Source organism: Dasypus novemcinctus, unplaced genomic scaffold (genome assembly GCF_030445035.2).
Source record: "Dasypus novemcinctus isolate mDasNov1 unplaced genomic scaffold, mDasNov1.1.hap2 scaffold_252, whole genome shotgun sequence".
NCBI classification, from domain to species: Eukaryota; Metazoa; Chordata; class Mammalia; order Cingulata; family Dasypodidae; genus Dasypus; species Dasypus novemcinctus.
Genome location: NW_026688218.1, coordinates 47,857 through 119,945, shown reverse-complemented (window position 1 = coordinate 119,945; position 72,089 = coordinate 47,857). Strand labels below are relative to the sequence as shown.

Here is a 72,089-nt window from a genome sequence, read left to right as displayed (position 1 = left end):
TAATATTGGGCATCCTTTATATGTGTTGTATCACTTATCTCTTGATGCTTTCAGAATTCTCTCTTTAGCTTTCACATTTGACGTGCATAGTATGTGTCTTGGAGTAGGTCTATTCCGATTTATTCTGTTTGGAATATATTGCCCTTCTTGGAGATAGATGATAGATTGATTGATAGATAGATGATATAGATACAGATACAGTTATAGATATAGATGTAGATACAGATATAGGTTGATCTATCTATACATCTTTCAGAAGAGTTGGGAAAATTTCAGCCATTATTTTCTAAAATATTTTTCTGCCCCTTTTACCTTCTCTTCTCTTTAAGATACTCTCATGACATGTAGGTTATGCTTTGTTCTATCATTCAATTCTCTGACCCCCTACTCTATTTTTTCCATTCTTTTCTCTCCCTGTTGTTTTGTCTTTTCAATTTCAGCTCTTCCACCTACGAATTCATTAATTCTTTCTTCTGCCATTTCAATCTGTTGTGGTATGCCTCTAATATATATTTTTATCTCATCCATTGAGCCTGTCTTTCCCATATGTCCTGCTGGGTTTCTAACCAAGTCTTCCAATTTTCTTCATGTTCACCTAGTGTCTTCTTGATATACTTTATCTGCTTGCCCATATTTTACTTCAATCTTTGAACTGAGTTAGATTTGTTTGAACATCATTGATTAGTTTTGCTTCAAATCCTGTGTCTTATTTGGCATTTTGATTTATTCCTTTGACTGAGTCATATCTCCCTATTTCTTATTAAGGCTTATATTTTTTCCTGATATTAAGGCACCTGCTTAAGGTGAAAAATTTACAATGATGATCAATTTCTCTCTCTTGCCTGGAATTTCATTGTTGAGATGCTTTGTATTACAGCTTTTCTCTGATTATTGGTTTAACTTACCTAGGTATTTAAAACTGACCCTTTTTAGCTGACCAAAAAGGGACCATGGTGCACTAATGGATTGTAGAATAGTTTGCAAGGGCTTTGGAGAGGGAAGTGTAAAGGCACCAAAAAGCCTCTTTTATTTTTCCCTCTGGGATGCACTTTTCTGGCCTGCCAGCAGATGGGGTTTTTTTGTAAACCACACAGTACAAACACTAGGGGACAATGTGTTCACTGGAAACATAACTGGGCAGGTGGTGCCAAAACTATGTCTGGGAAACTTCCTCTTCTGGGTGACTATACAGAGCCAAGTCCAGCGTTTCAATCCTGCTGATCAGAAGCCACTCTTCCCTCAGCTTCACCCTCCCTTTTCCCGGGGATGGAACAAATTGCTGCTCCCTTTTGCACTGGTTGGGGCAGCCAGTCCTGGTCAGTAAGGAGGCTGAGAAAGCAGGTTCTCTAGCTCTCTGCTGGCTTCTTGGTGAAAACAATGGCACAGTCCCACCCTGGTGGAAAGGTGGAAACTACAGAAATCAGCCTACCAAACTTGCCAGCTAAAATCTGCATCATCAGTAGGCTGGGTCCTTTCCTCTTCTCCTCTTTCCTGGAGGTCCACACCCCCTGCCAAGGCCTTGAAGCTGTCTGTCCAATAGTGGGGATTCAGCAGCAGCAGCAGCAGTAGCTGAGTTACTAACAGATGCACACCACAGAGTCTCTTCTTTGTCCCTCTCTTGTCTAAGCACTGTCCAGCCCTCTCCTGCTCACAGGAGCCTTACAAAGTTATTCTGGACAATTTCTGTCTGTCCTCTAGCTATTTTTCTGGGAGAGAAGTGATCCCTGTAATTCTCCAATACTCTAGCTTTCCCAGAAGTTTCTGCCAAATCTTTTCTTTAACAAGTAAGCCCTACAAAATCATTTGAAAGCAAATAGTCTAAATAGCTCTAACAAATAAAGACAAAATTTTCTTTAACAATTATCAAGTCTTGCTATAAAATAATAGTAATTAAACATTATGCCATGGGGACAGAAGCAGACTAGTACACAGAATACAGTGAAAATATATGTGGACTCAATTATTTAAATAGTATGTATATTTCAGTAAGTGGTATCAGGAAACTGGATAAAAATACTTGAAAAATCAATTTGTATTCATATTTCCTGAACTATCAAAAATAATTATAAGTGGATTAAATAATAAGATATAAAATATGATATAATATTTTGAAAACTTTAGACCATTAAATTGGAACAAATTATGTAGAGGAAGGTGAACAAGGAGAAGGAGGAGGAAGAAGGAAAATATATAAAAATGAATATAATGGAAAAGGGTTTGTAAATTTGACTGCATTAAGATTAAGAATTTCTTTCTAATCCATGAATATATTCCATTTATTTAGTTCTTCTCTCATTTCCTTTAGCAATGCTGTATAATTTTCTGTGTAAAAGTCTTTTACATCTTTAGTTAAATTTATTCCTAAAAATTTCATGATTTTAGTTGCTATTTTTTTCTTGATTTCCTCTTCAGATTGTTCATTATGAGTGTTCAGAAATGCTACTGATTTTTCCAAGTTATCTTATTTCCTGTCACTTTACTGAACTCATTTATCTGCTCCAGAAGCCTTGTAGATATTTCAGGGTTTTGTATGTACAGGATCATGTCATCAGCAAATAGTGAGATTTTTACTTCTTTCCAATTTGGATGCCTTTTATTTCTGTTTCTTCCATAAGTACTGGAGCAAGTACTTCTGACAAAATGTTAAATAAGATCTGTGACACTGGACATCCTTGTCTAGTTCCAGAACTTAGAGAGAAATCCTTTAGTATTTTGACATTGAATTGGATGTCAAGCTGTGTGTTTTTCATATGTACCCTTTATCACATTGGAAATTTCCTTCTATTTCTAGGCTTTCAGATGTTTTTATCAAGAAAGTGTGCTGTATTTTGTTGAATGCTTTTTCTGCATTAATATAGATAACCATGTGATTTTTTTTTCTTTTCATCTGTTTATGTGGTGTATTACATTGATTGATTTTCTTATGTTGAACCATCTTGCATACCAGGCATGAAACACACTTGATCATGGTGTATAATTCATTTGATGTGTTTTTGGATACAATTAGCACATATTTTGTGTAGGATTTTAGTATCCAGGTTTATTAGAGAGATTGATCTGTAGTTTTCTTGGAGCTTCTTTTTGTGGCTTTGGTATTATGGTGATATTGGCATCATGGAATGAGTTGGGCAATGTTCCCTTGACTTCTATTTTTTGGAAGACTTTAAACAGGATTTGGTGTTAGTTCTTTCAAAAATGTTTGGTAGAATTCACCTGTGAAGCCATCCAGTCCTAGACTTTTCTTTGTTGGGAATTTTTTGATGACTAATTCAATCTCATTACTTGTCATGGATTCTAAATTCGATGTACACTACTTGTGGGTTTCTAGAAATTTTCCATTTTATCTAAAGTTATCCATCTTGTTGGCATATAATTTTTCTAAGTATCCTCTTATGATACTCTATTTCTATGAGATTAGTGGTGATATCCCCTCTCTAATTTTTTATTTTATGTATTTGTATCTTCTCTCTTCTTTCTTTGTTAGTCTAGCTAAAGATTTGTCAATGTTACTAATCTTCTTAAAGAACTATCCTTTTGTTTTTGTTAAGTTTTCTAATTTTTTTTAAATTCTCAATTTCATTTAGTTCTGCTCTAATCTTTGTTATTTCCTTCTTTCTGTTTGCTTTGGAATTGGTTTGTTTTTCTTTTCCTAGATCCTCCATGCTTGCAGATAGGTCTTTGATTTTAGCTTTGTCTTCATTTTTAATATAAGCATTAATGTCTATAAATTTCCCTCTCAGCATGGCTTTTGTGAAATCCCATAGGTAAACAGAAAGAATATTGAATTCCCATCCTGGGAAGTCCTCCTGCAGTCTCTAATAGAGTGAAGAATCCCTAGAGTACATGGACAGTACCAACTAAGGAGGACAGACCAATACACCAGGACCTTGACACTGATGATTATACTTAATGAACCTTGCACATGTGAAATGGTTACTTAGCATGGTATTATATATCACTTAATAGTTGCCTGCTGAAAGCCTTCTTGTTGCTCAAATGTGGCCTCTCTATAAGCCAAACTCAGGAAATATACTCACTACCTTACCCATGGCATGGGACATGACTCCCGGGATAGCTTTCCTGTCACTGAGGGATTATTACCAAGCACTTACTAGTGATGCTTTTGCAAAAAAACCTAGACCAAAAGGGGGAAATATTAAATATAAATGAGTTTTTTATGGCTAAGGGATTTCAAAGTGAGTTGGAAGGTCATTTCTGAGGTTCCACTTATGTACCTCTCTAGAGGATATGATTGACTTCCACAGTAAACAGTGCCTCAAGGAGGGAGTACCTGAGAGCTCTAGAGACTTGTAGACACTATAGGCAGGGCATACTGTCTCAGGAACTTGGCACCCTGTAAGTGGGCCTTACCTTGGAATATATGTTCCCCATGGTATCAGAGTTAGACTCATTTATAATTTCCCTTCTCATGGCTCTTCTGCCCATTTTATTTAAAGTGATAATTAGCACTATAATCACTAATAATATGTCCCAGAGACTTAAATCTTGAATCTGTTCATATGCTGGTTGATCCCTGAATCTCAGCAGAGTGGCAACACTTACTCTCCATTTCATCAGACTCTCTCAGGACAACCAACAAAAGGATATTATCACACTGCCCATCCCAAAAAACAGAGTATCTACAACTGCAAGCAAGTCAGTTAATCCATCTGCCCCATCTCAATCAGAAACAGAGGGGAAATCACTATCCCAAATTCTCAAGAGTGAGGAATGAACAAACATAAGGGGGAAATGCAATTATGGACTAAAGTAGACTATTATTATCCTAGCAATGGAAGAAATTGTAGCACTGATATAAAGGTAGTGTTCACCAGAGATTCTGAGGGGAGGGAGAAGGAAGAATAAGTGTAATATGGGACATTTTCAGACATTGGAATTGTTCTGATTGACGTTGCAATTACTAATATTGACCATCGTATATTTTTCAAAATCTATAAAATTTACTATGCAAAATGTAAACTATATTGTAAACTATTGTCCATGGTTAGTAGCAATGCTTCAATATTTTTTCATCAATTGTAACAAAAGTACCACACTAATGAAAGATGCTGTTAGTGGAGAAAAGTGTGAGGGGGAAGGGGAAATATGTAAATTCCCCTATATATTCTGTGTATCATTTATGTAATCTAAAGCTTCTTTAAAAATTTTTTTAAAGAAATTTTTCTCTAGATTCAACACAAAAACATGGAAATTCACATCATAAATCAAGTGAAAATAAATGTCACTTATAGCGCAATAAAGGGATTTTGAAGAAGCAGCACAGATTTACATTTAATATGTTCTATACCTCTCATACTGAGGAGAAATAAAATGTACAACCCCATTGTTGTGTACAAGTTCACTAGATTGCATTAAAATATCTGGAATTACCAATTGTTGGTGAGGATGTGGAACAAAGAATGTGCTTATATATTACTACTGTATGTGTATTAGTTTGTATAAATTCTTTTGAAAATCATTTGGTACAATATTAGCTATGACCATGTTATGATTCAGTGATGAACAAATGTTGTCTCAATTCAGAGAGAAATGAAGATTTCTCTTTGACTTGGGACATATATCCCTTCTGGTTTGGCTAATCTTTTGCTACACATTACCCATGTTTTATGCACAGGCTATGGAAGCATCTTGTATATGGGGTGTAACTGGTTTTAATGGCAAAATAAAAAGATATTATAAATATGTACACATAAGTTAGCTCTGAAATCCATGTTCCCTGCATTTGCTTATTTTTCATTGGCCAAAAAAACATGATGTGGCCTAATATTGCAGTAATTAAATGGGACATTTTATTTTCTTACAAGTGCATTACAGAGAGGATCATCATGAAGGAGCATACAATATTTTGAATAATTGTCTAATCTCTGCTTTATTTATTAAATTTAAGAAATACATTATATGATCTTCCATTTCCTGTTGGGAAAGTGGTTTCCTGGATGGCAGAAGAAAATATAATGAAAAGGCAAAAAATATGGTATATTTCTAGACTATTTTTATTATTATGTTTTTAACTCCAAAAGTGATTTGCAATATAATATATTGTTTTATTTCAATCACCAATATACAGCCAAAATACCTTGTTAAATATGGATTAAATTTAGAATTAAACTTTGTTCAACAAAGTAATCATATTGCCTTGAGTTTACTGTCAAAAATTTGAATTGTATTTGTTCCTGATTTCTGAAATATATTGATTCTAATTTCAATATTTGTTCCTCTTGAGGAGTTCAGCTCCTGATTAAAGCTTTTGTGTGTGTTTGTCTTTTTTTTCAGGGTTGACTGTAGGCAATTAAAAAGCCTTTACCTGACAGGTCATGTAGGGGAAATCTGCCCTCAGCACACCAGACTTGGTCCCCAGGCAGTGCACTGAAGTTTCTGAAGGGGTCATGGTCAAGGACTAAGTTCCCCCATCCAGTCTTCTCTTGAACATAGCTGCATTCTTATCCAGGTGCCTCCATTAGAAAGTCGCCCTATCAGGAGCCCAAAGTGAAAGCCTTCCTTCAACGTCTCAGCTGAGGTCCCTTTATTTGAGATAGGTGGAGGATACCTTTTAGGATATATTCTTACTCTGTTTCAGCACTCACTATTTTAGTCTTCTAGCCCCTGAGTCCATAAAACCGCATGAAACAGAGCTTTTCATCCTGTGCTCCCTTAACAGTGAGTTGATCTCCATGTCTGTGTTCATTCATCTGTTCATCCCGTAGTGGCATCATTCCACAGCATAATGGAACAGGGTCATGCCCATGTCTTTCCTCAGTTTACCCTATTTCTTATATTATCACAGTAAATGACTAAATGTTCTACTGTTTACTTCCATTTTGGCTTTGTATAAATTGGCTACCTGGCATCTCAACTCAGCTCTTGACAAAGCTGGTGCATGGAGTAGGGTAGCCAACTGAGCATGATGCCATTCTGGAAAAGCAGAAGTACTGGAAATCCTGCAGGGAACCTATGGGATGAGCTAATGGAATACATGTTGCTCTCTGGAGGAATTCCAGTGGACCCTGGGGCATTTCTCTAGCCATGCCAGTGAGTTTAGGGAAATGCTGGTAGAAAACAAGGGATATGCTAGTGAATGTTCATGGACTGTAAATAAGTTTTGGGTTTTATGGGGAACATTGGTCCTAATCTTTAGCCATGATTCCTGGCAGAATTTGTGAATAGGTTAGAATATTCACCCAAGAGTAGGGATTTAGAGAGGCTGTTAAAGAGATTCTCCAGCCACTATTTAAGGCCTCCCAAGCATGAGACCATGGAAGGTTTGGGTAAATCCATAAGTTGAGCAACTCTAAGCAGGTCACTGGATGTGGTGGACCCCATATTGCCCAGTAAGTTGTTGAAACATCAGAAAAAAGGAATACAGAGCCTTTCAGGATAACTTTGTTCATGGCCACAAAGATTTAGTTCTCCACAATAATGGAGGTAATCCTGTTAAAGTTAGTAATGGAGAGTTTCACTTTTAAGGTAGAAGTTACATTCTCCACCAATTAAGAGATACAATCACCAAGACAGAAATGGTGGCTGTTATAGAGGTGGCAGCAGTGTGCCATCCCAAAGTTGTAATAGACTGAAGAAGACCCTTTCTGCACACCTTGAATAGTAGCACATCAGAGATTCCTGCAGTGGTAGAGGTACCCCTGTGAAGCAGATGTCAGCCTTCAACTCCATGATTGAGAAAAGGTGTGGCTTATTGGGTGTGTGTGTCTGGGTGCCACAGTGGGGGCTTTCTAAGATATAACAGCAGAGAGAGAAAATGATAAAGTGACTACCAATCCCCCTTAGTCACATCAACACCACCATCACCACCATTGCCAAGTTGCTTCCATCCAGGAGCAATGGCATCATCAGGAGGACGGATGTCCAGGCTGCTTGGCCAAAATTTCCAGGTGTTGCCTCTGGAGCTACTACCCCTTTTCTACCCTGGGATTCCTGTCTGGAAAACAGCTGCACTCTGCTGTACTCTCCACTCCCTCTAACACCCGTCCCCTACAAATTATGCTGCCCTGCTGGGGTCCCACCAGACATCTGTGAATGACACCAAATCAGTACCCTGCCCACTTCCCTTCAAACCTTGGGGTCGGTCAAAGAGCCCCATAGTCTTTTTATAGGGATTTCTCTACTAAGACCCCATTGTCTCCAGGGGGAATGAAGGCTCACTGATAAGGTTAGCATACAGTGATGAAAGTGGTGAGGGTCTGGATTGTATTTCATAGGCCTTTTAGATAACAAAACACTGGTGATGGTGATTGTATTAGAGCTGTCTAGGAGCCAGAACTGATAGGAGATATGTGTAAATAGTATGAGATGCAAACCCATATCCAGAGTAGGTATCTATTCTAGGTAAAACAAATCACTGCCCCTTCCGTGAAGGAAGAGGTCCAGTGTAACCAACCTGAAACCAGGATATAGGCTGATTGCTTTTGGAAATGTTGCCATATCAAGGGCTGAATATGGGTCTCTGCTGCTGGCAGATTGGGCATTCAACAGTGAATATAGCCAAATCAGCCTTGATGAGGGGAAGTCCATGTTCCTGAGCTCATGCATAACCTTCATATCTACCTCCATTGCTACTTTGTTCATGAGCCCATTGGGCAATGATGGGAGTGGTTGGGGAAAGAGGCAGAGCATTATTCAGGGAAAGGGTCATCTTATCCAATTGATAATTAAAATCTTCCTCTGCTGAATCACCCTCTGTTGAACATTTATGTGGGACATGTTTTTGCCCACTCAGAAATGTCTATCCACATACCTCTTCCTCAGACCTCTTTGTCACCAACTTTCCAATTATGATCCCTCTAAGTCCCTGTCCATCCAGCCAAACCATTGACAACAGCCCATGTATCAATGTACAAATACCCCTCTGGCCATTTCTTCCTCCAAGCAACAGGAACAATCACATTCACTGCTCAAAATTCTGTCCACTGGAAGGATTTATCCTCACTGCTGTCCTTCAGGGGTATCCCAGAAAGGGGCTGCTGTGCTTCAGCTGTCCATTTTGGTGAGGTACCTGCAAAACATGAAGAACTTTCTATAAACCAGGGCTGAGTTTTCTCTTCCTGAGTAAACTCATTGTAAGGGACTCTGCAAGAGGCCAAACTGTGGGCTATAAAAGAGAAGATATCGTGGCACTGGTGGTGACCATGCATGTTTGTGTTACTTCATCGTGTTACTTGTGCCTTCAAGACCCACTTAAGCCCTATCTCATGTAAACCACCTCCACTTTATTATGGAGTGCTGCTGTGATGTCCAGCTTTATAGTTTGGCTGGTCAGAAAATACACAGATCATGAAAGATAACACAGGTTTCAGGGTAATTTGATGGCCCATGGTTAAGTGTTTCATGGTAACTTGATGGCAGGTGGTTAAGTGTTGGGTCTATTCTAAGTCTCAGCATTAGACCAAAAGCTGTTTCTCAAAAGGAAAATAGTTATCTGCAGAGAATGATGGAACTTTTTTCCAAAATCCTAAGGGTCTGCATTGTAATTCACCTAAAGGAGCCCAAAAAGTCTTCAGACAACATCTCTATTTATTAATAACACTGAAACTCCAAGCACCACTCAATCTCCTGGATCATATGCCCCAAGTGGTAGTACAGCTTGCACAGTATCCTGGATCAGTCACAGGCCTTCTCTTGCTATAGTCCCCAATAAAAATTAGTAGCTTTTCTTGTCTCACTGTAAGTAACACAGATGAGGAATTTGTTGTCTCTAAAATCTGAAAAGACCAACTAAGTGTTGTGCCTCTTTTTTGGGCACAGGAGGGGGCAGTTGCAACAGCTTATTCTTCACTTACAAAGGGATATCTTGACATGCTCCACACCACTGGACAACTAGAAATTTCACCAAGGTACAAGGAACCTGTATTTTTGTTGGGTTTATCTCCTATCCCTTCTCACACAAATGCCTTACCAACAAGTCCAGAGTCTTTGCTACTTCTTGTTCACTAGGTCCTATCAACATGATATCATCAACATAATGAGCCAGTGTGATGTGTTCTGCGAAGGAGATGATTGGTGTTCCTGCATACAGTATTATGACATTAAACTTGGGTTAGAGAGTTGAAGTATACCTGAAGGAGGACAATGATGATATATTGTGGCCTTGCCAACTGAAAGCAAACAGTTTCTGGTGGTCCTTACTAAAGGCAATTGAGAAAAAAAGATTTTTCTAAATCAGTAGGTGCATACTAGATACAAGGTTATGTGTTTATTTGATCAAGCAATAATTCCACATCTGTGGTAACAGCTGAATTGGAGTCACCACCTGGTTAAGTTTTGGATAATCTATGGTTGTCTTCCAAGTTCATCTGTTTTCTGCACTGGTCAAACAGGAAAGTTGAATGGGGATGTGATGGCAATCACCACCCCTTCATCCTTCGTGGTGGCACTAATCTCTGCAATATCTCCTGGAATCCAGTATTGCTTTTAATTTACTATTTTGCTTGGTAGGGGCAGTTCTAGTGGCTTCCATTTGGCCTTTCCTACCATAATAGCCCTCACTCCACAAGTCAGTGATCCAATGAAGGTATTCTGCTAGTTATTGAGTATGTCTATTCCAATTATGCACTCTGGAACTGGGGAAATAACTATACAATGGGTCAGGGGACACACTGGACCCACTGTTACACAGATCTGAGCATAGATTCCATCTATCACCTGACAAATATAAGCCCTTACAGTGGCTGTTGGGCAACAGTGATATTTTGGGTCTCCTGGAATGTCACTTCAGGGCCAGAGTCTAATAATTCCCAAATGTCTGATCATATTCTTTTCCCCAATAGCAGTTACTCTGGTAAATGTTCTTAGGTCTCCTTGGAGAAAGGTGGGAGAAAGATTAACAGTATAAGTTTTTTGGCAGTTTAACAGGATACTTCCCCAATTGGACCTTGCCTACTTCTCATTCAAGGGGTTCTGTGTCTGTAATCTCTCAAATCTGGAAATTGATTAAGGGGCCATGATTATTTGTGTCTGGCTTTCAAGTTATGGTTTTGTTCATTCAACCCAGAACTCTTCTGCTTCTCAGATCCAGTAAAAATTTAGAAAACTGCCCATCTATTTCACTTCTAAGTAACCCATGATTTATTAGCCAATGCCATAACTCTATGCAACTCAAACTCTTTTGATTCTTGCTTTGAGTATACCTTTCATAGCATTAACCATGCCCACATTGTCTTTGAGGTTTACTACCAATATTTGACTTTTACAAGTCCAAGATCTGATCATCACCATAATATTTAGGGATTCTAATTCCATGACAGCCCTTTCTACAGGAATATCTGGACTACAAAGAAGAGCAACCATAGATATCTTCTTGAAAGATGGAGATATTCTTACAAATTTATTTCTCACACTCCTGGTTAAAGGTGTGTCCTCTGGAAAATCCTGGGGTGGGTGGGGAGGTCTTAAGTTGCAAATTGATTCTAGCATTCCACTTTCTTTAAGCTTTTAAATTCACTCTTATACTGTTTACTATGACAAATCGGGCATCTCAACCTCAGGCATGATAGGCCATCTTTTGGTCCATGTTTTAGTCAGCCATATAAACAAACCATCTGAGCTCTTTCTAGCTCCTTTAGCTACAGTATTCAAACAAAAATTTCTGCTTAGTGGGCCCATATCAATAATTTCATCCTGATACAACTTTATATCCTTCCACCATTATGCCACAGCCTTAGTATCCATTCCCACATATATTCTCCTGATTTCTGTCTATATAAATTAAAAATCTCATGAAGTTCTTTTACAGTATAGAATGCATCCTCATGGGTGACACATTGTATTTTACCTTTGGGGCTTGTTGTGATTTTATTCTGGTACTAAGTCTCAAAGATAATAGGTGTGTTGGGTGTTGTTAAGAAGATTTGACCTCAGGGAATTCCTTCACATTTTTATCAGGTCAGAAAGAATTAATCTCTTCAGGCCATGGCTGGAAGGTAGATTCTTGAAGGTGGAGTAAGGGTTAGGCAGTGCATGCTGAAGTTTGTCTGGTGCCTGCCTCAGAACTGAGAGACTTCCTTGGGCATGCTGGAACTTGGGTGACACAAGGTTGACAAAGCACTGGCCATAACAGATTTATGTGCAATGTCTCAGCAGAATTTAGAATTCCGTATCCCAATGGACAAACCTATATCATCATCATCCCACGTGTCTCATTCTTAATCCTCAGGGTTCCACTCCTTCCCAAAGCCTTCATTTTAGCAGAAGACACCCTGTGAGGTTGAGATTTTTGTTTCCTTTGCAACTCTACTACTCCTACAATGAGTGTCAGTGTCTGGTTTTCAGAAATCTCAATCCTGGGGCTGCAGGAAACAAAATTTTCTTTCAGAGAACACACAGAAACTTTCACATCATTCATGTGACATTTAGGTTGCAAATATGAAGGCTTTAGCTCATCACTTTTTTAAATAACTGTAAACATTGTATCTAGGAGGATTCAGCCAACATCATTGTATCTTTTCACTCCACAAATCTCTGTTAAGCTGCGGAAAACACTCTCATCGAGATCCTTGCTTCTTATAATCTTGGAAGTATGGGAATCCAGAGGTGGTATTTTGTGTAACTCCATGCCAACTCATGCTATGGACTGTTGGTGGTCTATTCATTATTGGAAAGGTACTGATTAATACACTTTAGTCCAATTAGAGTAGACAGCCTATACAAAACTTCCTGAACCACTTGAGAAATCTCATGTTTAAGGTTCAGTCCTCAGGAACCACTACTGGTATCAAACGTATTAGTCAGGGTTTTTTAGGAAAATGGAATCAACAGGAGATATCTGTAAAGAGTATAAGATTTTATAAAATTCTGTGGGGATGCAAAAGTCCAGATTTCTCAGGCAGTCTGCAAATCAGGGGCCCTAATGAAGGTCCAGTGAAGTCCCTTGATGAGTTTCTGGGAGACATCAGTTGTCTAAAGTCAAGTTGGGAAATTCTCTCTGAATGCTGAAACCATTTCCCCTTTTGAGGCATTCAACTGATTGCATAAAACATCACTCATTGCTGATGACCATGTCCCTGGTTGATTAGATGCAATCAGTCATGTATGCATTAAAAGTACTGATGACTAAAGTCCATAAATGTCCTTGTATTACAAGTATCCCAGTGCTTGCTAGACCAAAGAATTGGGCACAACTACAAGACTGAGTTGACACATTAGTCTTACCATCACAATGGCCTTCTTCATCTCTTACAGTGTTTTTATTTAAATCCTATTTTGTCCAATATTGCTTTGGCTACTCCAGATGTTTTTTGCTTATTATTTATGTGGCATATTTTTTCCAACCTTTGAATTTCAGACTGACTGTGTCATTGCTTGTTAGGTGAGCCTTTTGTAGACAACATAAGTTGGTTACATTTTTTCATCCATTTTGTGAGTCTATGAATTTTGATTGAGGAATTCAATTTATTAATGGAACATTATTAGTATAAGATATTAATTGCTTCTTCCATCTCATCTTAGGCTTTCCATTGTCATATGCTCCCATTGTCTATTTCATTGCCTTTAAAAATTTTTTTTTCTCTATTTTTTTTAAATGTTACATTAAAAAAAAATGAGGTCCCCATATACTGGCCACCCCCCTCGCCCCACTCCTCCCACATCAACAGCCTCTTTCATCATCATGGGACATTCATTTCATTTGGTGAATATATTTTGGAGCACTGCTGCACCACATGGATAATGGTTTATGTGACAGTTTACACTCTCCCCTAGTCCACCCAGTGGGCCATGGCAGGACATTCAATGTCCAGCATCTGTCCCTGCAGTACCACCCAGGACAACTCCAAGTCCTGAAAATGTCCTGACGTCATATCTCTTCTTCCTTCTCCCTACCCTCAGCAGCTACCATGGCCACTTTTTCCACATCAATGCTACAATTTCTTCCATTACTAATCACAATAGTTCCATAGTAGAATATCAGTAAGTCCACTCTAACCATACTCTATTCCTCTATCCTGTGGACCCTGGGAAGGTTATGACCACTCCACCTCTATATCGAGAGGGAGCTAAGATCCCACCTGGATGATGGATGTAATTCTGCTTGCAGTTGTAGGCATTCTTGCCACCCTGGCATGGTGGTTGACCTTCTTCACTTCCCTGTTGGCTGGCCAGGGTAAGTCCAATAAACCAGAGGGTAAGAGTTGCAAGTCTGCTGAGGCTCAGGGCCTGGCTATCACATGGACAGTCAAGAGATTTCAGGTCTCCTGAGTATACACCAACCCCAGCACCAACCACAGGTCTGGTAAAAGTAACAGAAGAGGCATGTGTAGAAAGCTCACATCTGAATCCAACTCCATCACACTCAGGAATACAAACTTCAAAGTAGGGCCAACTGATATGATACTGAACTCCAGAGCCATCGGCCATGACCATAGAACCTGTGGGTCTCTGTAGCCCTCAGGAGAACCAGTACCTGGGCTTGTATCTACTTTGGTTGTCTCTGGGACCCTCCTGAGGCATGCATAAGTGTGACCCCTCTGATGACCTCCTGACTCTTTTTTGGAGACTCATAGCCATATAAACTTATTTGTCCTTTTCATGTCCCCCTTCTATTCATGGGGGAGTACTGTATAATTGTATATATGAATTACTGTGTTCTAAAACTTTTGTGAAGACAAACTTAATAATTAGGAAAAAAAGAAAAAAGGATATAAACACTGAGGAAGAAATGGAAGAAATTGCCTTGCCACTGTACATGTAGGGCAACACCTATAGCAGTGATGAAAGGCAAAACCTCAAAAACAAAGCTTTTTCATTTTTTCATTTTTTGATACCCCAATTTACTTTTACTTTAATTTTTCTAAATTAATATGTATTCTATATCTAACCTTTAAACCCATCACTATATTCCATTTTACTATTAATGGAACCTGACAATATATTAGGCTTCATTTTTAAAGAAGTTTCAGACCACAGATAGGTTCAACTATGGCAGGGAAGGAACACTGGTGTGGCGTGTTATTGAAGGGGGACACATGGTTGGGAGGGAGTTCTCCAGGGCATGTATATAGGGTACATAAAAATGTTTGGATATTTTCATAATGGTTACAATTAAAATGACAACTGAGGGAGTGCTGAGTTCATTGCCTTTTTAGTTAACATTGCTAATAATTATCATTTCTATATGCTTCTCCAAATCTCTCACTGTTTTCTTTCCTTTCCATATGAGAACTCTTCTGAGTATCCATTGTAAATCTGGTGCTTTCATAACAAACTCTGTTTTTGTTTGTCTTTGAAAGTTTTAAATTCATTCTCATTTTGAAGGCCAGTTCTGCTATATAAAAAATTCTCGTTTGACAGTTTTTCTTTTTCATAACCTTAAATACATCATATCATTTTCTGCTTGCCTTCATGCTTCAGGGTTGTAAGAATGATGTTCATTCTTATTGAGTTTTCCATAGATGCGATGCATTGCTTTTCCATTGCAGTTTTCAGAATCCTCTCTTATCCCTGTCATTTGACATTCTGAGTAGTAAGTGTCGCAGTATAGTTCTATTCTACATTACTCTGTTTTGGTGTGCTGTCCTCCTTGGTTATTGATATTTATGACTTTCATAAGGGTTGGGAAATATTGGGTCATTATTTACTCAAACATACTTTCTGCCACTTTTCTGTTCTCTTCTCCTTCTGGGACACACATAATGCATTTGTTTGTGTGTTTTGCATTGCCATTCAAAACCCTGAGTTCCTGTTACATTTTTTTTCCATTATTTTCTCTATCTGTTCTCCTGTCTTTTCAATTTCAGATGTTCTGTCCCCCAACAAATTCTGTCCTCCATCAATTTGAATCTGCTATTACTTGGCTCAAATGCATTTTTAATCTCATCCACTGCATCTTTCATTCCCATAAGCTCTGTTACTTTTCTTTTCAGAGTGTCAGATACTTCTTTATGCTCACCTTGTGTCTTCTTTATATTCTTTACTTCTATAGCCATACTTTCCTTCAGCTCCTTGATTGTATTAGTAATAGTGTGTGCTCATCATTAGTTGTCTTAAATACTATGTCATGTCAGGATTTTTGGTTTGTTCTTTAGGCTGTGCCTTCTCTTCCTGTTTTTTAGTATGGCTTGCAGTTTTTCACTGATGTCTAGGCATCTGATCATGTTGGTGAACTTACTCTGTCAATTTCCCTCTTTGCCTAGTGCCTTTGTTTCAAACTATTCATTGATTTTTTTTGTTGAACTTATTCTAAATCTTTAAGATTGACCAGTTAATTTATCAAATATAGCTCAGGGGTGATTTTTGCAGTGGAAGCCAAATACAAGAGTGCCTTGATGTGAGAGCCACCAATAAGGTTTTTAACTTATTGCAGTTTCCTGGCCTGCCAGCAGATATTGCTCCTATGTGAAACTTTCAGTAGTTTCTCTTTCAAAATTCACTCATTGATGATTATGACCTGGCCACAGACTACATTTATAATGGGCTTCAACAGCCAAACTCATCAAAGACAAACTACTCTCCTCTTTAATCCCAGGGAGGATGATGTCCATTCACCTCTCAGTGGGCCCCAATGAGCCAAGAGTTGTACCCAAGCTGTTTGCATTAAAGTTGGGGATGTGTGCCATTCCCCCACCATGTGGGCTAGAACCTCACAGTTTTGTTTCAGTCTTTTCCTCTCTCTGTATTCTCCCTCCTGGAAGATGTATAGGCCTCTTCTGATCTGCAGAACCCCAAAACAGCTCCTTTGGACAGCTTTTAGCCCTACCTCCAATGTTTTTGTAAGAGATTTAAGCCTGCTTCCTTATTCCATCACCATCTTCCCTGCAGTCCACCATGAATGGTTTTTTATGGAAATGTATTATATGCATTCTGTATACCGTAATCATTCATATTTATTCAAGACAATGAAGAACACTCAATATATATTCCCTGATTCTTTAATTTTTCTGTTGCTGGCTCATGCTAAAAGGAGGGTTTAATTAGAGTTGAATAGTTCCAGTCTCTGTGATCATCTTGATGGTTATATAAAGTATTTATTTTATACCTAAGGTGAGCTCAAACTCTATATGATATAAGCATGATAAAATAATAATTTAACATTTAAAATAAAAAAATCCGTACAATTATCTGAAACAGAAATCTCCATCTGAGTACTCAAAAGTACTTGATTTCAAATAGTGAGTTAGGCATTTTCAAGTTCATTGTACTGACTCAGGATGACTTGCAACAAGGTAAGGATGGAAACCACCATACCAAAGAATAGAGTCTAAACTGCAAGCAAGAGAATCCTATCCATTAGTAATATGGGATCAAGGCACCCTCTAAATTAGAGGTGGAGGGGGTATCACCATCCCAGAATCCTCAGGATTGGAGAGTAAAATATGGACTAGAGTTGACTTAATGATATTCTACTATAGACATTGTGATTTTAGTAATGGAAGAAATATCACCAATGTGAAGACACTGGAGGTTCTGGAGGAAGGGAGAGGGAAAAACTTGTGTAATATGGGAAGAATTTCAGAACTTGGGAATTGTCCTGAATGACATTGCAATGACAGATACAGGCCATTATATATCCTGCCATAACCTTCAGAATTCAGTGGGAGAGAGAGTAAACTACAATATAAATTATAATCCATACCTAATGGCAAAGCTCCAAATATGTTCACCATTTGCAATGAATGTACCACACTAATCAAAGAAGTTATTAATATAGGGAGGAGTGAGGGTATGGGGAGTAGGGCATATGGGAATCCAGTTTTTTGTTGTTGTTGTTGCAGGTATCTTTTTGTGTAATCTAAGGATCTTTTAAAATAATAAATAAATATATATATCAAAAGTGTGTTAGGGATCAATGAGGGATATATATTAAAATTTATATTTTTGTTTGGGCCTAATAGTTTCTTTTTGAAATTCTGACAATTACCTGTATACAATTTTCTAGTATGATAAGTGCCTATAAGTTTAGAATTTAAATTCTAGATAAACTGCTACTTTTACCCTTATGAATCCTACTTAATTTTTAACTTAAATAAAATATTAGAATAGTTGTCACTTTACAGAAAACTTATGCAGAAAATACATAGTCCTCATATAGCCTGCTCTCCACTCACACACACAGATTTTCCTATTAACAATTTACACTAGTGTGTGTGATAGATATGCCTTCTAAAGTGAAGGAGAAGCTGTTACATCTGGGTCCTCCTACAACTTAAAAAGAGGCACAATGCTTAGTTGGTCTTTTTGGATTTTGTATACAACACACTCCTCATCTGGATGTGCTACTTTGGCCCATTTACCAGGTGACCAGAAAAGTTGCTAGTTTTGATTGTGGACCAGAACAAGGAGAAGCTCTCTGTCAGGCCCAGGCTGCTTTGCAAGGTGCACTACCACTTGGGCCATATAATCCAGCAGATACAATGGTGCTGGAAGTTTCTGTTGCAAATAAGCTGTCTGGAGGCTTTTGCAGGCTAATATAGGAGAATCAAAATGCAGACCCTTAGGATTTTGGAGCAAAGTCCTCCCATCCTCTGCAGATAACTACTCCCATTTTGAGAAACAGCTTTTGGCCTGTTACTGGTCCTTAGTGGAGACTGAATGCTTAACCATGGGCCATCAATTTACCATGAGAACTGAGTTGCCTATCATGAGCTGGGTATTGTCTGACCAACCAAACCATAAAGTTGGGCATTCACAGCAGCACTCTATAATAAATTGGGAGTGGTATAAATGAGATAGTGCCCAAGCTGATCCTGAAGGCATGAGTAAATTACATGAGGAAATAGCCCAAATGCTCATGGTCACCACTACTGCCATGTTACCTTCTCTTTCCCAGACCACAGCTCTGGCATCTTGGAGAGTCCCTTACAGTCAATTGACTGAGGAAGAGAAAATTCATGCCTGGTTTACAGATGGTTCTGCACAATATGCAGGTACTACCCAAAATTGGACAGCTGCAGCACTGCAGCCCCTTTCTGGGACATCCCTGAAGGACAGTGGTGAGGGCAAGTCCTCCCAGTGGCCAGAACTTCAAACAGTGCACGTGGTTGTTCATTTTGTGTGGAAGAAGAAATGGTCAGAGGTGCATTTGTACACTGATTCATGGGTTGTTGCCAATGGTTTGGCTGGATGGTCAGGGACTTGGAAGGAACATGATTGGAAAATTGGTGACAAAGAGTTCTAGGGAAGAGGTGTGTGAATTGACCTTTTTGAGTGGGCAAAAACATGAAAATTTTTGTGTCCCACATGAATGCTCACCAGAGGATAACTTCAGCAGAGGAAGATTTTAATAATCAAGTGGATAAGATGACACACTCTGTGACTAATAGCCTCTTTCCCCAGTCATTCCTGTCATTGCCCAGTGAGCTTATGAAAAAGATGGCCGTGGAGGTAGGGATGGAGGTTACACATGGGCTCAGCAACATGGACTTCCCCTTACCAAGGTTTACATGGCTACAGCCACTGCTGTGTGTCCAGTCTGCCAGCAGCAGAGACTCACACTCAGCCCCCAATATGGCACCATTCCTTGAGGTGACAAGCCTGCTACTTGGTGGCAGGTTGGCTACATTGGACCACTTCCACCATGGAAGGGGCAGCAATTTGTTTTACCTGGAATAGATACATACTGTGGGTATGGGTTTGCATTTCCTGCATGCAATTCTTCTTCCAAAACTACCATCCATGGACTTACAGAATGTCTTATCTACTGCCCTGGCATTCCACACAGCATTGCTTCTGATCAAGGAACCCATTTTGCAGTAAATGATGTGAGGGAATGGACACATGCCCATGGAATTCACTGGTCTTACCATGTTCTCCATCACACTGTAGCAGCTGAATTGATAGAATGGTGGAATGGCCTTCTGAAAGCTCAATTAAGGTATCAATTAGGTGGCAATACCTTGCAGGTCTGGGGCAATGTTCTCCATGAGGCTGGTGTATGCTCTAAATCAGTATCCACTCTATGGTGCTGTTTCTCCCATAATCAGAATCCATGGGTCCAGGAATCAAGGGGTGGAAATGGGAGTGGCACCACTCACTATTACCCTAGTGACCCACTAGGAAAATTTTTGCTTCCTGTCCCTGCAACCTCAAAGTCTGCTGGTCTGCAGGATTTAGTCCCAAAAGGAGTAGTACTGTCTCCAGGGAATACAACAATGATTCCATTGAACTGGAAATTAAATATGCCACCTGGCTACTGTGGGCTACTCTTACCTATGAATCAACAGTCAAAGAAAGGAATTACTGTACTGGCTGGGGTGATTGATCCTATCAAGTGGAAATAGGACTGCATCTACATAATGGAGGTAAAGAATAGTTTGCCTGGAATAAAGGAGATTCTCTGGGGCATCTCCTAGTACTGCCATGTCCTGCGATTAAAATCAATGGAAAATTTCAACACCCCAATCCAAGCAGGACTAACAATGGTCAAGAATCTTCAGGAATTAAAGTTTGGGTCACCCCACCAGGCAAAGAAACATGGCCAGCAGAATTGCTTGCTGACAGTCATGGAAACATGGAATGAATAGTGGAAGAAGGTAGTGATAAATATGAACTTCAACCACATGACCAGATACAGAAATGAGGATGATAATGGTTATGAATCTTTCTTCCTTGTTTCATTATGATAATGATTGTATATGTACACCAAATGAATTTCTGTCTTCTTCCCCAAATGCTCCCCTTATCATGTAACAAGTTGTATTCATTTCATGTCATAATATTTTAGGATGTCAAGTTTGAGAGTGAATATTATCCAAGTTCTTGCACCCTATTTTGTATGGAATTAATGCATCTCTGTTATATGCAGGAGAATTGAACATTGTTAGGTGGAAATATATATATATGCATATCTCTTATTGTTTTTACTTACAGACTAAGTATGGTTTAAGAAAATGTGTGTGGTTGCCGAGTAGACAAGGGGTGGACTGTGGTGGTTAGGCTATTGTGTCAACTCGGTCAGGTAATTGTGCCCAGTACTTTGTTGAAGCAAGCACTGGGCCGACTGTAATACAAGACCATCTATGGACTTTAGTCACCATTGACTTTACTGCAGTGGTAAATCCTAGATAGCTGGTTATAATTACATCAGTCAGGGAGATTGCCATCAGCAATGAGGGATGCTTTATCCAATCAGTTGAATCCCTTAAAAGGGGGACTGATTCAAGCATTAAGAGAGATTTTCCAAACTCATCCTTGGACAGCCAACATCTCCCAGAACTTGTCAAGAACTTTCATTGGACTTTCATCACAGCCCCTGGTTTGAGCCTGCCTGCATAACCTGGACTTGTGCATCCCCACAGCTGCATGAGAGACTCTTATAGAATCACATACTATTGACAGATATCTCTTGATGATTCCAGAACCCTGACTAATAGTGTGGTACCTCTGAAGCAATTGATAAAACAGTATTTCTGCAATAATAGTGTAGTATAGTTTACATTAAGGTCCAACACAATGTTGTACAGTTTTAAAAAAAAATTCTGGTAACATATACTAGAATTTCCCATTTTATATCCTTTAATTATACAATTCAGTGCTGTTAATTAAACTGAAAATGTCCTACCATCACCACCATTGATTATCAAAATATTTTAATAACATCAAACAATCTTCTCCCATACCATTTAAGAATGAACTTCCCATTTCACACAGCCAGCTGACTCCTGGTAAACTGTATGTACTACTGAATTTATGAATTTGTGTATTCTAATTATTTCATAGGTTTTCTTTTAAAAGTTTTATAGGTGTGATGGTTGATTTCTAAACTCTCAATTTTTTTCTATTGAACTGAAGATTTGCCCTAGTGTCAGTTACTATTTGATACAGTTTGAAATAGTTATGCATTCCAAAAATAGATATTGGATTATGTTTGTAATCTGATGCATATCTGGGTGTGATTAAGTTTTGATTAGGGCTTTGATTGGAACATGTATTAGGATGTTGAGTCACTACCCCTTGTTGGATGGGGACTCACAGATAATAGGCATGGCAAAGGACAGATCTGAGGAATTCTTAATATTGGAGTTTTGATGTTGGAGTTTGATGCTGAAGTCTTAAGCTGGAACCCTGGGAAGTAAGAGGAAAGAGAAACAAGTCTCAGGAAGAGAGTAACCCTGAACCCAGAAAGAAGCAAGAACCTGGAAGGGAGGAACCCAAGAAGCCTGAACACTAACAGCATAGGCAGTCGTCTTGCTCCAACACATGGAAGACTTTGGTGAGGGAAATATGCTTTATGGCCTGGTATCTGTAAGCTCCTACTCCAAATAAATACCTTTTATAAAAACTGACACACTTCTGGTATTTTGCATCAGCGTCCCTTTGGCTGACTAATACTCTGTCAAATGTCTTTTCTGTATCAAATGAAATAATCATGTTTTTTTTTACCCTTTTTCTATTAGTGTGCCTTATTACAATAATTGGTTATCTTTTGTTGAAACACCCTTGTATTCCAAGGATATATTTCACTTGATTATGATGTATACTTTTTTAATGTGCCAGTGTTTTGTTGAGTGTTTGTGAATCTATATTCATGAATGATACTGGTTTGTTTGCTTATTTCTTATCTTTATCTTGCTTTAGGATTAGGGTGATGCTAACCTCATAGAATGAGTTGGGATTTGTTCTCCCTTCTTCAAAAATTTGGAAGTATTTGAGCAGTATTGTTGTCAATTCTTTTGTGTACATTTCATAAAATTCACCTTGAATTGATGTGGTTCTTGGGTTTTCTTTGTTGGGAGGATTTTGCTTACTGATTCAATCTTTTTACTTGTCCTTGGTTTCCAAAGAACATCTAATTTTTCTAGAGTCAATGTAGATTTTTTCTTCCATTTCAAGAAGTTTATCATTTTCATCTCCTTTATCTAATGAATCAGAACACAATTGCTCATAATATCTTGCAGTATCTATTTTATTTCTGTGGATTCAGCAGTAATTTCCCTCCTTTCATTCATGATTTTATTTAATATATCCTCTTAATTTTTTGGTCAGTCTAGGAAAAGTTTTGTTGATTTATTTACCTTTTCAAATAAGCAACTTTGGTTTCATTAATATTGATGGTTTCTTGATTTTCCATTTAATTTAAAATTTGTTACTTTATTTTATCAGCTCATTTGGGATTTATTTTTTCTTATTTTCTACTTCCTCCAGCTGTGGAGTTTGACCTCTTATTTGATATCTTCTTTTTTAATGTAAGCATTTAGAGCTATACATTATGCTCTCTCAACTGCATTTGTTGCATCCCTTAATTTTGGTATGCTGTATTTTCATTTGCTTCCAGATATTTTCTAATTTTCCTTATGAGTTTTTCTTAGGAGATTTGTTCATTTAAGAGTGTGTTTTTAAATTTACACATATTTGTTTGCTTTCTAGTTACCCACCCATAATTGATTTCTACCTTAATTCCATTGTGTTCAGAGAAGATAAATTGCATGCTTTCAGTATTTTAAAATGGAAAGAAACTTGTTTTTTGTAATGTAAAATATGGTATAAGATGGAGAATAATTAAAGTACACTAAAAAGAATTAAAGAGAATGGGTATTCTGCTGCTGTTGTGTAAGTGTTCATATATACATTATAATATATACTATATAATATATAATTAATATATAAAGTACAATGTATAATATATAATTTTTATTTCAGATTTAACATATAATATAACTAAGTCTTATTGGTTTACTATAGCCTTCAAGTCTTTGATTTCCTTCTCAATCTTTGCTGTAGATGTTCTATTAATTATTGAAAGTGTGACATTTATGTCTTCTATTATTAATATGCACACTTCTATTTCTCCTTTAAATCCAACAATATTTGCCTCAAAACCTTTCTGAATCTGGTTTTAGGTGAATATATATTTAAATATTTTATTTGTTGTGTTGAGCACTTTATACATCATCACTTTTTTTGTTCTATGAAACCATTTTTACTTAAAGCCTATTTTATTTTCTGTTAGAATATCTGTGCCAACACTATTTTGGTTATTATTTGCAGAGAAAATTTTGTCCATACTTCATTTTTTACCCAATTGTGTCTTTTAAGATGAGAATTTTGTAAACAAAACATAGTTGCACCACCCTTTTTTTAGTTATACTTCCAGTATCTGTCTTTTGATTGGAAGATTTAATCCATATAACATTAAGGAAACTATCGAAATTCCCACACTTTATTCTGCCATCTTGTTAACTGGTATTTGTGAATCTTAAAATATTTTTGTCCCTCAGTTCTTCCTTTACTGCTTAATTGCATACTTATTGAGTTGTTTTTAGTGAACCGTTTTGTATCCATTATCATTTACTTTTGTTTATACTTTTCACATATGTATCTTATGGTTGCCATGGGCTTAAATCTATAATAATCATGTTTAATTTGGTTTGGTGGATTCACTTTTTTTGTTTCTTCTTTCTTCTTTTTATATTTTTTATTTTATTTTATTTATTTTAATTTCTAAATATATTTAGAATACAGAATTGTTACATAAAAAAATAGAGAATTCCCATAGTTCCAATCTGCACCCGTCTCATATTTTTCATTATTAACAACATCCTTCATTAGTGTGGTTCATTCATTGCAATTGATAAATGCATTTTGGAGCATTGACATTAGTGTGGATTATAGTTTAAAATCTTTCCCACCAATTATGTAAATTATGGCCAGATATATAATGGCTTGTATCCATCACTGCAACAACTTCCTGGACAATTCCCAAGTCTAAAAAATGCCTCCATATTACACCTATTTTTCCCTCTCCCTGCCCTCAGAACCTCCAGTGGCAACTGTCTCCACACACAATGATATAATTTCTTCCATTGTTAGAATCACAATAAATCTATAGTTGAATACCAGCAAGTCCATTTTAACCCATAGTTATTACCCAATTCTGAGGATTCTGGGATGATGTTTTCCACTCTACCTCAAAGTCAGAGGGGGCCTTTATCCCATATTGCTGATGTATAGGATTCTTTTGCTTGCAGTTGTAGACTCTTAGATGTACACCTACCAGCACTATTAATAACTATAGGTTCAAATAGAAAAACAGAAGAGCCAATTGCTGGGAAAACCCAACTGAGTCCATCTTTGTGACCCTGGTGAGCATAAATTCCATAGTCGGGCCCATTGTCAAGCCACCAAGGTCCTGAGCTATCTGCCCTGTCTATTGTCTGGATGTGCCAGAGCCTTTAGGAGCCCCACTATTTGGGATAGTATCTACTTTTGCAGTCAATGAGATCCTACTGAGACCTGTATAAGCATAAGTTCTAGAATGAACTACCAACTCACTTTGAAGTTTCTTAGCAATATAAGTATATTTATCTTTACTTTTCCCCCATTTGGTCAAGGTCTTTTTCCAGTTTCATTGCTAATTAATGCTAGGGAGGCTCATCCCTGGGAGTCATATCCCACACTGGGGGTTGGTAATGTATGTATATGCTGAGTTTGGCTTAGAGAGAGCCCATATTTGAGCAGCAAGAAGGTTGCCAGGAGGCAACTTTTAGGCACCCTATAATAATAGGCTAATTTTTCATTTCAAGAGAAATGGTTCATGAGCACAGTCATCAATATCAAGGGCCATCAATGTAATATCCTCATTCACTAATCATTGCCCCTGTACTTGGAAGATTCTTGGTGTTCAATTAGGAATGTGACAGAGGTCTCTAGGATGGGAATTTGATATTCTCTTGGTTATTGTGTGAATGTCCACCCACCATGATAATCCCCTATGAACACTTGAACACATTTATATGGCTTATAGGTATAGCTTCCTCCCATTTATCCCCCAAAACTGACATCTTGCACTAATGATCCTCCCTAGTGCCATGGGATTACTACCAAGCACCAGCTGGTGATGCAACTAGAAAAAAATCCATGAATTAAAGGGGAAAATTGTAAAGACAAATAAGTTTATATGTCTAAGTGACTTCCAAATTAATTGAGAGGTCAGCAGAGGGGTCACACTTAGGCACAACTCAGCAGTATCCCAGAGACAAAGTATACACAACCTTAGCTACTGGTGCTCCTGAGATCTATGGAGACACACAAGGTTTACGGTCATGGCAGATGGTTCTGGAGTACAGTGCCTTTCCAGGGGATACTACTTTGGAATTTGTGCCCATGAATGGGATGGAGTTGGACTCGGTAGTGACCTTACTACACATGGGTCCTCTGTCACTTTTACTGAAACTGTGGTTGGTGCTGGTGTTTGTGTATACTCAGGAGACTTGAATCTCTAGACTGGCCATATACCACCTGGGCCCTGAGCCTTAGCAGAGTTGCAAAACTTTCTCTTTGGTTCATTGGCCTTACCCAGGTCAGCTAACAGGGAGGTGAAAAACATGGTCAACTATCACACCAGGGAATCAAGAGAGTCCTGCAAGCAGGACAATTACATCCTCAGTCATGTGGGATCTAAATCCCCTCTTGATTTACTGGTGGAGAGGACATTGCCATCCCAGGGTCCCTGGGATGGAGGAATAAAATATGGATTAGAGCAGACTTACTGGTATTCTACTATAGAACAATTGTGACTCTAGCAAGGGAAGAAATTATAATATTGATGTGGAGACAGTGGCCACAGGAGTTGCTGAGGGTAAGGAGAGGGAAAAGGAAGTGTGATGTGGGGGCATTTTCAGGGTTTGGAGTTGTCCTGAATGGTATTGTAGGGCCAGATGCAGAACATCATACATCCTGCCATAACCCACTGAATTGAGTGGGGGAGAGTGTAAACTACAATGTAAGCTATAATCCACATGCTGAATTAGTGCTTGAAAATGTATTCACCAAGTGCAATGAATGTGCCACAATGATGAAAGAGGTTGTTGATGTGGGAGGACTGGGGGGGTTGGGGGAGGTATATGGGAATCTATTTTTTAATGTAGCTTTTTTTGTGATATATGTATCTTTTTAAAAAGACAAAATTTTAAAAATAAAAAGAGAAATAAGATATCCAAGTAAAGCTAATACAAAAAGAATGTCTGTAAGTTTCTTGTCAGAAATATCAGCTTGAAAACTGATAACCCAGTGGATCACTTCTCTAAGAAGAGCTGGGAATTTAACTAGGGATCTCATATATTCAAGATGAGAACTCATCCACTGAAATAAACTTTTTCCTTGGGTCAGTTAGCTTTTGAGAAAGATAGCAGACCAATTTCTCTCGGGCAGGTTAGATTCATAGTAGTTTTAAATTTCCTACTGTTGCAGTTTCCACCCATGTGTCCCTGCCCCCTTTCTATTCTCATTGCTTTCTGTGCTGGGGCAGCTGGGTGTTGACAGCCTGTGTGAGGGGATCACCCTTTACCTCTCCTGGTCAGGTTGTGTTTCCTTCCTGGATTCAAAGCAGATCCTGGTGAGTGAACTCACAAAGAAACCACTCTTGTCCCACTTGCAGACCCCTCTTCCCCCTAGGGGTCCCTAAATAGGCCCTTGAAAATTTATTGAGGCTTCCTACTGCCTGCCTCCCCTAAGAGAGTTGGAATTTTGATAGTTTTCAGTGCTGGACTTGTCTGTAGCCTCTCTCTGTCCTCTCCCCACCCATGTTCTTCTTTCCATGGAGGCTTGGAGGTAAGGCTGCCTTAGCAGATTCCCCTCTCCCCTCTTCTTGGGGCCACCTCAGTACTGGCTTGTATGGTCTGCAAAGTTCAAAGGGAGCCAAGTTAATCAAACCCACAGAAAGCAAACCTCTTTCCACCATTCACCAGAACTCTCTTCATCACAGAGAAAGCCCCTTCATCACAGAGAAAGCTCCTTCATCACAGAGAAAGCTTGGGGGTTGATGGGTGACAGGGGGTTCATGGAGGCATTTTGCCTTGAGAATGGGGCTTAGCCACCTTCCATTTGTAACCACAGTGTGAGAAACTCACATTTTTCCTTGGACTTTTTATTTCTTTGTCCAGTTCCATCTATATCGATGTCCTAAATCCTCCTGCCCTGTGGTTTCCCAAAACAGCTCACTGAATAAGGATTTTTACCCCTTATCAGCCATTTTATTTTTGTGAGGGAGCACAGGAGTGCCCAACTAAGCTGACACCGTATGGACAGAACCCCTTTTCTTTCTTCTTTAGCTTTCATTCATATTTCCTTCTTCTATCTTAGCTTCCTTTCCCTAATTTGCCTTTCTTTCATCTGTTCTTATGTATCTGATCTATTATTTTGTTTGTTTCATTTTATTTTTATATCTTATTTTTTCCTATTTCTGTTTTCACCTATTAAAATTTTATTTCTTTTTCCTATCATTTCCTACTATTTATGTGTTCTGTCTCCTTTTTTTTCTTTTTCCTTCCTTTTTTATTATTTTTTCTTTTCTTTTCTTTTCCTTTTTCTCTTCTGCCCTCACAGTTTGGGAAATGGAGGCTCCAAATCCAGCCACAGAACATCTCTCCAGGCAACTTGTTCCACCTGTGAATTATGGTCACCTGCCTCCACAGGCTGAATGTTCTACTCACCCAAAGTCAATGACTGCAGATAGGCAATCTCATCCTTCCCTTCTTTTAAGGATGCTGCAGTGTGTTCTTCTTGACCCTCAAAACAGGGTATCTAAAGAGCTCTGGATGATTATAAACTGCCTTTAAGATGAGCTGACTCTTGGAGCTCTTACTTAACCACCACCTTGCCCCCCTGTAGAATATATGCTTGTATAAATTATAATAAAACTTAAATAAATAAACACCATGTGGTTACAAGAGTATAAAACAGCCAAGAATGGATTGATCAAAACAAAATAAGACAGTTCAACACAGACCAGCAGAATATCCCTGTCTACATATAATAACAGGAGTTAAAAATGCTGTTTGACCTAAATCAAGGGGGAAATGGAAAGGAGAAATGAGTTTATATGGCTATGAGTCTCTAAAAAAGAGTCTGGAGGTTGTCAGAAGGATTGCCCTTATGCACACCTGAGCAGAGTCTCAGACACAGATAAAGTAGATACAACCCCAGGTATTGGTTCTTTTGAGGGCTAAAGAGACCCACGGGTTCTATGGTCATGGCAGATGGAGTTCACTGCCATGTCAGCGGAGCTGGTGTTTCTGCATGACGGAGCTGGACTCAGATGGGATCTCTTTTCACAAGCCTTTCATGCTACTTTACTGGAATTGTAGTTGGTGCTGGGGTTTAAGATATATCTAGGGGATTTGAATCTCTGGACTGACAATATGATAGCCAGGCCCTGAGCCTCAACAGACTTCAGCTTCTATACTCTGATTTATTGGACTTACCCCACTCAGCTAACATGGAGTTGAAGAATGTCAACCACCACACGATGGAGCCTAGAGTGCCTAAAACTGAAAGCAAGAGGATTGCATCCAGTATCCATGTGGAATCTAAGCCCCCTCTTGACATAGATGTGGAATGGACACAACCAAGCCAAGGTCCACAGGAAGGAGGAATACAGTAAGGATTAGAGTAGACTTAATTATATTCTATTCATGAACTATTGTGGTTAATAATCGAGAAAATGTGGCATTGGTGTGGAAAAAGTGGCCATGGTGGCTGTGGGGTGCAGGTAATGGGAGGAAGAAATGAGATGTGGAGGCATTTTCGGGACTTGGAGTTGTCCTGGGTGGTGCTGCAGGGACAATTGCCGGACATTGTATGTCCTCCCATGGCCCACTGGATGGAACGTGGGAGAGTGTGGGCTATGGTGTGGACCACAGGTCATGGGGTGCAGCGATGCCCACAGATGTACTCACCAGATGCAACGGATGTGTCATGATGATGGGGGAGAGTGTTAAAATGGTTTAATTTAAAAATCCGTAATCTAAAATTATCCACAAAAAAATGGATTGACTGGAAAATTCTACAAATATACCAGAAAAATAAGATTTTCAGAAAAAATTTCCCAATATATATTGAGGCCAGTATTTCATTACACATGACACCCAAGTCCTACACAAATAATACAGAAAAGGAAGATGCCCAACTAGGAAAATTCATGAACATAGATACAAACACCATGTATTGGCATGGTGTATCACACAATATATAAAATAGGTGTAATTATGAACAAGGATGATTTCATCAAGAGATGGATGAATGAAACATTTTTTAACTTTTAGTAAATCAATATTACTAATTATTTTAATGGAATAAAAGTGTAAAATCATGATTATCTCAATAGATACAAAAATAATTCAAGAATTAAATGACTATTTATTATGCAATCAAAGAAAAACAAAAAAAGACCATTAAGAATAACAAAAATTTTTGAAAACTATCCATTGAATTTCAAGCAAATAATGATGCCCCATATCCTCGCTTCTATTCAACATTGTACTGGTTATACTATAGAAATTCTATAGGGCTAGAATGAAGCAAGTGGTGGAAAGGGGGAAGACAGAAGCAATTATAATCATAAAATGCCACTCTGATGCTACATATATATATATGTATGTATGTATACCTCTACTTCTTCCAGCAATGACCAATCAGTGTACATTGTCCTCATAAAACTCACTGAATTTAATGTGTTTGATATCAAAATTGTAGCAAAATATATCATTCTAGAAAAAGGCAGTATCTATATATGTTCTTTCATAGTAGGCAACTTAAAAATTAAATTAAATTTCTATGTTACAATTACAACAATACAAGTTTCAGAAGCTTTTACAGCATAGGTGAAAATAAAACAATAAAACTAACATATTAATATTGGTGTGTGTGTATTCACAGGGCAGATTAAGCATTTAAACAAATATCAAAAATGGTGTTTTATTTAATTACAAAAAATTGGGGAGTTACCCTCTATTAAATCAGATAAGTAAATATAAGGTATAAATTGTAGAATAAAATGTATTTGTATTATATTTTACATTTTAGAGATTTACTTTATTTAAAGAACACTTTTGAATAAATAAGTAAAATATAACATCATGCAGAAAATAATCAATAAAAGGTGTGAGCATATAACTCACACAAACAGAACTTTAAAAAAATTAATAAAGATACCTAGTAATATTGTTTTTTTAAAAAAAATAAATGGAGAAACATCCTTTCATGTCTCCTGAAAATTCACATGAAAACAAGTTTAGCAATGATGAAAGAATTGCAGTAAAAAATGCAATAAGGTACCATGTCAAAATATCTGGGATTCATTCTGGCAATATTTTACAAACTAGGTTAATTTAATTTATAATATGTGTATAAATGATGTATAAGAATGTTAAATGTTATCATGTTTGGAGTATCAAAAATCAGAATCCACTTAAATATCCAACATTAGGATGGTCATCATGTATAACATTTATATATATATATATGAGTATGTGCATATACCAGATGCAAGTATGAAACTGATATTTGTTGATAATAAATAATACTGTTGTTATAAATGTGTTCATGGTATAATATTATGAAAGAAAACTGGCTATAGAATAGTATATAAAGGCAAGAAAGTGAATGTAGAATATATATATACACATACATGCGTATGTATGAATATAAATTTTTGGTACTTGATGTCTTCATATACTCCTTAAAGTTTATTTCATTTGATCTCAGCCAATTAGATACTTCTCTATTCTTCAATGTCAACTCTTCTATAAAACCATCAGGTCCCAGAGGTTCTTTTGCCTGGAGAACAGAGAGCAGACAAGCACAGGTCTGTTGTCTTCTCCAGGAATTGGGCTAATGACCCTAAACTTTATATCCCTGTGCAACGTGGGGATGCTGAGCTTGACTGTAGCATAGTCTCAAAAATGCCTGAGGGGATATTTCCTTCATTCACTACCCACCACAAATCTCCCATCCATGGAAACACAAGAACAAGAATAGAATGATGAACAAATATATATATATATATATGCATATATACATATGTACATATTAAAAATATAGAAATATTTCAATGCTAATTTTGCATTATATATTAAATTATATATTACAAACATTATATAAAAATGCACAGTATAATTTTATCTTATAATTACTATATATTTAAATTACAAATATATAATATATGGACTATGTAGTCTATATTTATATCCAATATATTTATAAAACATGATTTATGATATAGGATATACAATATATAAGATATATATGACATATATGTTTATATATGGATTTTTATTTATATTATTATACTTTTAATCCGTATCAACAAACAGAATGCATGTAGTAGCAAGTACAGAAAGAGAAGGGAAGTAAAATAACTAAAAATAAGTATATTAACAACCTCTTTCATCATCATGGCACATTCATTGCATTTGGTGACTACATTTTGGAGCACTGCTGAAACACATGGATAGTGGTTTACATTGTAGCTTACACTCTCCCCCAGTCCACCCAGTGGGACATGGCAGGACATACAATGTCCAGCATCTGTACCTGCAGCACCATCCAGAACAACTCCAAGTCCTGAAAATGCCCCCACATCATATCTCTTCTTCCCTCTCCCTACCCTCAGCCATTGCTCCAAAATGTATTCACCAAATGCAGTGAATGTGCCATGATGATGAAAGAGGTTGTTAATGTGGAAGGAGTGGGATGGGGGCGGGGGCTACATGGGGACTTCAAATTTTTTAAATGTAACATTTTAAAAAAATACAGAAGGAAGAAAAAGAAAATACAGGTAAAGGACAAACTGATATCACAAGAACAATAAATGAACAACATGAGAGTCAAAATAAAGAGAAAATTTTAAAAGCATCTAAACAATAGGACTGGAGTTAAAGGTCACAATAACTGGTATGAAAAAATGATCAGGAGGGATTCAAGAGCAGACTGGAGCTGACAGTGATCTTCAATAAAGACATTTAAAATAGGCTGAGGTGCAGAAAAGGAAAATAAACATTTAAAGTGAAAATAGCCTAAAACATCAATTACATACCAGTATACACATTGTAAGTGTGTCAGATGGAAAGAAAGATATAAAGGGCCAGAAGGGATATTCAAAGAAAAAACAGGGAACTTCACAAACTTATAAGAAGGTGTGGGTGCTTGGGGGCAAGATGGTGGCTGAGTGAGCTTACCTGATAATCTCTCCTGCAAGAAGCAGCTGGGCAGCGTTGGAGGTTCTTTGGGACCAGGCTGTTTCAGGATTTTTGCAGGACAGGAGGTGTCTGGACATCGATTTGGTGGGAAGGTAACAGAGAAAATACGTCTATAAAATATAATTGAGACTATTACACGGAGGTCCAGGGCTGCGCGCAGAACACTCCCTCCTAGGGTGGGCGGAGTCACGGCACCGGGCGCTGCCACAGAGTTTTTTTTTGGAGGCTCTGCAGTACTGGGGAATTCATAAGCCCTGAGCAGCCTATTGGGGGGTTAATAGGACAGGAGGCGCTGGCAGACCGATTTGGGGAGATAAACGGGAGTTTTATTGCGAAGCGGGGGAATTTTTGATTGCGGACTCAAACAATAGCGCTTCTGCCTAGAGCCCCGCCGTCCCCCCAAGCCCGGCTGCCGATCTACAGTAGACTTAAATTGATAGCAATAAAGAGATGCCACCAGGATTTGGCAGGGTGGGAGATGTTTGGAAGCCGATTAGGGGAATATTTTGTGAAGCGTGGGAATTTTGGGTTTGGGCTCTGTTATTAGCATTTCCGGCTGGAGCCCCACCCCCGGGCCTGGATATTGATCTGCATCATTAAATTGACTGCAGTGTAGAGGCGCCCCCAGGTGGCCATTCCAGGGGATTACAGGGTGGGAAGGATCCTGAAGTCGAATTGGTGATACATCCACAGAATAGACCCCAGTGAGTGAGTGAATTGTGGGGTACAGACACACAGGATAGAGCTTGCAGATGTGACCTCACCCATAGGGCTGGCACCCAGCTGCAGGGATCCCTGAAGGCTGTGATGCACTGTGGTGCTCCCAGGCTCCCTGTTAACCAGACTTGAGGTTGCCAGGTCTGAGTCCCCTAAACCCTGGTGGCCCACACCCCAGAGACTCACACCTCTTGAGTCTTCAATATCTCAGACTTTCCATCCCTGAATCCATCACGCCCTGAGGTCCATCTGAGGTCCTTGAATGTCCTAGCCCTCAACTTTGTGTTTTTTTCTTTTTTGTTTTGTTTTGTTTTGTTTTTATTTGTATTCTATTTTTTTTAATGTCCTGATTGCTAACACTGCAATATCCCCTAGTCTTTTCTGTCAGTGTATCCCCCAAAGTCCTTTTTTTTCAGTTATTTAGGTTTTTTTTTAATTGTTGTTGTGGCTGTTGTGGTTGGTGTATATCTTTTTTTTCTTTTCCCTACCTGTTCCCTGCCCTTTACCCACCCCCTTTTTCTTTCTTCCTTTCTTCTCTTTTTTTTCTCTCTCTCTTGTCCCTCATTTTCTTCTTATTTTATTTTATCTTAACTTAACTATACAATAGGTGCTCCAGGGAACACCTCACATTTGCTGGGTTTCCTCATCCTCCACTACCTCATTTCTGTGTGAATTGATTTTGGCTAACTACACTATCCCGTTTCCCCTACATCTTGATATCCTCCATCATCTACTGTCTCTCCTATATGCCACCTCCCTTTCTTTGATCCACAAAATGTCTAACTCTTAATTTCTAATACCGTTGCTTTGTTTTCTGTCTGTTATCCATTCTTGAAACTATTGCCTTTCTTTTCTCTTTCCCTCTCTCACGAAAACAATAGCTTTTTAATTCATACCATATTCCTCCCATATTCAGTTGACTACCTCATTATAGGTACTCTACCTACTGCTATAAATCTACACAACTTACATGAATCTAACATCCATGCTCCCAGATCTCATATTGTTGCTTTGTTAACATATATCACCAATACTACTTTGCACTTTTTCCTTGCTTACACAATTGCCTTTCCCTGGCCCTAATAAATAATTTCCTTTAAAGTGAACTCAACCAGCAATAAGAAATTAGAATAAGAAGAACAAAGTGACAAAGAGAAGATATAACACTTATGCAAAAACAACAGCTAATTAATCTCCAAGACTAGACAAAGAAGCTAAGGAACTGATTAAACCCATCAAGATAAAATGATGACCAGAGAGCAACAAAAATCTACAAACCAAACCAGTAATCAGGAAAACATGGCTGAATCCAATGAACAAACTAAAAATCAGGAAGGGGAACAGAACTTCACGCAAGTAATGAGAGATCTCAGAACATTTATCACTGACAAATTTAATGAAGTAAAGGAAGAGGTTAACAACATGAAGACAACACTTGGAGGGGAAATTGCAGACATATACAAAAAGATAACAGATATGATGGGAATGAACACCACAGTTCAAGAAATCAAAAATACACTTGCAGCAAATATCAGCAGACTAGAAGAGGCAGAGCAGAGAATTAGTGATGTGGAAGACAGTACATCGGAAATCAAAAAGATAGTAGAATAGGTCAATAAAAAGACACAAAAAATCCAGCTAGGACTTAGGGACCTGAATGATAATGCAAAACACTCAAACATACATATTATAGGCATTCCAGAAGGAGAAGAGAAGGGAAAGGGGTCAGAAGGAGTGTTGCAGGAAATAATGGCTGAAAATTCCCAAATCTACTGAAAGAGATGGATGTACACATCCAAGAAGCACAGCACACCCCAATCACCATAAACCCCAACAGGCCCACCCCAAGACATATACTTGTCAAATTGTCCAATGCTCAAGACAAAGAGAAAATTCTAAAAGCAGCAAGAAAAAAGAAAACCATCACATACAAGTGAAGCTCCATAAGATTAAGTGCTGATTTCTCATCTGAAACGATGGAGGCAAGAAGGCAGTGGTATGATATAGTCAAGGTACTAAAGGAAAAAAAATTCCAACCAAGAATACTCTTTCCAGCTAAACTAGCATTCAAAAATGATGGAGAGTTCAAAATATTTGCAGATAAACAGAAATTGAAAGAGTATGCCAACAAGAAAGCTCCCCTTCAAGAAATTCTAAAGGGAGTTCTGCAGGAAGAAAGGAAAAAACAGACAGGCAGAGTTGGAGGAGAGTTTAAGAGCAACAAAAAAGACAAAAAGAGAAGGAAAAAAAGCAAGCAAAATATGACAAACACAACTCCAATCAAAATGGCTAACACAAATAATTCCTTGAAAGTCATAACACTGAATGGCAACAGATTAAACTCACCTATCAAAAGATTCAGACTGGAACATTGGATAAGGAAATATGACCCATCTATATGCTGTCTACAAGAGACACATCTTAGACCCAGAGACTCATGGAGGTTGAAAGTGAATGGCTGGAAAACAATCATACAAGCAAACAATAACCAAAAAAAGGCAGGAGTAGCTATATTAATATCAGACAAAATAGACTTTAAATGTGAAATAATTGTGAGAGACAAAGAAGGATACTACATTTTAGTGAAAGGAACAATCTGTCAAGAAGATCAAACAATCATAAATATTTTTTTTAAATTTTTTTTATTTTATTTTTTTATTGACTTTGTAATAATATTACATTAAATATATATATGTGAGGTCCCATTCAACCCCACCCCCCCACCCCACCTCTCCCCCCCCCCCCCCCAGCAACACTCGTTCCCATCATCATGACACATCCATTGGATTTGGTAAGTACATCTTTGGGCACCTCTGCACCTCTTAGTCAATGGTCCACATCATGGCCCATACTCTCCTCCATTCCATCCAGTGGGCCCTGTGAGGATTTACAATGTCCGGTGATTGCCTCTGAAGCACCATCCAGGGCAGCTCCATGTCCCAAAGACACCTCCACCTCTCATCTCTTCCTGCCTTTCCCCATACCCATCAGCCACCATGTCCACTTTTCCCAATCCAATGCCACCTCTTCTATGTGGACATTGGATTGGTTGTGTCCATTGCACCTCTATGTCAAGAGGAGGCTCAGATTCCACATGGATGCTGGATGCAATCCTCCCACTTTCAGTTGTAATCACTCTAGGCTCCATGGTGTGGTGGTTGTCCTTCTTCAACTCCATCTTAGCTGAGTGTGATAAGTCCAATAAATCAGATTGTAGGTGCTGGAGTCTGTTGAAGCTCAGGACCTGGCTATCACATTGTCAGTCCAGAGATTCAAATCCCCTAAATATATCTTAAACCCCAACATTAACTGCACCTCCAGCACATTAGCATGAAAGTCTTATGAAGGAAGATCCCATCTGAGTCCAGATTCATCACACATAAACACCATTTCTAAAGAGGGGCCATCTGCCCTGGTAGTTAACCCCATCGGCCATGACCATAACTCCCATGGGTCTCTTTGGCCCTCAAAGGAACCAATATCTGGGGATTGTATCTGCTTTATCTGTCTCTCTGACTCTGCTCAGTTGTGCATGAGGGCAATCCTTCTGCCAGCCTCCAGACTCTTTTTTAGAAACTCGTAGCCATATAAACTCATTTCTCCTTTCCATTTCCCCCTTACTTTAGGTCAAACAGCATTTTAAATTCATGTTATTTTATGTAGACAGGGATATTCTGCTGATCCGCATTGAACCTTCCGTATAAGGTCATTTTCCAGTTGCATCATCAGTTGGTAGTTGATAGTGGTCCCTCGTTGCCAGTGAGGCTCATCCCCAAAACAATCATAAATATTTATGCTCCTAACAAGGACACCTCTAAATACGTGAGGCAAATGCTGAAAAAACTAAGTGAAAGAATAGATGCATCTACAATTATAGTGGGGGAATTTAATACACCACTATCAACTCTGGACAGAACATCTCAAAAGAGAATCACTAAAGAAACAAAACATTTGAACAGTATATTAGAGGAACTGGATCTAATAGACATATATAGATCATTACACCCAAACACAGCAGGATATACATTTTTCTCAAGCGCACATGGATTATTCTCCAAGATAGACCACATGCTAGGCCACAAAGAAAGGCTTAATGAATTCAGAAAGATCAAAATCATACAAAATAATATCTCTGACCAAAGTGGAGTGAAGCTGGAAATTTGCAAGGGACAGAGGCCCAGATTTCACACGACAATTTGGAAATTAAACAGCACACTCTTAGAAAAACAGTGGGTCAAAGAGGAAATCTCAAAAGAAATCAATGACTACCTTGAAACAAATGATAATGATAACACAACATACCAAAACTTATGGGAAGCAGCAAAAGCAGTCCAGAGAGGGAAATTTATAGCCATAAATTCATACATCAAAAAAGTAGAAAGAGCAAAAATTGAAGAACTGCACATTTGGAGGAATTAGAAAAAACAACAAAGTAATCCAACAGGAAGAAGAAGGAAGAAAATAACAAAGATAAGAGCAGAACAAAATGAAATAGAAAATAAGAAAGCACTTGAAAAGATAAACAAGACCAAGAGCTGGTTTTTTGAGATCAACAAAATTGAGAAACCTTTAGCGAGACTAACAAAGAAAAATAGAGAGAAGATGCAAATACACAAAATAAGAAATGAGAAAGGTGATATCACCACTGACCCCACAGAAATAAAGACTATCATAAGAGGATTCTTTGAAAAACTATATTCCAACAAAAATGACAATTCAGAAAAAATGGACAAATTCCTAGAAACACATAAGCAGCTCATATTGACGAAAGAAGAAATTGATGATCTTAACAAACCAATCACAAGTAAAGAGATAGAATCAGTCATTAAAAACCTCCCAACTAAGAAGAGCCCAGGACCAGACGACTTCACAGGTGAATTCTACAAAACATTCTGGAAAGAACTAACACCAATCCTGCTGAAACTATTCCAAAAAATTGAAACAGAAGGAACATTGCCTAACTCCTTCTATGATGCCAACATTATCCTAGTACCAAAGCCAAAGACACCACAAGAAAGGAAAATTACAGACCAATTTCTCTAATGAACCTAGACGCAAAAATACTTCACAAAATACTTGCTAATTGTATTCAACAACACATTAAACAAATTATACACCACGACCAAGTGGGATTTATTCCAGGTATGCAAGGATGCTTCAATATAAGAAAATCAATCAATGTAATACACCATATAAACAGATTGAAAGAAAAAAATCACATGATTATATCTATAGATGCAGAAAAAGCATTTGACAAAATACAGCACCCTTTCTTGATAAAAACACTCAAAAAGATCGGAATACAAGGAAATTTTTTGAACATGATAAAGAGTATATATGAAAAACCCACAGCCAACATTGTTTACAATGGAGAAATCCTAAAATCCTTCCCTCTAAAGTCAGGAACAAGACAAGGATGCCCACTGTCTCCCCTTCTATTTAACATTGTCTTAGAAGTACTTGCTCGAGCACTGAGGCAAGAACCAGATATAAAAGGCATTCAAATTGGAAAGGAAGAAGTCAAAATTTCATTATTTGCAGATGACATGATCCTATACATAGAAAAACCTGAGAGGTCTACAACAAAGCTTCTAGAACTCATAAATGAGTTTAGTAAAGTCGCAGGTTATAAGATCAATGCGCAAAAATCAGTAGCATTTCTGTACACCAATAATGAGCAAGATCAGGAGGAAATCAAGAAACAAATACCATTCACAATAGTAAATTAAAAAATCAAATATTTAGGAATAAATTAAACTAAAGATGTAAAAAACTTATACACTGAGAACTATACAAGACTGTTCAAGGAAATCAAAGAAGACCTGAATAAATGGAAGAATATTCCTTGTTCATGGATAGGAAGACTAAATATTATTAAGATGTCTATCCTACCAAAACAGATCTACACATTCAATGCAATCCCAATAAAAATCAACACAGCCTTCTCTAAGGAACTAGAAAAACTAACTATGAAATTTATTTGGAAAGGAAAGAGGCCCCGAATAGCCAAAGACATATTGAAAAAGAAAAATGAAATTGGAGGAATCACACTACCTGATTTCAAAACATACTACAAAACATACTACAGTAGTGAAAACAGCATGGTATTGGCATAAGGAGAGACACACAGACCAATGGAATTGAATTGAAAGTTCTGATATAGAACCTCATATATATAGTCATATAATATTTGATAAAGCCACCAAACCCTCTCAACTGGGAGAGAATGATCTATTCAACAAATGGTGCCTGGAGAACTGGATATCCATATGTAGAAGAATGAAAGAGTATTACCATCTCACTCCTCATACAAAGATCAACTCAAGATGGATCAAAGACCTAAATATAAGAGCTGAAGACCATAAAGACCTTGGAGAGCAGTGTAGGGAAACATCTACAGGACCTTGTAATAGGAAATGGCTTCATGAATATCACAGCAAAAGCACGAGCAGCAAAAGAACAAATAGATAAATGGGACTTCCTCAAAATTAAAACCTTCTGCACCTCAAAGGAGTTTATCAAGAAAGTAAAGAGGGAACCCACACAATGGGAGAAAATATTTGGCAACCATGTATCTGATAAGAGACTTATAATTTGCATATATAAAGAACTCATATATCTTAAAAATAAAAAGATAAACAACCCATTTAAAAAATGGGAAAAAGATTTAAACAGACACTTCTCCAAAGAAGAAATACAAATGGCTAAAAAGCACATGAAAAAATGCTCCAAATCTCTAGCTATCAGGGAAATGCAAATCAAAACTACAATGAGATACCATCTTACTCCCATAAGATTGGCAGCTATGAAGAAAACAGAAGACTACAAATGCTGGAGAGGATGTGAAGAAAGGGGAACACTCATCCACTGCTGGTGGGAATGCAGAAGGATACAACCATCCTGGAGGACAGTTTGGTGGTTTCTCAAAAAACTAACCATAGATTTGCCGTATGACCCAGCAATACCACTGCTGGGTATATACCCAGCAGAACTGAAAACAAGGCACAAACCGATATATGTACACCAATGTTCATAGCAGCATTGTTCACTATTGCCAAAAGCTGGAATCAACCCAAATGCCCATCAACAGATGAGTGGCTCAATAAAATGTGGTATATACATACAATGGAATACTACTCGGCTGTAAGAACAAATACACTACAAACACACGTGATAACATGGATGAATCTTGAGAACCTTATGTTGAGTGAAGCAACCCAGGCATTGAAGGACAAATACTACATGACCTCAATGATATGAAATAAGCAAGCTGCCTCAGAGAGCTAGAGACTGGAAGATAGGCTTACAGGAAATCAGGGGGTGGAGGAAGAATGTCAGTCGACATCTGCAGGTGGAATCTATGATGAGCTGGCAGTAAGTATGAGCACAAAGAAGAGATAAAATGGGGGCAAGGGGTTGCCTTTGGGTGGGGCTTTGCGGGTTTGAGGGGGGCTGGGGATGGGCGGAGGGGTAATAATGCCCAAAAAATTGGGGGGAGGGAGGGGCAACATATGAACATAGGAGAGTGTCAGGTGTTGGTTGAGAGTAAAATGCTGAGAAAATTGTATCAAAATATAATTAGGAGGGTTACCTGTTTAGGATGCTCAGAGGGGATGGTCTGACGTGGGACAGACTCCTGGGGAATGTCTGAATGCTCATTTTGCCAGGGTAGGTTGTACCATTGGGTAGAGAACCAAATAGTGAGAGTGGGAGTGGACCCACATCCTGGGGAGGACTAATGCCATCAAATAGAGGGAACTGTATCTCTCGAGAGAAAGGGTGGCTCCCAGGGCATTAGGGCAGTTGAGCAAGTCAGGCCCTGAACACTGTTGCAAGTATCTCTGGACATGGCTCCTCAGGAAATGGAGATTGGCTGTTGCTGTGGGCCCCAAGGGAAGGGGAAAATGGATGTTGAATGGATGGAACCAAGGTAAATATGAGGGTAAGAGAGGAGTTTCACGAGAGTACACAAGGATGGATATAAAACATGTAATATTACATCAAAAACATATAGGGTACGACAGACTAATAATGTAAGCCATAATGTAAAACATAGGATAACTAAAAATTTAGAAAACTGTATATCCTAAAATATGGACCACAATGTAAGCACAGATGTCACCTTGTTTGAAAGCTATAGTCTCAGAGTCTGTACATCAGTTTAAGTAAATATGATATGAATAAGTTATAAGATTATCACTGTGGAAGGGAAAAGGTTTTATGGTGGATGTGTGGGAGTACTGTATATTGTATATATGAATTACTGTGATCTAGGGCTTTTGTGAAGAGAAGCTCAATAATTAGGAAAAAAGAAAAGAAAAAGATAGGATGTAGAATTTTTCCAAATCAATACGAATTCTAGATCTAACCTTTAATCTCATCGCTATATTCCATTTTACTAGTAAGGGAACCTGACATTATATTGGTCTTCACTTTTCAGGAAGTTTTGGGTCACAGAGTGGTTCAACAATGGCAGTGGAGGAATACTGGTATGGGATGTTATTGACAGGCGATATATGGTTGACAGGGAGTTCTACAGGGCATATGTCCAGGGTGCATGGTAATATTTGGATATACTCATAGTGGAAACAATTAAAAACAACAGCTGGGGGGTGTACTGGGTTCCTGGCTGGGGGTGCTCTGTCATGGTCCCTAGGGGAGCAGCGGCAGTCCCCCAGGTGCAACGGTAAGAACCAGGAAGGAATGAGGGTCCAACAGTGAGCCCCTGATACTAATGACTATGCTTGTGAGCCTATACGCCTGAAATAAGAACAAGGCCTAGAGCAGCACTGTGCCTGGGAGTTTCCTCCTGACAGCCTTCATGTTACTCAAATGTGGCCAGTCTTGAAGACAAGCTCAGTATGTAGATGCAGTGCATTTCCCCCAGCGTGGGACATGACACCCAGGGATGAGCCTCCCTGGCACTGAGGGATCACTACCAAATACCAGCTGATGATGCAACTAGAAAATGACCTTGAATTAAAGGTTCAACACGGACCAGAAGAATATCCTTGTCTACATATAATAACAGGAGTTTAAAATGCTGTTTGACCTAATGTAAGGGGGAAATGGAAAGGAGAAATGAGTTTATATGGCTATGAGTCTCTAAAAAAGAGTCTGGAGGTTGTCAGAAGGATTGCCCTTATGCACACCTGAGCAGAGTCTCAGACACAGTTAAAGTAGATACAACCCCAGGTATTGGTTCTTCTGAGGGCTAAAGAGACCCACGGGTTCTATGGTCATGGCAGATGAGGTTCACTGCCATGTCAGTTGGCCCTTCTTTGGAGCTGGTGTTTCTGCATGATGGAACTGGACTCAGATGGGATCTCTTTTCACAAGACTTTCATGCTACTTTACTGGAATTGTAGTTGGTGTTGGGGTTTAAGATATATCTAGGGGATTTGAATCTCTGGACTGACAAAATGATAGCCACGCCCTGAGCCTCAACAGACTTCAACTCCTACATTCTGATTTATTGGACTTACCCCACTCAGCTAACATGGAGTTGAAGAATGTCAACCACCACACGATGGAGCCTAGAGTGCCTACAACTGAAAGCAGGAGGATTGCATCCAGTATCCATGTGGAATCTAAGCCCCCTCTTGACATAGAAGTGCAATGGACACAACCAATCCAATGTCCACAGAGAAAATGTGGCATTCGTGTGGGAAAAGTGGCCATGGTGGCTGCTGGGTGCGGGGAATGGGAGGAAGAGATGAGATGTGGAGAAGTTTTTGGGACTTGGAGTTGTCCTGGGTGGTGCTTCACGGACAATTTTGGGACATTGTAGATCCCACCAGGGCCCACTGGATGGAATGTGGGAGGGTATGGGCTATGATGTGGACCATTGACCATGAGGTGCAGTGATGCCCAGAGATGTACTTACCAAAAGCAATGGATGTGTCATGATGATGGGAGAGAGTGTTGCTGTGGAGGGAGTGGGGGGTGTGGGCAATGGGTTGAATGGGACTTCATATTTTTGAATGTAATATTTTTTTTTAAATGAATTTAAAAAAGTGTGAATATGCAAATCCAAGAAGCTTAGAGATCAACAAATGGCATAACCCTGAAAAAATATACCCCTCCACTTATTGATTACATTACTAAATGCAAAGGATAATGAGAGAATCATGAAAGCTTCAAGAAAGAAGCAGCATTTTACATACAAGGGAGTCCCAATTAGATTGAGTGCTGATTGATTTCTCATCAGAACTTAATGGAGACTATAGGGCAGAAGGTTGAAATACTTAAAGTGCCAAAGGAAAACAAATGTCAGCCAAAAATATATATATAGTGAGTCTTTCAAAATTGAGGGAGAAATTAACACATTCTCAGTTAAACAAAAACTGAGGGAATTCATCACCACTAGACCTGCCTCACAAGTAATGCTAATGGGAGATTTTCAGAATGAAATGAAAGTACACTGAAAAGTGCTTCAAAACAGACTAAAGAAACAATGATCTGCAGTAAAATTAACCATTTTGGTAATTATAAATGCCAGCATTATTGTATTGTATTGTTTGGTATGTATCTCCACTATGCTTCCCAGAGGTGCTAAAATGCAAATGCATAAAAAGCAATTATAAATAAAGGCTTTTCTAAATATAATGTTTTAAAAAAGTACAGCAGAAGGGATGAATCCCTTCCTTCGGACAGCTGAAAATATAACCCGAACTTTCTGGAAAATGATGGAATAGAAGACACAAGACACTTCTCTCCAGAAAAATGACTAGAAGACTATTAGAAATGGTCTATAAAAACAGTTCCATGGGAAACGGACTTGGCCCAGTGGTTAGGGCGTCCGTCTACCACATGGGAGGTCCGCGGTTCAAACCCCGGGCCTCCTTGACCCGTGTGGGCTGGCCCATGCGCAGTGCTGATGCGCACAAGGAGTGCTGTGCTACACAGGGGTGTCCCCCGCGTAGGGGAGCCCCACACGCAAGAAGTGTACCCATAAGGAGAGCCGCCCAGCGCGAAGGAGGGAGCAGCCTGCCCAGGAATGGCGCCGCCCACACTTCCCGTGCCGCTGACGACAACAGAAGCCGACAAAGAAACAAGATGCAAAGAAACAAGATGCAGCAAAAAGACACAGAAAACAGACAACCGGGGGAGGGGAGGGGAATTAAATAAATAAAAATAAATCTTAAAAAAAAAAAAAAAAAGAGTTCCAGTGTTTAGGTCATGAAGGAAAGGCTGGACAACACTCAGAAAAGAGAGGGGCACAGGAAAATTCTCAAATGAAAGACAATGAGTAGAAGAAGCAGCTGCAATTTCTGGCACTCTTTCTCTACCCTGTGAGCAGACAATTTTTAATTATCCAGCCTCAGGCCAGTGGCAACAAACACAAGAGGATGCAGGAATTTACCCCTCCAGGAAATAGGAAAGAGAGGGATGCAGCCTAAGGCTTATTCAGTTTTTGGCTAACAGGTTTGGTCTGTTGTGTCCAATGAACACCTCCAGGATGGGAGGGGCCACATCTTTCTTTGTCCTGGAATCTTGCACAGGACTAAAGAGATCCAACACTCTCAATCACCCTCCTTACTGACTGGGGCTGGTTGTTCAGCATGCAGAAGGTAGTATAATTATTACTACCCTAGGAAATAGAAGGAACTATCAGCAAAGGTAGACTAGACTCTGAGAGCAAAGTATGATTTTCAAGGCTCTGAGGAGCCTCCAGGCAGATTCCTCCATAACATTGTTGCAGTCTGTGATACAAGGAACAAACAACCTTTGAACTAAGAAGGTTATAGAAAAGCAAAATCTGCTGGTGGAACAAGGAAGCGCATGTTAGCAAATTCAAAGTAAATAATTGAGAGAAGCTTTTTCAGCCTTTAAAACATCCTACCACAAGGCCATTAGAAGTGGATCTGCAACCAACTAGTGGGCCCATGGCCCAGAACTGAGGAACTAACAGAGATAATAGAGACCTACAACAGGAATTGAAAGAGGAATGAAAGAAAGGCAGTAACACAGAGCATCCCACCATTAAATACCAAGAAAAGAGAAAAATTGAGCATGAGAGTAAACTTACCACTACAATCAGATGTCTAGACATAGGCAAAAAATTACAAGCCATAAAAAGGAAATGGAAGAAATGGCCCACACAAATGATTATACTAACACCCCATAAGAGACAAAGGATTTGAGACAACTAATGAATGAGATTCATACAAGTCTACAAAATCAATTTTATGAGTTGAAAGACAATATGAGTAGAGAGATAAAGGATATCAGGAGGGCACTGAGTGAGCACAAAGAAGAAAAACTGAATGGAAAATTAACAGACCTCTTGGGATGAAAGGCATTATAGGTGAGGTAAAAAACACATTAAAAGCATACAACCATTGACTCAAAATGATGAAAGAAAGAATACAGATCAGCTGAAATTAAAGGCAAATAGATAGAGAACAGAATGGGAAAAAAAATGAGCAAGGGCTCAGGGAGTAGAATTATAACATAAGCACAACAAATAATTTTCAAGGGAGTTCCAGAAGGAGAAAGAAAAGGGACAAGAGCAGTTGGAGTATTTGAGGAAATAATGGCTGAAAATTTCCCAACTCTCATTAAATAAATGTCTAAGAAGCATAGTGCATCCCAACAGAATAAACCTACTCCAAGACATGTACAACTCAAACTTCAAGATAAGAGAAAATTCTAAGAATAACAAGGGAGAAGCAAAACATCACACATAATTGATGTCCAATAAATGAAGTGCATATTTCTCATCAGGAATCATGGAGAAGAGAAGGCAGTAGACTATTATTAGGATACTCAAAGGAAACATTGACAACCAGGAATTCATTTTTGGGTAAAATTGCTTTTTAAATATGAAGGAGATTTTAAAATATTCACAAATAAACAGAAACTAAGAGAGTTCATAAAAAAGAATCTGCCTTTGCAGGAATTATTGAAGTGAGGGAAAGAGTATTGCAGAAGAGTGTAGAAGGCTGGAAAGGATAACTACAAGAGGAGAAACTTGGAATCAGAGAAGATATGACATAATAAAATCAAAGAATAAAATCGTAGAAGTAAGTAATGAATTTACTGTAATGTCATCCAATGTGAATGGATTAAACTCCCCAATCAAAAAATAAAGCATCCTCAACATAATAAAGTTTATAAATGAAAATCCCACAGCTAACATAATACTCAATAATGAAAGGCTAAAGAATTTCCCTCTAAGATGTGAAATAAGACACAGAAGCCCACTGTCATTTCTCTTATGTTACATTGTATTAGAATTACTTGTTTGAGCACTTAAATAAGAGAAAGAAATAAAAGTCATCCAGATTGGTAAGGAAGAAGTAAAATTTTCTCCGTTTGCAGACAACATGGTCCTCTGCATAGAAAGGCCTGAAAAATCAACAATAAAGCTTCTAGAGATGATAAATAGTTTCAGACAATTGGCAGGATATAAGATCAACAGGCATAAATCTGAAGCTATTCTGTGCACTCACAATAAGCAATCTGAGGAATAAATCAAGAAAAAAAATTCAATTTACAATAGTAATAGAAGAATCAAATTGTCAGGGATTAATTTACTAATGACATAAAGGAGTTGTATAAAGAGAACTTCACAAAATTTTTAAAGGAAATCAAAGATCTAAATAAATGGAGGAATGTTTCATATTCATGCATTGGAAGATGAAACACCATTAAGATATCTGTCACACACAAATTTTTTTTACAGACAAAATGCAATCCCATGAAAATTGCAACAGAACTTTCCATGGAATTCTTAAAACTAATTATGAAATTTATTTGGATGGTCAAGGGAACCTGAAGGGCCAAAAATATATTGAAAAAAAAAAGCAAAACAAAATTGGAGGAATCACACTCCCTGAATTTAAACCATACTACAAAGCTACAGTGATTAAATCTGCAAAGATCAATGTTTGACAAATGAAAACAAATTGGAGTTCTGATATATATCCTCACTTAGAAAATGAAATGATACTTGACCAGGCTACCAAGCTCATTGAACTGGGACAGAATGACCTTATCAACAAATGATGTGGGGAGAACTGGATAGGCATATCCAAAACAAAAAAAGTGACACATTGCCTTATGCAGTAAGCAAAAGCTAACTCAAGATGGATCAAAGACCTAAATGTAAAACAAGATCACAAGACTACTAGAAGATAATGTAGGAAAATATCTATGAGATCTAGTAGTAGGAAATGATTTCATAAACTTTCATAAACGTTACACCCAAACAAGTAACAAAAGAAAAAATAAATAAATGGAACTTCCAAAAAATTAACACTTTTTTGTGCTTCTAAGGAGTTTGTCAAGGAAGTGAAAAAGTAGCCTTCCCAATTAATATTTGAAAATATTTGAGAAAATATTTGGGATTCATTAGCCATTAAGGTCCCATTATCAAGTACATATTGAAAAAAACTTACATCTAAAAAATAAAAAGACAAACAAACCATATAAAGAATGGACAAGAGAGTTGAACAGACACATTTCCAAAGAGGAAATACCCGTGGCTAAGTTGGACTCAGTGGTGGCTTCCCTAACTATACCTCTTTTGCTCATTCTGTTTGAACTGATAATACTAGAGTTGATAGAAGTTTGTCCAAGGGACTTAAATCTTTGTGCTGTCCACATACCAGCTGGACCCAGAATCTCAAAGGTTTGCAAGACCTACTCTCCAGTATATTGGAATCACTCAGGACAACTAACAAAGAGATGATGATTCAAATAACCATCTCGAGAAACAGAGAAAGTCTGCAACTGCAAGCAAGACAGTCCCATCCATCTGTCCCTGGGATCTAAGCCCCCTCTCAGTTAGAGTTGGAGTGGGCATCATCATACCAGAATCATCAGGATTGTGGGATGAGCAATGGACTAAAATAGGCTTACTGTAATTCTTTTATAAACTTATTGTGATCCTAGCAATGGAAGAACTCTTATCACTGATATGGTGGCAGTGGCCATTGGAGGTTCTAAGAGGAGGGTGAAGGAAAAAGAAGTGTAATTTTGGGACATTTTTAGGGCTGAGGAATTGTCCTGAATGACATTGCAATAACTTGTAACTACTTACAAAAATGTGCAGGAGAGAGTGTAAACTACAATATAATCTATAGTCCTCACTTAGTGGCAATGCTGCAAGATCTGTTCTTCAATTGTGGCAAATGTACCATACTAATGAAAGATGTCGATATGAAAAAATGTGGAGGGATGGGAGCAGGGCATATGGAAATCCCCTATATTTTATAGGTAACATTTTTGCAATCTCTGTCTTTTAAAAAATAAAATATATTAAAAGCATCCATAGGAAAAAAAAGCTTAACATTACTAGATATTCAGGAAATGCAAATCCAAACTCTATGTGGTTTCATTTTACATCTATTAGACTGGCAGCTATTAAAAACCGAGAACTACAGTGTTGGAGAGGTTGAGGAGGAATGAGAATACACACATACTGTTAGTGTGAATGTAGAATGGTGCCACAATGGTGGATGAGAATTGGCAGTTCCTCCCAAAAACTAACTATAGAATAACCTTATGATACAGCAGTCCCACTCCTGGGTATATACATGGAATTAATGAGTACAGAAACATGAAAAGATATGTGCATGCTAATGTTCATTGCAACAATATTCACTATTGCCAAAATTTGGTAGCATCATAAATGTCCAACAACCAATGAATGGATAAGCAAAATATGGCATATACATTCAGTAGAATATTACTCAGTTGCAAGATGGAATGAAATATGGACACACGCAACAACGTGGATGAATCTTGAAGGCCTATGTTGAGTGAAGTAAGCCAGTCACTGAAGGACATATATTGCATGATGTCATTGATATGACCTAAGTCTACTGAACAGACTTACAGATGTAGAGTCTGGAAGATAGGTTATCAGGAGAAAGAAAGTTGGTGGAGTGTGTTCAGATGATTCTCAATATGTGTGTGTGATGCCATTCCTGGGCAGGCTGTGCTTTTGTCTTCTCTCATGGGGAGGCTCTCTTACGGGATGCACTCCTTGAGCATGGGGCTCCCCTATGTGGGGGACACCCCTGCATGGCAAGGCACTCCTTGGGGCATCAGACAGGTGGGCATGGGCCAGCTCTCCACATGGGTCAGGAGGGCCTGGGTTTTAAAATGAAACACATAGAGTTCTTAAAATATTCTTTTGAAAATTTTGATTAGGTGGAACACTTATATGACTATAATTACTATTCAAGTTTAAATTTAATCTTCCTTCCTTCATTATAATTTTTCTTTATTCTCACTGTTCAGTATTATTATTTTTCTCCTGAATATCTTCTTTGGAATCATAGTCTTTATTCAACCTTATCTTTTCTATTTCTTTAGAAGATATACACCATTTTTACATTCTTTTAGTAGTTATGTATGAAAGACGTTTTTCTTTGCCTTCTCAGATTTAAAGTTGACATAATTTGTCATCTATTTCCAGACAACTCATCATTTTAACTAGAAAAGTTTTAAGGTTTACTGAAAAGTCATTCAAGAAATAGAAGACTCTAATGTAACCACCCACGTCCATTGCTTCCCTATTATCAACACTCTGCATGTGTGTGGGAACTTCGATCATTTGTTCAAACAAGTCTGTTGCTCATTTTTTAATTGTGTCATTTGTTGTTTAAGTGTTAAGTTGTAGAATCTCTTTATAGATCATGGATATTAAGCCCTGTTCAGATCTGTGATTTCCAAATATTTCTTTCCAATAACCAGCTGCCTTTCCACCATTTTTCAGACCTTACCCCTACCTCATACCTTCAACAAAAATTAACCAAAAATGATCAACGATATAAAGATAAGAACCAGGACCATAAGACTCATAGAAAAAAATGTGGAGAAGAATCTTCAGACATTGCACTGGGCAACGTTTTCTAGACTTTACACTCAAACACTTACAATCAAAGAAAAAGAGATAAATGGAACCTCCTCACAATAAAATCATTTCTGCCAAAAGGGCCTGGTCAAGAAAGCAGCCTACACAATGGATCAAAAGTGCTTTCCACCACTAGCCTATTAGAGAAATGCAAATCAAAACCATAATGAGATTTCATATCACACCTACTAGAATGGGCAATATAAAAAGCACCCAGAGACCTGCAATTGTTGAAAGTTTGTGGAGGAAGACAAACAGTCATACACTGCTTGTGCAATGTAAAATGGGGTAGCCACTATGGAAGACACCTTAGCAATTCCTCGGGAAGCTAAGGATAGACTTGTTATACGATCACGCAATCATGCTACTGGGTTCATAATCAGAGTAACTGTAAGATGGGACGTGAGCAGACATTTGCTCACTGATGTTCACAGTGGCTTTATTCACAGTTACCAAAGGATGGAGACAAGTGTCTATAAACCGATGATTGGATAAACAAATGGTGATATCATATATATATATATATATATATATATATATATATATATATATGAATGCAATTTGGATGTAAGAAAGAATGAAGACTATATTCATGTCACGTTATGGAGTTTCTTTTGTGTAAGCCAGGCACAAAAAATATGATTGCACTCATATCAAGTAATTACAAACACTAGCTCATAGGGTTATAATCTACACTTATATATAGGTTACTCAGAAATGGAAGGAGTGTGAAAATGGGGAAATAACACTTAATTGTGCACAATTTTTCATCAGGTTGATTGGAAATCTTTGGAAATGGGCAGAGGTGGTGGGAGCACATTATCATGAGTGTTATTGACAGCACTGAATTACACATGTATATGTGTTTAAAGGGGAAGGTTTTGGTCATGTGTATCACTGGAAGGAAAGCTAGAGGGTAGAACATGGGTATAACACAGTGAACCATGTGTGGGGGATGACTGTGGTTAAAAGTACAAATATAAGAGTGTTCTTTCAGGAGATATAGCAAATGTGCATCACTATTACAGGTACTAACAATAGGGTGGAGTAGGGGGAAATATAACTAATGAAAACTACAGGGTTTACATAGCAGTAACATTTTAATACTGTTTCTCCATCACACTAGAGGTAGCACACCAATGCAAAGTGTCAACTAGAGGGGGTGATGTGGGAATATTGTATTTTTCATGAATTTATATAAACCTATAATACTTCTAATTAGAAAATCACCACAATAAAAACAGTTTTCCTATATCAAGAAAACCAGACACAAAGGACTACAAATGGTAGAGGTCTTTTTTGTTTAAAATGTAATTATAAGTAAACCTATAGACACAGAATGGTTATTAGTGGTTATGTAGGGCGGGGGAAGGACAGAGGAATTGAGAGGTAGCTGCTGTTGGTTATGGGGTTTTCCATTTGGAATGATGAAATGTCCTAAAATTGCTTGTGGTGATGGTTCCACAACCCTAATTATATTGAGAATCATTGGTTGCACACTTTGGATGGACTCTATGTGTGATAATATCTCAATAAAATTGCTATAAAAAAACCCACAGTAATACACTAAAAGACACAGGCCCCACCTAAACACACAAGAGTTTCTTAGACAGGTGTATACCCCTAGTAGCTAAGTGTGAGTAAGCAACCAGGAACACTAGATATTTGAGGAGATTTGTAGTAGGAAACATAGAGATCAAACATGCATACTAAAAAAGGGAGTGATGAAAAGAGAAAAAATTATAAAGGACTTTGGGAAAAAATCTTATTGCCATCAGTGAGATAAGGGGATATGGGTTATAATGAAAGGATATGCATACATAACTTCATATGTGTGTATTTGTATGTACATATATATGTCCGTGTCCATATGCATGTAGTGGTTACTGCATGCACCACTACACAGACAACCTCACAGCCTTTGCCATTCATGACATAGCTCTCCTGAAAACCAGCAGAAGGGGGAGGCCTATACCCACCTCTGCAGGACTTGCTATAGGAACAGCATATTTTCTGATCCCTAGAAAGGGCAGCATGAACCCAACTGTGACAGTTTGAAGCTATCTGTGGATCTCAGAACAGGTCATGTCCACGGAGGCAATCCCTAAATATAATGTAAATGAGAACAAATAAAAGAAAATTTACACTTATAAAAGGAACAAAAATTTAAATTATAAATATAAGGTTAATAAATATGCAAGTGATCATATATAAACAAAGAGCTAAGTCTCTTGAATAGTTTCTTAATTATATTAACCATCTCATCAGTCGTACTAGGTTCTTTTATGTTGAGACTCTATAATGAGAAAGTCACATATTTCTGGTGTGTTCCTCAAGTTCAAACTGTGTGTGCTTGAAGGAGGAATTGACCAAGGAGGAAATCACATGTGTATCCAGGAGGTGAAGGTAGAGGATCTCCAGTCCATGGGAGAAGTTCTGTTGACCCACTGGCCTCAGAGACTCTCAGATGGAATTGGAGAGGGTCGTTCCTGGCTTTTGGCTCTGCAGGCCTGAGTGGAGCAGAAGCTCAGTGCTGCCTTAAGAACAACCCAGGCCCACTGCTGCAGGAGGGAACATCAGGGAGTGGAAGGGATTCCAAACAAATTTAATTTGGAAAAGTGCCTGGTGCTCTGGTGGTTCTCATGGCCTCTTCTTGAGACTCCAGTGTTTTCAGCATCTTCTTCATCTCTTCTTGTCTGGAACATCTGGATCTCTCTTCCTGTAGTTCTAGGACCACCGAAGTTAATTCCTCCATCAACATTGCTGTTGTTCCCTAGCCTTTCTGTAAGTGTCAATGAGGCTGAGCATTTTTAAAGTCACTTTCTCAGGAAGGAGATGTGGCTCAATTGATAGAGCATCCACCTACCATATGGAAGGTCCAGGGTTCGATACCCAGCACCTTCTGGCCCGCGTGATGTGCTGGCCCGTGAGCAGTGCTGCTGTGCACAAGAAATGCCCTGCCACACAGGGATTCCCCTGCTTAGTGGTGCCCCACATGCAAGGAGTTTGCCCCGCAAGAAGAGCTGCTCCACGTGAAAAAAGCACAGACTGCCCAGGAGAGGCACCACACACATGCAGAGCTGACCCAGCAAGATGATGCAAAAAAAAAAAGAGACACAGTTTCCAGGTGCTGCCTGTCAAGAATGCAAGTGGACACAGAAGAACGTGCAGCAAATGGACACAGAAAGCAGACAATGGGGGAGGGGAAGAGGAGAGAAATAAATAAAATACATCTTTTAAAAAATAAATAAATAAAGTTGCTTAGTCTAGCCTAGCATCCCCTAAAGATCACTTACTCTCTGCTTACCTCTTGTGAGCAGCACTCATCTTATCAAGAAGTTGATATTGCTTGTCAGTCAGTGTAGCCAGTGTGTCTGTCTGCAAGCTGCTCTTCATGTCTTATAAAAAGTTGGCTTATAACAGACTGCACAAGTCTGAACAAAAATATGAAACACAACAGAATGCTGGTGAATATCGACACATGCCTCAGTTCCCCTGGAGGCTGTGCAATGTGAGGTCTGGACTAGTGTCATTGGGCTCCTTCCCTACCTCTCACAGATTCCCAAGGACCATTCAAAAGACACTTTCTGTTCATTGAGATGGACATTATCCATCATCATCTCCTGGTTAGTTGTCCTGGGTGAGTCCAATGAATTGGAGAGTAGGTGTTGCAGTGCTTCTGTAATTCAGGGCTCAACTGACACATGGATGGACCAAAGGTTTAAGTCTCTTGGACATGTATTTATCAAGTATAGTGCTAAATATAAGTTCAAATAAAGGGGCAGAAGAGCCATGTATAGAGATCCTATAAATGAGTGTGACTCTGTATATTCTTATGAATCTTTTTCTCTCCATCTCTCAGTTTTTTAAAAATTGATGTAAAAATTTTAAATAGTGAAATGCACTGATCTTAACTGCATGCCTTGTCATATTTTTAAAAGTTCCATCCCCTGTCCCTACAGTACTAATGACCCTATCAAGATATGAATCATTTCCATTCATCTGGAAAATAATCCCTATGCCCTTCACTCATTACATATCCCCCAACACATTCACCCATGTTCTGATTTTCTGTTATCATACATCAGTTTTGCCACAGGAAATAAATTGGAATTTACATTTTGGCACATGCGTCTTTTGCCCTAACATTGTTTCAGAATCATTCATATTTGGTAGATCAGCAGTTCTCTCATTTTTTATCATTGTGTCCTTTGACTTTGAATGACTATATTACAAAATGTTTACTCATGTTCCTCTTGCTGGATATTTTGGTCCTTCGAGTTTGGGATATTATGACCATCCATGTATGTGTCCTTTATATCAGGACATGGTTTTCTTTCTCCTGGGTGATAGAAGGAAAGCTTAATCCCAAAAGATCCTTCACATCTTAACTAATTGCTTCCCTGTTATCAACAGTTTGTATGTGTGTAGGATCTTTATTAAGTTGGTTAAATTAAGACTTTTACCCATTTTTAACTTGGGTGATTTGTCATTTTAGTGTGGAGCTGTAGAATCTCTTTATATATCATGGATATTAAACCTTTATTGGATATGTGATTTCCAAAATCTTTTCCCATTAAGTCGGTTTCTTTTTCATCTTCTCACACCTTACCCCTAACTAACACCTTAAACAAAAATTAATTGAAAATGAACAAAGACCTGAAGATATGATCCAGGACCATAAAACAGAAGAAAATGTGGGGAAGGATCTTCAGATATTGTGCTGGGCAACTGTTTCTTAGACTTACACTCAAAGCACATACAATTAAAGAAAAATAGATAAAGGGAACCTCCTCATAAGCAAGTCATTTGTGCTTAAGAGGACCTGGTCAATAAAGCAGCCTGCACAACGAAAGAAAATATTTGGAAGTTGAATGAAAATGAGAACAAAACATATCAAAACCTGTGGGACAACACAAAGACACTGCTAAAAGAGAAATTTATAGCCTGCAATGCTTATATTTAAAAAGAAGAAATAAGGAAGCAGTTGTAGCTCAAGTGGTTGTGCACCTGCTTCCCACATGTAAGGTACAGGGGTCAATCTCCAGCTCTGGTACCTAAAAACAAGCAAACAAACAAAAAATCACAGCAAAAATTGAACTAACTGCACGTCTGAGGAACTAGAAAAAGAACAGCAAACTAATCCTAAACCAAGCTGAAGAAAAGAAATAGTGAAGATCAGAGCAGAAATAAATGAAATCAAGAAGAAAAAAACCCATAGGGAATGGGAAGCAGCTGTGGTTCAATCAGTTGGGCTCCCATCTACCATATGGGGGGCTCTGGGTTCACATCCTGGGGCCTCCTTATGAAGGCGGGCTCCCCCGTACTCTGTGGTGAACCGCTGGCTCTGGCACCGCAGAGTGCTGCCCAGCCTGCAAGCACAGTGGAGTGCTGCTGCCCACAAGTGCCACGGAGACCTGACACAGCAAAGTGACACAACATAAAAGGGAGACAAGAAACAAACAAACGAACGAACAAACACAGAAGAGCACACAGTGAATGGACACAGATACCAGAAAACAAGCAAGCCACAAAGGGGCAGGGGGGGGGGATAAATAAAAAATAAATACAGACACAGAAGACCACACAGTGAATGGACACAGAGAGCAGATAGCAAGCAACTTGCAAGGGGTGTGGGATATGAAATGAATGAATAAATGAATGAGAGAATGAATGAATAAATGAAAATAAAATAAATAAATGAATGCAATAGGGAGAATCAACAGAATGAAAAGTTGGTTCTTTGAGAAGTTCAACAAATTTGACAAAGCCTTAGGGAGAGTAGTAATCAAAAAAGATGCAAATATATAAAATCAGAAATGAGAGGGACATATTACCACTGGCCCTGCAGAAATGAGAGATCAAAAAAGGATGCTATGAACTACCATGTGCAAAAAACTAGACAATGTAGATGACATGGACAAATTCCTAGAAAATGCACAAACTTATACTAGAGGTTCTGAACAAGGGTTCCACACCCCCCCAAGGGTCTGTGGGAAGATTACAGGGGGTCTATAAGCTTGAAGGAATTTTGAATAATCCTAAATTTTAATTTGAAGACATGCCAATGTTAAGTGTCAAAAACTCTGCTGCTATGTTCTGAGAAAACATTCGTGGTTTTCACCTGACTGGCAAAGGGGTCCATGGAACAAAAAAGGATAAGAACCCCTGACCTCCACTGACTCTAGAGGAAATAGGAGATCTCAACAAACCAATCACAAGTAAAAAGATTGAAACAGTCATCAAAAACCTCCCAAAGGGAAGTGGATTTGGCTCAACTGATACAGCGTCTGCCTACCACATGGGAGACCCAGGGTTCAAACCCAGGGCCTCCTGACCCATGTGGTGAGCTGGCCCACATTCAGTGCTGATGTGCGCAAGGAGTGCCATGCCACACAGGGGTGTCCCCAGCATAGGGGAGCTCCACGCACAAGGAGTACACCCCATAAGGAGAGGTGCCTGTACAGAAAAGTACAGTCTGCCCAGAAGTGGTGTTGCACACACGGAGAGCTGATGCAACAAGATGACGCAACAAAAAGAGAGTCAGATTCCCAGTGCTGCTGACAAGAATACAAGCAGACACAGAAGAATACACAACAAATGGACACAGAGAGCAGACAACTGAGGTGGGGGTGGGGTGGGGAGGGAAGGGTGGTAATAAATAATAAATCTTACAAAAAAAACCCAAACCTCCCAAAGATGAAAAGTTCAGGATCGGATGGCTTCACAGGTGAATTCTTCCAGTCATTCAAAGATGATCTAATACCAAACTTGCTCAAGCTTTTCCAAAAAAATTGAACAGGAAAGAATGCTACCAAACTGATTCTATGAAGCCAACATTACCCGAATATCAAAACCAGATAAAGATACCACAAAAAAGAAAATTTCAGTCCAATATCTCTAATGAATATAAATGCAAAAAAGTCTTCAACAAAATACTTGCAAACCAAATAAAAAATCACATTAAGAGAATTATCGCCACAGTCACGTCGGTTTTATCCCAGGTATGCAAGGGTGGTTCAACACAAGAAAATCAATTAGTGTAATAAACCACATTGATAAATTGAAGAGGAAAAATCACATGATCTTCTTGACTGATACAGAAAAGGCATTTGCCAAAATACAGCACCTTGTCTTGATAAAAACACCCAAAAGATAAGAATGGAAGGAAGCTTTCCCAATATGGTAAAATGTATATAGGAAAACCCCACAGCTAGCATGGTACTCAATGGTGAAAGATAAAATGTTGTGGGCAACTGGCTTACCTATTTGTTGCTTCCTGTTATTATACATGACATTGCAATTTCTTCCTGTTATTGTAAATGTTACCTTATTGTAGATGTTGCAGATGCTTCCTATTGTGAGCTGATTGCAGCAGTAGAAAGATTTCCTGCTGAGATCAGGAACAAGACAAGGATGCCCACTGTCACTATTGTTATTCAATATTGTACTAGAAATTCAAGCTAGAACAATTAGGCTAGATAGAGAAATAAAAGGCATCCAGATAAGAAAGGAAGAAGTAAAACTTCCACTATTCACTGAGGATATGACTGTATACCTAGAATCTCCTGAAAAATCCATAACAAAGCTACTAGATCTAATAGACAAGTTTGGCAAAGTGGCAGGATACAAGATTAATATGCAAAAATGAATAGCGCTTCTATACATTACTGGTGTGCAATCTGAGAAGGAAATCAGAAAAAAAATTCATTTATAATAGTAACTAAAATAAAATATTTAGGAATAAAATTAAGCAAAGATATAAAAGGCCCATATTCAGTAAACTCCAACACATTGCAAAAAGAAACCAAAGAAGGATTAAATAAATGGACAGCCTTTGTTCCTGGACTGGAAGGCTAAATATCATTAAGATGTCAATTCTACCCAAATAGATTTACATATTCAAAGCAATCCCAATAAAAGTCCTGTCACCCTTTTTTTTCAGAGATGGAAAAACCAATTATCACATTCGTTGGAAGGGAAAGTGTCCCTGAATAGATAAAAAATGGCTTGAAAAAAGAACAAGGTTGGAGGACTCTCATTTCTGGACTTTAAAGGATATTACCAAGGGAAGCAGATTTGGCTCAACTGATAGAGTGTTTGCCTACCATATGGGTGGTCCAGTGTTCAAACCCAGGGCCTCCTGACCCATGTGGTGAGCTGGCCCATGTGCAGTGCTGCTGTGCACAAGGAGTGCCCTGCCACACAGGGGTATGCCCCATGTAGGGAAGTACCATGTGCAAGGAGAACACCCCCTAAGGAAAGCCACCCCACATGAAAAAAAGCACAGCCCACCTAGGACTGACACCGCACACACGGGGAGCTGATGCAGCAAGATGACAGAATGAAAAGAGACACAGATTCCCAGTGCCACTCACAAGAATGCAAGTGAACACAGAAGAACACACAGCAAATGACACAGAGAGCAGGAAGGGGAGAGAAATAAATAAATAAATAGATCTTTTTAAAAAATAGAAAAATAAAGGATATTACCGAGCTAGTGGTAAAAACAGCATGGTACTGGCATAAAGACAGATTAACCAAAGGAAACAAATTAAGAATTCAGAAATAGACCCTCACATCTATCGTCAAGTATTTTTGACATGCCTGTCAAGCCTTCCCAGCTGGGCCAGAACAGTCTACTCCCTTGGTGCAGGGAGAACTGGAAACCCATAGCCAAAAGAAAGAGGACACCTATCTCACACCTTACACAAAAATTAATTCAAAATGGGTCAAGACCTAAATATAAAAGAGACAACCATAAAAATGCTAATAGAAAATGTAGGAAAACATCTTTGACCTCTTGTGACCAGTGGTAGTTTCTTAAACTTTACACCCAAAGCAGGAGCAACAAAAGATAAGATAGATAAATGGGACTGCCTCAAAATTAAATACTTTTGCACCTCAAAGGATCTTGTCAAAAGGGTGAAAAGGCAGCCAATTCAATTGGAGAAAATCTTTGTCAATCACATATCCAAGCTAGTGGAAGCGTTTTGGGCCTGGAGTCCCTACACAACCTGGTAGCTTTAACACAACGAGCTCTCTCGGCACTGGGTATGACCTGTCAGCCTCTACATTCCCTCCTGATGGGAGAGTTTTTCAAGTTGAATATGCTATGAAGGCTGTGGAAAATAGTAGTACAGCTATTGGAATCAGATGTAAAGATGGTGTTGTCTTTGGAGTAGAAAAATTAGTCCTTTCTAAACTTTATGAAGAAGATTCCAACAAATGGTGTTTTAATGTTGATCGGCATGCAGGAATGGTGGTAGCAGGTGTGTTGGCAGATGCTCGTTCTTTAGCAGACATAGCAAGAGAAGAGGCTTCCAACTTTAGATCTAACTTTGGCTGTAACATTCCACTCAAACATCTTGCAGACAGAGTGATCATGTATGTTCATGCCTGTACACTGTACAGTGCTGTTAACCTTTTGGATGCAGTTTCACGTTAGGGTCTTACATTGTGAATGATGGTGCACAGCTCCACAGGATTGAGCCATCAGGTGTTTCATATGGTTACTGGGGCTGTGCCCTTGGTAAAGCCAGGCAAGCTGCAAAGACAGAAATCGAAAAGCTTCAGATGAAAGAAATGACCTGCCGTGACGTTGTTAAAGAAGTTGCAAAAATAATTTACATAGTACATGATGAAGTTAAAGATAAAGCATTTGAACTAGAGCTCAGCTGGGTTGGTGAATTAAGTAAAGGAAGACATGAAATTGTTCCAAAAGATATAAGGGAAGAAGCAGAGAAATATGCTAAGGAATCTTTGAAGGAAGAAGATGAATCTGATGATGATAATATGTAACATTTACATCTGCTTCTGTTTTAAATTTCTATATAGTCCCATGTAAACTATTTAGCCCAGTGGATTATTATATACCCAGTAATAAATTTTCATTAAAATTTGTCTTATAATCATTGATGTTTGCTTAATATCTGCTTAACAAAATATCTGCTTAACAAAATTAGTGTGGGCAATTGAAAACCCAGTACTCAGAATTAAAATGCCTGCTTAAACATTCCTTAGAGGCTGTTGGATCACAGGAATTTAAAACCCCAGTCCACTACTGTAGAAGCTAAAAATAACCTGCTGGGCTGTTGTTGTCCAGTTTTGTATGTAAATGAGGTTGGTTATCCTCCTCTCTTAAACTTGAGGTGTAATTTAGAGAAACAGATCCTGCAACATGTGAGTCAAGAATGTTTCTCTTTTTCTTTATTGTCATAAGGAGGAATGGATTTAAGAATTAAAGATCTGAATCTGTCACTTTAAAAAAAAAATCACATATCCAGTAAGGGTTTAATATCCAAGATATACAAAGAAATTATACAACTTAAGAGTAAAAAGACAAACTTCCCAATTAAAAAATGGGCCAAAAACTTGAAAAGAAAATTGTCCAAAGTAGAAATACAAATGGTGAAGAAACACATGAAAAAATGTTTTTCATTAGCAGTTAGGGAAATGCAAATCAGAACTACATGAGATATCATTTCATATCTATTACACTGGCCACTTTTAAAGTTGGAAAACTAAATGTCAGAAAGGATATGGAAAGATGGAAACACCTATTCACTGTTAGTGGGAATACAGAATGGTACAGCCATTGTGGAGGAATGACTGGCAGCTCCTAAGGAAGTTGAATATCGACCTAGCATGTTACCGGGCAATATCATGACTATGTATGTGCTTGGAATAACTGAGAGCAGAGACACCAACAGACATCTAGACATTGAAATTCACAGTGGCATTATTCATGATTGTCAAAAGTTATAAGCAACCTGGGTGTCCATCAACTGATGAATGGATAAACAAACTGTGGTGTATACACATAATGGAATATTATGCAGCTGTAAGAAGAAATGAAGTTGTGAAGCATATGACAACATGGATGAACCTAGAGGACATTATGTTGAATGCAGTAAGCCAAACACAAAAAGATAAATACTGTATGATTGTGCTATTATGAACTAAATATAAAATATAAACTCATGAAGTTAATAATTAGAATTTAGGTCACCAGAAAAGAAAATGATGGTAGAGAATGGAAAGCTGAGGGTTAATGTGTGCATAACTGGTAAAAAGGTTATTTGTAAATCTTTGAAAATGAATAGAAGCACATCATGGTGTTTGTAATTAGCCAAGCTATATATGGGTATGACAGTGGTTGAAAGGGTAAGTCTAAGGTCATGTATATTAATAGAAGGAAAGCTAAAAATTGTACCATGGGACTTCATAAGATATGAATGTGGGTGATATTGCATATATAAGACCATTTTTGCAAAATAAAAATACAAATATACAGAGAGAAAGAAAAAGAATAGCAGTTTTGTACAGCAGGGGAAACAGAGAGATTTCGAGGGGATGAGTTTTTTGGGGGTTTTGTTTATTATTATTATTATTGGAATAATGAAAGTGCTCTAAAATGATTGAAGTAATGAATGCACAAATATGTGATTAAATGGAATGCCATCGATCAGTTTGGAACAATTTATGTTTTATTAATATGTGTCAATAAAATGGATTTGTTTAAAACAGTGCTAAAATAAAAGAAAAAATAAGGAATTTTAGTCTTCAAAAGACAACATGGAGAAAGCACAAGTCAAGCCAACTAGTGAGAAAATACTTTTGCAATCCATATATCCAAGAAAGGACTCACAGTCTTAATATAGAAACAACCTTTACAAATTAATAAGAAAGGCAAAGAGCCCAGTAGAAAGATGGAGAAAACACTTGAAAAGGCCCTTTGTAAAAGTGTATTAACAAGTGACCAATTAATGTATGAAATAAAGAATCTTCTTCAGTCACAAGGCTTGCTCTTCGTCTTTGTTTTTCGGAGGCACCAGGAACCGAACCTGGGATCTCCCTTGTGGGAAGCAGGTGCTCAATCACTTGAGCCACATACACTCCCCCCTCACTTTTTTTAAAATTATATATTTCCTCCAGGGGATTCTTGCTTTTAGTCCATAGAGATCCAGTGCATCTGGGTTCCTACTTAATCTCGAGGATCCAGAAATTTCCTGGGACAAAGAATTCAGTCAAAAAGTATTTATTGAATTAATAAAGGATACAAAGTGTTTGCAAAATTTTATGAGATTTTTAAATTTTAATTGTATGATATATTCAATCAAAGTGAACAGGGCGCGTCCCACAGAATGAAGCCTGGCCAGCTTTAGCGGCTGTGTAATCAGGGTATGTCCCTTGAAATATAATTCTGATTATGTTTATGAACTGTTTTCCCTGTACAAAGGGAAGACAAATAGAGGAGATTTTTAACCAGAAAAGAACAAGATGAAGAGTACAGGACTTTAGTAGAAAAGCCAAGTGCTGCTTTCCTGTGGAACCTACCTTGGAATCTAGTTGGCTTCACTCCTATGGTTTCAGTTCTGGTTATTTTTCCATCTAATTATTATGAGCCAGCTCAACTCCATTCCCATTTTATAAGCCCTGTCAATTTCCAGACTTTTCAAAAAATCAAAACAATATTTCAAAATCTTTAAATTTATTATTGTCTACTTTTATTATACATTACTTTATCTCTCTTATGCATTCCTGCCAACCTTCTGCATAGAACAGCATTTACACTTTCTATCTCTTGCTGCACAAAAGTGAGTCCTTGTCTGGTGTGAACGAGAGTCAGTTAAATGACACTGGGATTTCTGAGAAGAGAAAAAGATTCCTTAACAAAGACAGGAGGCTAGTCCCCAAATCTATCTCTCTGAACTGGAGAAAACTTCAGTGTTTTATAACATTAAAACAAAGACAGGCAGATTTAGATAATGAGGTTAGAGATAGTTTAATCTCTAGTAGGTGCAGATTGATTGCATACTTAGCTCATTTGAAGTTTAAGGTTTAGGCTATTGCACATATTAGACACAGGCCAACTTTGATCAGAACTCACTTGGTCAGCTCTGGGCTGAATTGTATTTCTTCATTAATAAATATTGAAGTCTGAGTCAGGAGTATCAGACTCCAGGGTTGCAGAAAAAGATAAGGGCATACATGCTGGGCCAGTCACAAGTTATCCTGTTACTTGCTAATTAAAGGGAAAAGATTATGTAGTTATAAAACATAGAATCATCATCAAAGAAACAAGTTATAAGGGGTAAAGTTCAGTGAGTTACAACAGTTCCAATCATTTCTTCTGCCTACATTACAATATGTCAGATGGTTAGAAAGCATTTAAAGAATGATTCAGCAACTATAATAATATTTGTTAGCTCATGATTACAATTCCCCCCTTTTCTTTGTCCATTCCTCAATCTTGAGGGGTATCTGGGCAATGAATGCTTGAACTTCTTCATGGTGAAAAGGGGCATTGACACTATGGGCTAGAGGAATGAAACGGCTTTGCTTACAGATGGGTGACTTCCTGAGTTGCAGGTTCTCATTCTTGGAGGGACTGGAACCCCTGGGTTTCAGGACTCAGCTGGAACAAGAACAATCCAAGGCTTTAAGTCTCTGAGAAGTAATAAGTAAATTGAAAAATACAGGTTTCAATAAAAAAGTAGGATTATGATCAGGGAATTTATAAATGAATATAATCAGGTCTGAGGGGGTGTTGATTTCATATGATTTTGTAGCTTGATTATGGTGTTTGGATGTCCCAAGGGCCCTTAGGAGCACTTCTGTTTGAGGCTATGCATACTGTGACAGTTTGTGATATTTATATCTGACTGAGACCTCCAAAATGACCTCTTGACACTACTTGAAATCTCTTAGCTATAGAAAGTTTTTATTTCTTTTCTCCATTATGATCAAGATCATTCTCTGAAAGCATTTCTGATCCCAAGGTGCCAGGGAGGCTTATTCCTGGGAGTCTTGACCCACATAGGAGAGAAGGTAGCAAATTTATTTGCAGTGTTTGGCTTAGGGTTAAGCCATATTGAGTAACAAGGAGGTTTCCTGGCTGTGTCTGTTAGGCATCAATTAAAATTAAGCCTAGTTTTTTTTTGTTTTGTTTTTTTTTTAAGGCAGTACAAGAGATTGAACCCAGGATTTGTACCTGGGTAGCAGGGGCTCAACCACTGAATTACACCTGCTCCCTAGACTTAGTTTTGTCTTTACAAAAATAAGGTTTATAATTGCAAGCTTCTAGACTGAAGTTGTGGCTCATTAGCATATTTACTTTTATGAGGCAATGTTCATCACTGTTAGACATTCTTCCCATAGGTTTCCCTGTTATAAGTTTAAATGAGGACAATCTTCTTACTAACAGGAGTGGATGTTAGATTTGGATCTTGTAAAGGTGTTTTTTTTTTTTAATTAGAGTTTCAGTAAGATTGAGAGAATAGCAGGAATTCCTCAAATGGGGACGTTTACAGTTCTATGCTTTCCCTTTCTAGTCCCATAAGGGATTTCACAAATACTTTTTCATTTTATACCTAAAACACTTTGAAATGCATCACGGTATTACTGAAACCTGTACAGAATATTAAGATCTCATCTGTTATTTTAGATTCTATGTCAAATAAAACTGAGTTAGGTTGTCTAAATAAACAGACCTGATGGATTAAATCAGATATTGTGCAATAGAAAGTTTAGATTTTTGATAAAATAGCCCTTCCGTCCTTGGTCTCATATAGAAATTAGAGTTCCAATATATAGATAGTATCATCTTTTACATTGAATTTTTACTCACTTTAATCTTTAACCATAACAGCCCCATTCACCTCTTTGATTGAACTTGTATCCTTTCTGTAGCTTCTTGAAGAGTTGTATGGAGTAGACTTTTGAGAATTAATGCTGTTTTTTCAGCACTTTCAGAGCTAGATAATTTTAACACTGAGTCTCAGGTGTCACACAGACACCTAAGGTTTTAGGGAACTACAAATTATGCACAAAGAACAAAGCATCTCAGAATATGAAAATAACAAAGTCCAGAAACAAATATGATTGCTGCAAGAGAATACAATCTAGGCTTTAATTTACTTATTTTTAAAATATAATAAACTTTATTTTAAAAGAGGCTTTAGATTACAGAAAAGTTACATCAGAAGTATAAGGGATTCCTATATATCCTACCCTCTCCCCTTCCCCATCTTCCCCTCTATAAAATATCTTACAATTCCGTGGTAGTTTTGTTAAAATTAATGAATAAATATTGAAGCATTGTATATTAGTCAGGATTCTCTAGGGAAACAAAACTGACAGGAGATATCTGTAAATAATATGAAATTTTATAATATTGTCTCACATGACTGTGGAAATGCACAAGTCCAAATTCCATCAGGCAGGCTGCAAACCAGGGGCTCCAGTGGAAGTCCTTGATGAGCTCCCCAGGAGACACTGACTGTCTGAAGTAGAGATGGTATTTCTGTCTCTAAATTCTGAAATCACTTCCCCTTTCAAGGTCTTCAACTGATTGGACGACACATCATTTACTGCTGATGGCAGTCTACTAATTGATGGTAGATATAACCAGCCATCTGTGCAATCAACTCACTATGATTAAAGTCCATGAAATGTTCTTCTCTTACAATTAGCCTGGTGCTTGCTTGACCAAACAGCTTGGCACCATTGATACATTAGCCTATCACACATGGCTACTTACCAAAGTCTATAGTTTACATTGTGGTTTTCAGTTAACTCCAATGTCCCCAAAATGCTCTATGTACCACCTATTATTCCCTCTCCCTCCCTTCAGAACCTCTGGTAACCATTATCTTTATATCAATGTTACATGTTCCTCCATTGCTACAATATTAATAGTTTACTTTTTTACAGTTGCATTCCTTCCTAATGTTTGTTTATTCCTTAACATTGATGACTTTGTTATGAAGCCGGCTCTGCTGCAGATTGAGAGGAGGCTTAGATCTTATGAGGCAGATGGAAGGAACTGTTTTGTTTTCAGTTCTAGATAGTCGCTGTTTTTCTGGGATGGGGGTTGTTCATCATTATCATTTTGTGGGTTGTCCTGGGTGAATCTGATGGACTGGAGAGTAGGTGTTGGCTGCAGTTCTGCTGAATTTCAGGTCTCACCGGAATATGAACAGACCAAACATTTAAGTCTCTGAGACATATATTTATTGGGTATAGTGGTAATTACAGGTTCAAATAAAAGGGACAGAAGAACCTTGTGTAGGACAATTATAAATGAGTCTAGCACTGTTACATTGGGGAAATAGGTTCTCATATTCCAAGATAAGGCCCAACAACATGATAATGATTTCAAGAGATTCTGTCCTTGCCTATACTATCCAGAGGGCTCCAGAGCCCTCAGCAGCACCCCTATTTGAGGCTTTGTTTACAGTGGCAGTTAGTGCAGTCTGCCTGAGACATGCACGAGTGTAACCACTGGCATTACACCCCCCAACTTAATATAAAAGCTCTTAGGCAAAAAAACTCTTGTGTATTTGATGTTTCTCCCTTTTTGTCAAGGTCTTTTTCCAAATGTATCACTGGTTGGTGCTTGGTATTAATCCCTTGGTGCCACAGATGCTCATCCATAGAAGTCATGTCCCATTCTAGGGTGGAGAAGGTAGTGTGTTTATTTGCTCAGTTTTGTTTATAGAAAAGCCACATTTAAGTAAGAAAGAGGTTTTCAAGAGGTAACTCTTAAGCAATAATTAAATAGAAAGAGGAACAGAACATTCCTACAATTGTATTTTCAACCAGAGACCTCCACCTCCCCAGCATTCAACTGTTCCTTCCTAAGCCCTCCCCCAAGTTCCACTATAGTTCAATCCACCCCTCCAGTCATGCTCACTCTCTCAAATTCCTATGCCACCATCACCCCCATGCACTGCCAAACCACCACCTTTCACCTTATCATAGGTTCTTCCCAGATTGAGGGTTGGCTCACCACTCTCTACTCCCTTTATGTCTCCTGGGAACCTGTCTTCCAGACTATCTCTGTGAGTCTGTTCAATATGTTTGATCATATCAATGAGGTGATGGAATATTTGTCCTTTAGTGACTAGTTTACTTCACTCAACATAACATCTTCAACATTCTTGTTGTGTGTGTCAATACTTCTTTCCTTCTTACAGCTGGTGAATATTCCATTGTATGTATATACCACATTTTTCTCATCCATCCATCTGTTTAGGAACACTTGGGTTGCTTCCAATTTTGGGCAATAGTGAATAATTCTATAAACATTACTGTACATATATCTGTTCATGTCCCTGCTTTCAGTTCTTCTGGGTATATACCTAGTAGTTTGGTTGCTGGATCATATATCAAATCTATAGTTAGCTTCCTGAGAAACTGCCAAACTGTCCTCCACAATGCCTGCACTACTCTACATTCCTACAGCAGTGGATGAGTGTTCCCATTCCTCCACACCCTCTCCATCATTGTAGTTTTCTGTATTTTGGGTTTTTTTTTTATTTAATAGCAGCCAGTCTAATAGGTTTAAGATCATATCTCATTGTAGTTTTGATCTGCATTTCCCTAATAGCTAGTGATGTTGAGCATCTTTTCATGTGCCTTTTAACTATTTGTATTTCCTCTTTGGTAAAGTGTCTATTCAAGTCTCTTGCCCAGTTTTTAAATGGGTTGTCTTTTTATTTTCAAGATGTAGGATTTCTTCATATATGCTGGATATTATATAATTATCAGCTAAGTGGTCCCCAAATATTTTTCCATTGAGTAGACTGCCTTTTCACTTTCTTCACAAACTCCTCTATCGGACAGAACTTTTTTTAATTTTGAGGAGTTCCTATTTTTCTTTCATTGCTTGGTTTTGGGTGTGAAGTTTGTGAAACCATTTCCTACTACAAGATCTTGTAGATGCTTCCCTACATTATCTTCTAGGAGCTTTGTGCTCTTGGCTCTTATATTTAGGTCTTTCATCCATCTTGAGTTAATTTTTGTATAGGGCATGACATAGTGATCCTTTCTCATTCTTCTGGATATGGATATCCATTTCTCCCAGCATCATTCTGTTCCAGTAGGGTGGGCTGGGTGGCCTTGATGGATATCAGTTGGGCATATATTTGTGGGTCTGTATCAGAACTCTCGATTCAGTTCCAGTGGTCAGGATGTCTGTCCTTGTGCCAATACCATGCATTTTTGACCACTGTGGATTTATAGTATGCTTTAAAGTTATGTAGTGTGATCCCTCCAATTTTGCTTCATAGTTTTTCTATACATTTTTGGCTTTTGGGGGCCACTTGACTTTCCAAACAAATTTCATCATTGGCTTTTCCAGTTCAATAAAAAATGCTGTTGTAATTTTTATTGGTATTGTGTTAAATCTGTAAATCAGTTTGGGTGGAATAGATACCACAATGATATTTAGTCTTCTAATCCATGAACATGGAATATTCTTCCATTTATTTAGGTCTTCTTTGATTTCTTTTTTTTAAAAAATGTGTACAAGTCATTTACATCCTTAAATTTATTGCTAGATATTTGTTTCTTTTAGTTATTATTATAAGTGGAATATTTTCATTCACAGACTGCTCATTATTAGTGTAGAGAAATTCTGAGTTTTTGCATGTTGATCTTATATCCTTCCACTTTGCTGAACTCATCTATCAACTCTATAAGCTTTGTTGTGTATTTTGGGGCACTTTCTACATATAAGATGGTATCATCGGCAAATAGTGAAAGTTTTACTGCTTCCTTTTCAATTTGGATTCTATTTCTTTCTTTTTCTTCTGGCTCTAAATCTCTTATGAGAATTTTCTAAATGAAGCTATTTTTAGAAATAAAAACATTTGACAGTTAATTTGTATTGAGGACATCAACTACAGACCATAACAGAAGTTTTGTTCTGTTTCACCTTTACACTTTTTGTTGATGATGAACCTTTGACATGTACCTGACTGCTTGTGCTGTCAGGGAAACATCAGAGTAAAACAATGTAACTAACACGGAAATTTGTTTTCTTTTTCTGTGACATATAATATCTTTAAAATAACTAAAACCATGACTAACAATACCATTCTCTTGTCTTATATCATGAAGATCATTATCATAACATAGCATGAACAGTGAGAACGTTGTTAGCTCTCTAGGAATTTTATACAAACTTTATTTATATGAACATTTTACCCTAACTAATTTAACCAACCAAGGGTTAAAAATCTCTTTTAAAATGTTTAATACTTCCTAAACACCTGCCATGTAATTCACAACATATTAAATGAACTTTATTTTTAGCACCTCACTTTTTGGAAGGCGAAAGAAAAAAATTAGTTACAACGGTTTGAAATAAAAAGATATTCCATAGGGTTTGACATTGAAAAAGCAAAATGTCAAAAGTTGTCAGGTTTCAACATTATGTTAAAGAGGAAATTGGGTTATTGTGAAGAAATGTTTGGTTTTTTTTTGCTTAACTAAAGTTAAGAAAAGACTTAGTTCTTTAAAATGTGAGACTATTTTTCTTAAATGCAACCAGGCATGAAAAAGTTAACAAAGTATTTTGATAAGACACAGACTTTCTGCCTTTTACACTGATTATTGAGGGAAAAAACTCTTTATAGTGTCTTCCTAAAACAGACCAACAGTGGAATGGATGTAGCTCAAGTGGTTGAGCACCTGCTTCCCATATATGGGTTCCCAGGTTCGATCCCTGGTAACTTTCAAAAACAAACCATAACAAACAAGCAAACGAAAAAAACCAACTCAGGGGAGCTGGTGTGGCTCAGTCGTTGAGCGCCAGCTTTCCACATAGGGGATTTGGGTGTCAGTTCTGAACCTGAGTACTCAAACAAATGAACAAAAACAGACCAATAAACCAAGAAATAATGTCACCTTAATAGAGAGAAAACCAAGTTTCAGTTTTTCATCAGTATATTATTTGAAAGTAAGGTTTTTAAAATTTTTATAGACCCATTAAATCTTTCCCATCTTTGACCATAATTTCATATTCCATGAACCTTCTGTCACTTTCTGTATCTATTGAGGTTTTGTCCTACATTTTCTTCTTTCTCATTCCATAACAACCAGTCATTTTACTTTAAAACTACTTTCTTTTTCCTTAATAAAAATACATATTTAAGTTGCCAAATTGATTTTTGAAATTGTCTACAAGTAAACATATTACAATGAAAAATTACCATCAAAATTGAACTTGACAGAATAATATCAAATACTTAAAATGCCTTAGTTAAAGCACTTTGAAACTGTAATATACAATCATTTAGCAAAGATTAATAGGTATTACACTGTTTCACCCAAAATGTATCACATATGATTTAATTTTATATGAATTTTGAAATCTTTGAGGATATTTTGCCTCTACAGTTTTGTTAAATGCTTGGAATTAGTTATAAATATAATATAATTCATTGGAAGCTTGTACAGAAATTTTCTCTTAAGTGAATTACTTCTATTTACTTAAAATGCAGTGTAATGAAGATACTGCTTTCTTAGAGGTGAAGAGTGTGGGTGGGTGCTGTGATTTTTGGGGTTGTCCAGGTTGTTTACAGTAACACAAGTATTAGTGCCCTGAAATCTTGTGCCCTAGGGTATGTTGGGGTTTATTTAGCTGCTGTTTTAGCTTGAGAGGATTTTTTTCCTCCATTCTTTTTATTTTAAAATAATTTTGTCTATCTAGATCTACTTTGACCAGCAGTTCTGTAAATCAATTGGCAAATATCTTAGTAATCAGGCTTATAAATTTAAATAAGATTGAAATATTTGCAAGACCCACTGGGTCTTCAATAAGATTTAGGAAATATTATTATTACAAAAGGGGATTTAGGCTATGTCAGGACATACAGAGGTAAGAGAGGAGGATTTCAAAGAGTATCAAAAGCTTGACTTCCCCAATTTCTAGGATTCCAGGAGTTGTTTTTTTTTTATTTTTGAGCTATAAAAATGTTCTAAAATTGATTGTGGTGATGAAATCACAGCTCTGTGATTGTACTGAGAATGATTAATTATACACTTTGGATGGATTGGATGGTGTGTGAATAAAATCGATTTGAAGGAAAAAAAAGGAAGAAATTATATCCATGCAAGATACCTGCAGGAAGGATTCGTCTACCATCCTGTCAAAGGTAGGCCTCAGCTGTATGAACCTGGTCATTCAATATCAAATCTAGGATAGGTAAAGTTAGGAGGTCAACACAATCACCTGGGTATAATTAAAGTTGAGGTTAAGCACTCCCCCAGTGAAAGGTTATGCGAAATTTTCAATTTAGGGAAAAATTAACCAGACCTCAAAACCATACCCTGAGGACTTATAAAAGGATAACTTCAGGGAGAAGAAGTGGCCCCAGAGGTTTGGTGCCTGCTTCCCACAAGGGAGTTCCCAGGTTCAGTCCCTGTGGCCTCCTAAAATAAAACAAAACAAAAAAACTAACAAATGAAAAGACCAACTCAGGGGAGCTGATGTGGCTCAGTGGTTGAGTGCTGGCTTCCCATATATGGGGAATCCTCCTCCCCAGTACTTGAAAAAAAGGGATAATTTCATAAAGATCTATCATAGTCATAATCTTTGAAACATAATGAACTTTTCAAAATCAATTCAGTAGTTAGAGATAAGATGCTACAAAAGACAAAATCTTTGCATGCAGAGAGTAACATCGTGTGCATGTAACATAAAAGAATCTCTCTGGAGTCCTACTGAATGATTAGTCTACAATTCTATATAGAGGATTGAATTAATGAATATATTC

The 72,089-nt window shown here is 37.9% G+C and overlaps 1 pseudogene; it reads left to right on the top strand.

The window, feature by feature from the left end:
- The first annotated feature begins 19,200 nt into the window (after positions 1-19,200).
- Positions 19,201-60,395, top strand: LOC139438539 (proteasome subunit alpha type-3 pseudogene; annotated as a pseudogene).
- Positions 60,396-72,089: the final 11,694 nt, after the last annotated feature.